The 72,089-nt window shown below is 28.1% G+C and overlaps 3 protein-coding genes and 1 long non-coding RNA gene across 4 annotated transcripts; 2 read left to right on the plus strand and 2 right to left on the minus strand.

The window, feature by feature from the left end:
- Window positions 1-9,180: 9,180 nt before the first annotated feature.
- On the plus strand, window positions 9,181-11,991 carry LOC112758539 (chaperone protein dnaJ 6). Its single transcript, XM_025807243.3, has 8 exons — window positions 9,181-9,508; window positions 10,196-10,294; window positions 10,380-10,481; window positions 10,709-10,768; window positions 10,859-10,965; window positions 11,058-11,140; window positions 11,433-11,523; window positions 11,598-11,991. The coding sequence occupies exons 1-8, from the start codon at window positions 9,422-9,424 to the stop codon at window positions 11,809-11,811; spliced, it is 843 nt and encodes a 280-aa protein (XP_025663028.1). The 5' UTR covers window positions 9,181-9,421; the 3' UTR covers window positions 11,812-11,991.
- Window positions 11,992-13,758: 1,767 nt separating this feature from the next.
- Window positions 13,759-14,870, minus strand: LOC114925570 (uncharacterized). The gene is made up of 2 exons (XR_003814955.2): window positions 14,466-14,870; window positions 13,759-14,106 (listed from the first exon to the last, which is right to left on the minus strand). It is a non-coding gene; the product is annotated as an uncharacterized lncRNA (long non-coding RNA).
- Window positions 14,871-22,473: 7,603 nt separating this feature from the next.
- Window positions 22,474-28,027, plus strand: LOC112755178 (serine/threonine-protein kinase Nek6). The gene is made up of 13 exons (XM_025803098.3): window positions 22,474-23,362; window positions 23,762-23,828; window positions 24,470-24,535; window positions 24,657-24,703; window positions 25,284-25,329; window positions 25,417-25,497; window positions 25,576-25,618; window positions 25,708-25,757; window positions 25,940-26,021; window positions 26,108-26,157; window positions 26,250-26,323; window positions 26,504-26,555; window positions 26,640-28,027. The coding sequence occupies exons 1-13, from the start codon at window positions 23,238-23,240 to the stop codon at window positions 27,840-27,842; spliced, it is 1,986 nt and encodes a 661-aa protein (XP_025658883.1). The 5' UTR covers window positions 22,474-23,237; the 3' UTR covers window positions 27,843-28,027.
- Window positions 28,028-60,220: 32,193 nt separating this feature from the next.
- LOC112758534 (zinc finger protein WIP2) lies at window positions 60,221-62,208 on the minus strand. Its single transcript, XM_025807235.3, has 2 exons — window positions 61,434-62,208; window positions 60,221-60,795 (listed from the first exon to the last, which is right to left on the minus strand). Exons 1-2 carry the CDS (start codon window positions 62,043-62,045, stop codon window positions 60,358-60,360), a joined length of 1,050 nt encoding a protein of 349 aa, XP_025663020.1. The 5' UTR covers window positions 62,046-62,208; the 3' UTR covers window positions 60,221-60,357.
- Between the last annotated feature and the right edge of the window lie 9,881 nt (window positions 62,209-72,089).

Raw genomic sequence — 72,089 nt, forward strand, 5'->3', positions numbered from 1 at the left:
TATTAGACATGGACTCATCACTAGTAGACACCCTAAAATTAATCACACACAATACCCTTTCCCTTGGGTCTTGGCTTGTGGTTGTGGAGGACCACACTATGTTCATTCTGTTATTGTTTTATTCTTCAATGTTTCATTTGTATGTATGCATAATTGAACACCAATTATTAATTAAAATATGTATTGGATATTGATGCATAGAAAGCTAAGTGTAGCATATATAAGAGAAGGACAATGCTGCCACTTATAATTCACTTCCAAACTTTGAAAAAGGTTGGAGGAGAATTTAAAGTATTTTTAGTGATAGTGATGTTTAGAGTTTAAAGCCAATAGTAAATTACTTAGCTTGATCTCATTTACCGGTTTATTTTCTCATAATTTAATTATTTAATTTATTATTGTCACTATTTAAACTTATTGATCTTGATTTTTTTTCATATTATATTCACATAAAAAATTTTAAATTAATTATTATATATTTATATATGTTTACAAGTATTATTTTAAATATTTTTAATATATATTTTTTTAACGTATATATATATTTAAAAATATTAAATATATACTAAAATCAACAATAAAATCAGTCATCATATTTTTATAAGTTAAATACCAAACTCGCCTCTACCCAGCATCTCTACCCCTTAATTTTTTCTACTCGCTCCTTTTTGTTTTATTTTATTTTTTTGTTGCAATAGCTTAGATGATGAATTATTCAAACGTGGTAAAGTAAATTTATAATTGAACCTTTTCATTAGAACTGTAGTTTTCTTTTTTCAATCTACTACTATATGATACACATATAGTTGCTTCATTGAAAATCCAAGTTCCCAATTCATCGAATATTAGATTTCACATACTTTATAAGCTATTGAAAGAATAAAATTAGATTCTTAGAACTACCTTTTGGGTGAGAATACGGAATTCTTGATTCTAAATTTTGTTTTACATGAAAATTATGCATGAAATGTCTCTTTCACGTAGAGTTTCAACTTTTTTTTTTTTTTACCAAAGATATGAGACTCAAACCCACAATTTCTTAAATGAGTATAAGGAGACTATACTATAAGATTTTTGAATTTGATTATCGGTTTGATTATAAATAAAATTTGTAATATGATTTTGGAACGTATTTAATTATAATATGATTATACCATAAGGTTGTATTTTAATTTAGATTATTTTAGAATAAAAAATATTATTTATACATTAAAATTAGTCATTAAAATTAACCACTAATGTATTTATGTATAAATATATATGTGGTTTAATTTATTTTTAATATATTTATATTTTAGTATGTATTTTATACTGATAACTGACTTTAGTATACACGTAATATAACTCTTTTAGAATTTATATATATATATATATATATATTAGTAATTTTAGTGGCTGATTTTAGTATATACTTAATATGGTTTTGATATATTTTTTAAGTGATTGATTAATTACTATTTTTAGTTTAATTGTAATTTTTTTTTAAATCTAAATAACCACCTATTGATGTTGCTTAACACTGAAATGCTTTAGTATTCTAAAATCTTCAAAGCTGATATAGTGTATAATAAAGATAATAAATTAAAGAATTAAGATAATAAATTAAAGAATTCACCTATCTGTGATAAGTTTAGAGAAACTTAAACCATAAATTTCAACTTGCAAGAGTTTACCTAAACTTGATAAGAATTTAGTAATTATTAACACAACAGATTGGTAACTCTTCTCAATTTTTCATCAATAATAGAAGGAATTTAATTTAATTTGGTTTCAAATATCTAAAAAGTTGTTTTCTTTCATCAGAGTTGACTTTATTAACTATACACAAAACAGTACCATCAATTGAAAATTTTCTGTGACAATGTTCAACCCTATGAAGCTGAATAATGCTGCAGTGTTCTGAAACTGAAAGAAGGGAAAGAGATTCAAAAGGGTGGAAATAAAACTACATAGAGAAAACTCCAAATGAAAGAGGAAGTCAGAGACTTCTGGAGTTGTTAATTTTAATTAATTAATTAATTATATTTTATTTAATGAAAAAGAAAAAGTAAAAGTGAAAGCCTACTATGGATCTTAAATCCATTAGATTCTTCTTGTACAGTTCAGTACTACTACAGCATCCTGCAGGAACTAAAACAGAAATGAATCAATGGCAACATAGAAAGAAAGAAAAAAAAGAAAGGATGCTAGGAGCTAAAAGACAAAATGATAGAAAAGTTTTTTTTTTCTTTCTTTAATTAATTTAACTTTTTTTTTTCCCTGAAAATGAAAGAAAGTTAAGACTGTAAAATTAGTACCTTTGGCTTTGATGATTAGGTGGCAGAGACAATGTACAATCAACTCCTTTGACTTTTCTTTGCAGCAGAACCACTCCTATCTAATTATCTATATCACCAATAACCACCATGACTTAGTAAAATCAAAGAGCAAAATATTAAAATGATATTTTAAAAATTTTGTTTTCAATCAAAATAATTTTAAAAAAAGTAAATTATAAATATATGTTGAGTCTCACTAATTTGTTGGTAGTTTTTTTTAAGTTATTTTTGTCAATAATAAAATTACTAAAACATGCCAATGAATTATAGTTTAAATGGCATAATTTTTTCATACTCACCTAAGAAGTTGCGAATTTGCGCTTTTTAATTTTCATATGGCGCCATTGGTGGAGTAGGCCACACATATGGGATGCATGTGAGCTTTACCGGGGTGTGGTGTTAAGCCAATTGAAATCGGACGGTGCGATAGGGAGAAGGGAAAACGGACAGTCCGATTTGCAGTTTACCACCGATTAATATTAGCCGAGAACAACTAGGGAACCAAAAGCATATCAGCCAAAAATCAGCCAAAATGTGTTTGGGTTCCATGAAAAATCGGGTTTTGGTTTGTGCTCCGTGATCTCAGGAGCGGTTTTCAAACATATTATTCAAAAAGTGATTTTAATTAAACGGTTTTATTTACTTTTTGGCTAGTCACATTTTAGTTCCATATACTTTTCCATATTAGCCAAATTAAAAAACAAGCAACTCGGACCCTCCAAGTTTATTTTAAAAAAAAAATGCTAATCGGACCCTCCAATTGGTTTCCTAACAAAGGAATCGGACGATCCGATTTCTCTCTGTCATTGTTTAGAAACTTCTGTCCCACACCTGTGTCTAACACCATTGCACAACTCACACACTGATGGCATATCGAAAAAAATGAACTGCGAATTTGAATCTCCCTATCTTCGATAAAAAAATTACTAAAACATATTATCACAAAAATAATAATTAATCCACCTAATAAACAAGGCCAAGAAATTACAGTGAATGAGGCTCTTAAATTTTCTCTTTCATCTTAGAAATAATCATGATGTTAGCTTACCTACTAATAAAGTCAAATGATTTATCAATATATAATTATATATAGATATAGTTGTAGTACTAATGAAGATTGTAAAGTAATAATTAAAGAAAGAGGGTAGAGAGGAAAAAGAATAATATTTGTTTTAAAGTATGGATCAGGGGAGTCAAAGGCATCAAAGCAATGCGTGCCATTGGAATCATAATTTTGGATGATACCGACATATCAAAAATATTCATCAGTATAGTAAAATAATTAAGATTTCAATTGTTTTTATAAGCCTCTTCCATTTGATATGCTGAATTGGGTTGAAAATCTCAAAGAAGCATATCCCAACACTTTTGCAAGTCATAGTCAACTTTTGAATGAACAAGTTTCACATATATCTAAGGTTAATTTGAGCATCCTATGAAAAAAAAAAAAAAAAACATAACATGTAGCATTGTACTATCATGTTAAGAATATGACAAGGAATCTAGGGTATATAATGTGCATAACAAATAACAAACACTAGTGTTATCAAGTTCATGATGTTGTTTGTCACAAGGATTTGACAAATGCAGAAACAACAAAGAAGAGAGTGTTAGTTACATTGCCATGTTTGTTTGCAATAATATTCCTAGAGACCCCAAAATGAATCAAAGAAGATCACATAAGAATAAGATACACACACAACACAAACTAAGGAAGTGGGGGGTGAGTGAGGGTAAAGTGAAGTCTTATTATCAAATTGCACTTATTTCAATTGGGGAAAAGTCATGAGGGATTGAGGGGTAGGTAATAATAATACACATCTCATAGATTAGGCTCTTGTAGGTTAGGGTGGGGACTATGTTTTGATTTTGTTGCCCATGTTTTGCATGAATGCTATGAAAAGTGTAATGGATCATAGATGTGTGTATCAGTGTATCTCCTTTCATTTGTTTTTATTTGGCTAAGTGGGAAAAGCATAATTATTCCTTTTTTCCCTCTTCAATTCCCTCCCATCATCATATTTATTTGTTCCCTTTTTTTTTCCATTTCTTTTCGCTGTGGAAGTTTGGCAATGGGTGCCGTGCACTGTGAAAAATATGCTAATTATGCAAAACTATTAAAGGAGTATTGATTGAATTACATAATTACAAGGAGGGCAAGGTAAAAAGGTTAGGTATATGCATGAAGAAGAAGAAGAAGAAAATGATAATGACTAAGAGAATACACTCTAGAGATGGTGTCCAAATTGATTCACATAATTGGCTTGATTTAGGACAGGTTTTGTTCTTTGAAAGGTTAATCATTAGAGAAAATTAACAGCACTAATTAAAAACTATCACTAATAATTTATTAATAAAATAGACTTTTTTTTCTAGATTACTAAATGTAAACATTGTGTAAATCTTTAAGGTGTCTTTAAGATTGACGTCGTGCATCAAAATCGTTTCTGAAATTTCAATTGTACCAATTACTCATGAGATTAGAAAAATTATACCATATTAGTCCCTGATCCGTTTTTCATTAACTACGCGCTGACATGGCTTGATAACATAGACCTTTGGTGACACGTGTTACCTCATGGTTTGGCAACGTGTAACGGTATAATGACGTATCGATTAGCAACATGTGGCATGCTAATGTGGATGATTATGTCACGTGTCACAATACTATTTTGCCACGTGTCAGATTATGCCACATGTCACAATGTTATTTGGCCAAGTGTCATCCACTATGTCATTATTACATATGCACCGAATTGGTCCCCTTACTTTGCATCAAATGACTCATTTTAGTCATTGGAATTAAATATCACGTACCAAATTAGTCATTTTATCAGTTTGTTCTCTTTTTTTTTGTAAATTTAAAACTCTTAATATTTTTTGATACACTAATTTTAATTTTATTTTTTATTATATAATGTTTTAATTAATAATTTTAACCTGCATCATTACAACACGTATTAGCTAAATCCAAAATTTTATTGTTGCCTCTTATATTTATTTCTATTTGTTTTAATATTGTTGAAGTCATGATTACGATAAGTGCTTATATTAATTAATAGTGTAATATATAAAAAGATCGCCTAATTAAATTATAGATAAAATTTATAAAATATTTTATAAAAATACTTGTATTTAAATAATTTTTGAAAAGATAAAAATAAAATTAGTGTATTAAAAAATATTAAAAATTTTGAATTTATAAAAAAAAAGAGAACAAACTGATTAAATGACTAATTTGGTGCACGACATTCAATTTCAAAGACTAAAATAAGTCATTTGATGTAAAGTAAGGAACCAATTTGGTACATATATAATGATGACATAGTGGATGACACGTGGACAAATAAAATTGTACACATGATATAACCTGACATATGACAAAATAGTATTGTGACATGTAGCATAACCATTCACATCAGCATGTCACGTGTCAATGACCGAGGCCAAACTATGAGGTGACACTATATCATTAACAAAAAACAGATTAGAGACTAATATAGTGCAATTTTTTCAATTTCAAAAATATAATTGATGCAATTAAAATTTTAAGAACAATTTAAGTGCAGGACGGCAATTTCAGATACCACTTTATAGATTTGCTTTGTAAACTTTCAAATATTCGTGGATTGAGAGTCTACTACCTATAAGCAGAACATAGTACACAGAAAATTATTTGTGTTAGATCTCATAGTTTATAAAGTGAATTTATTAATGTTGTATTTAGTTTGTTGTTGTTCTCTTAATTCATATATGATGTTATCTCTCCATACTCCTTTATAAGGTGTAATGATGTTGTAATTTTATCTCCTTTCACCTACTATCCCAACTAACACCCTAACTGGGAATTGGATTCTCTTCTACCTAAGTCCTTAACTGCTGAGATTTGCTGACTCAAAAATTGATCAAATAACTCTCTCAATAAAGACAATTCCTCATGCTTCACAGTTCACAAACAAAGCTAGTTTTTTTTTTTTTTTGGGGTGTGAACTGTGAACAAAGGTACTCAAAATTAGGCAGTGATATTGGATTGGATCAGCTGGCAGTGGGTCCAATTAAACTAAGAAGCTTACTTTTGATATTTTCCTCTAGCCATGACAATTTTTGTCAGGCCTTCGAGTTAGAAGAAAAAGGTAGAAGATTTTTTTCCCTTTTTGGGCTAGGCCCAGTTCACTTGGGCTGATAGCTATATCAGTAAGAGAGTGACGTATCCCATAGGTAACTGGGAAGTGGGAATTATTGTATTGCGTCACGTAACCATCAAACTTTAGCATTTGTTTTAGGGTTCTTAACATTTATAAAATAAAATAAGATAAATACTTAGTTATCACTTATCTTTAAGTTTTTTTTAAGAAAAATAATATTTCTATCACGTGTATATTATACATAAATGGAAACAGCTAAATTTGATTTATTATTCAAATAGAACATAAAAATAATTAAGTTTTTAGGCGGTCTTTACTTAATTAAATAATTTATTGTTTTTTTTTTCTATTTACCATATGTAAGTGACTCTTTTTTCTACTTTAATTTGTCAAAATATTGATTTTGTATTTAGATAACTATTGTGGAAAAAAAAGTGGGAGAGTGTTGCTTAAACTTAGTCAAGTTGAGCAAAGTTGTCACTCTAAAAAAATATGGAGGCTTGAAAATTAGAGATACTCAATGTGTGAATTTTGTTTTATTAAAAAAGCTTGTTTGGCAATTACTACATAATAAAGATAAGCTTTGGGTAATGATTATGTTGGCAAAATATTTATCTGGGTTCTTGCTTTTCACCGAATTTTTTTAATAATGTTTCAAGCACTAGGCGAGCAATTTATAAGACGATAGAAAAGCTTCGTGATGGTTTTGAATGGTGTATAGGCAAGATGTCTCAATCATTTTGGTATCATGCTTGGCGACCATCTGGAACGCTAGCTCCTTTGGTTCCTTTTGTGCAAATTTCTAATTCTCTCTTGAAGCTAGAAGATGTCTGGCACCATGGACATTGACGGTGGGATATTCTTTGCACAATGATTCCATAAGAAATTAAACTCGATTTGATGCTCTTTGATCCTATCAAGCAAGCAGGAGATAAAACAGGTTGGTTTTGGACAAATTCAAATACTCTTACATATTCGACTAAAAACGGGTATCAGCGGCTATTGAAGAAGAAATTTGGCTGGAATGATAATGAAAATTGGCTTTGGCTTTGGCGCTTGAGAATACCGAAGAAGATAAAGTGTCTGCTCTGGCTTTGCCTCAACAACGGAGTTTCCACAGTTAGCTACCGGTTTTAAAGAGGTTTTGCTACTTCTGATTTTTTTCAAAGATGTTATCTTGCTCTAGAGGATATTAACTATTGCTTTAGGACTTGCCAAAAAGCTCGTCAGATTTGGATTAGCTTAAACTTGGGAATGACCGCTGTAGATTCTGGTTTGAATTTTGTGTCTTGGATTCGTTCTAATCTCAATAAAAAATGAGTTCCTCTTTGCAGCGGCCTTTTGGTGGATTTGGAGGGATAGGAACAATGACATCTTTTATCAAGATGATCCATGGAGTAGGGAGAAAATTGTTCACTTGGCTAAACATGCTGCTCGAGATTTCTCCAATGTCATTACCATCCAAAAACATATTACTCATTCCTCTTTGCAATATAACTGGGAACCACCTCTGATAAATGCCTGTAAAGTGAACTGCGATGCAAGCGTTTCTGAAAATGAGCAATTAACTGACTTTGGGTGTATTATTAGAGACAATATGGGAATTTGGATAAAAGATTGTTCTACTAGTATACCTCTTTCTAGTGTTCTCTGCTGTGAGTTTCATACTATTTGGAGAGGGCTTGTTATGGCTTGAGATTGCGAGTGCAAAGAGATCATATATGAAACTGATAATCTTGATGTATTTCTTCTTGTTTCGCGAGACACAATCAGCATGATTATGACTGACTTTGATCTGCTTGACAAAATCAAAGAGATGCTCTAGCATAATTGGACAATTACGGTAGTATTCATTCAACACACAGCAAAAAGAGCGACTGATTTAATGGCTAAGACGGTTGCTTTTAACAAGCAGGTGTACCTGGAGTGGTTGCTGCCCCTAATAGTTTAGACATTATTATTAGAGAGGAGTCCTACTTTTTCTCTTAGGTCTTTTTTTTTGTGTTATTTTCAGTCAAAAAAAATAATAATAATTAAGCTTTTTTATTTTATAAATGTGAAGATTTTGTTTTAATTTTTTTAGAATTTAATTTTAATGCATTATCAGTGTAAAGTAGTTTTATACATGTATCCAATTACGTAATATCACATAATAAAAAATTAAAAATAACTACATTTCATATTAATTATGTAAATGATCATTCAAAAGAATGGATGTAATCAGTGTATCAAAATTAAAATTATTTTAATTAATTTTTTTTATAAAAATTAAAGACAGTAAAAAAATAACACTCCTCTTAATACCATCTCTCGTTCTATTCTGTTAGCATTAAAATATTATTTTTACAGTTTAAGAACTTTGTTCCATGCATTTACATATTGTTAAAGAGGAAGTATAGGAGCCAATGGAGCATAGGTATAATGTGTATAATAGAGGGTTGGAAATATTCAATTTAATAGAATATCAAATGTTTAATATCTCTAGTACTCGAATGATTATTTTGGATAGTATGTATGAGTGTATTGTGTTTGAGAAATTAGTAGTATTTTATCCTGAATGTTTATTTTTAACTCATATTGGACCAAATAAGCATCCCATTATAGACATTATACAGATACTCTATTGGCTCTGTAATGAGATTCATTGTTAAATTGATTTAATTATACTTTTTAACTGATGAAAAGTTTTTAGAACAGTAATTAGTTAGTTACTAATTAGTAATTACTCGTCCCTTGGACCGTGGAAATAGCGGCGGGAAAAAGAGTAAAAGCTGAAACCCAATGGCGGGAACAATTTCAACCCTTTTTCATTTTTTTTATTCGTTTAATTTAAATCTCAATTTTTTTATGATTATGAAAGGGAAAAACAAAGCCGCGAAAGAAAACCCAGGGAAGCGAGTGTTGGAATCAGTTTGCTGCGAAATCTCCCATCTTAGTTACTAATTAATATTTGATTTGATGGCGAAGAAGGACAAAGCTAGGGTTCCCGATGACGAACAACAAATCGATTCTGAACCTAACAACAACCATCAGACCCTCTACGAGGTAACTAAAATTGAACAAATTTCATTATTAAGCAAACGTCCTTCAATTGTTAGTAGTGTAATGGAGCCTCTTTTTGTCGTGATTAAGGTTTCCTATTATTAATGTTGTGGAGTTCAATTTTAGCAATGAGTTTCGTTGAGGTTTAGTCTCATGAAATTCTGAGCAGGGGAAGATTCATGACAGAACATTTGAACACTCTAGGTCTGTGGAGAAATTAAGTTCGAAATCTGCTAGGGGGTACTCTTTCGTGTTTTTCTATTAAGTGAATTCTTTTTGGTATTCATGTTTGGGGCTGATGAATAAGTATTATATTGTAATCTGATGTCATTAGAATGCAAAGATATTGTGCGGACCACCGACTTTGCTTGATAATTTTTATAGAGATTGAAAGGAGTGAGATGATTCAAAATGTTTAATGGGGGAAAAGAAGGGAAATGAGGGCCTTGAGTGACTAGGATGGAATTATGTGCCTGTGTGAATTTAAGGGCCGTTACATTTAGCTGATTTTCAAGAAAGTTAACAAATTAGCCAGGCATTATAATTCCTTATGGCCATGGCATGCTGAATTGATTTTTTTGGGTTATTTTGTGTATCAATCTTGATTCTACATCAGCTGCTTGTTCCCTTTTGTTGGTTCATGATGATATACAATTTTGTTAGGCGGTGACTCATTGTTTGCATGTGTAGGTTCTTGGTGTGGAAAGAACAGCCTCTCAGCAGGAAATAAAGAAAGCATACTACAAGCTCGCATTGAGGCTTCATCCTGATAAGAACCCTGGTGATGAGGTGATTATTAAAGGCTGCCTGATATGAATTTTTTTTTTAATTAACTTTCAGAAAAAGACAGTTGTAATTCCTTTTGTTAATATAGGAAGCTAAAGAGAAGTTTCAGCAATTGCAAAAAGTAATCTCAATTCTTGGGGATGAAGAGAAACGATCTCTTTATGATCAGACCGGTTGTGTTGATGATGCTGTGAGTATCACGAAATTTATTTTGGCTTCTGCAAATGAATTAATTAAGCAATAATGTTAGATTCATAATTAGCTATATCTACATACAAATTAAGTCGTTATGGTCTGTTAATGGAAAGAAATACCCTCATAATAAATTGTGTATAACAGAATGGAAGAGTAGCATTTCAGGATACTTTAAGTATGTCTTGGACATCTATAACTCGTCTATTCTTTTGTGAAATTCAGGACCTTTCTGGTGATGTTGTTCGGAATCTTAGTGAGTTTTTCAGAACAATGTATAAGAAGGTATTTGTTTAAACACGTGATACTGTGTTCCATGATGCATGGTGCCATACTTGTTTTCAATTTTGTGGTTTTCTAATATATGAACCACAGGTAACTGAAGCTGATATTGAGGAGTTTGAAGCTAACTATAGGGGATCTGACTCAGAGAAAAATGACTTAATTGATTTGTACAAGAAGTGCAAGGGTAATATGGACAGGTAAGAAAACATTGTGAATTTGTGATGTGTATGAACCATCTTTTGAAAGCCTTTGAGTTTGATATATGTGATAACTTTACTTCCCTCTGTAGGCTTTTTTGTTCAATGCTTTGTTCAGATCCTAAATTTGATTCACATCGATTCAAGGATATACTTGACGAGGCAATTGCTGCTGGTGAGAATATTATTATATGGATTTTTTAACCCCAATAGCTATTGGCAGTTGCTCTAGATCTTGTTTTGTCTGTAGGATAAGGTACTGATTATATTTGAAATGTTAGACTTGAATTGCAAATCAATTACATCATGGGAGAACATGCAGTTATTTCACTTTTTTTCAGCATTGAGAATCTGCATATTAACATAAACAATCTTGACAGGGTTCCATTATGTTACATTACACATTTGCTTGGGTTTCTCAAGATGTTCTTGATAATTGATTATTGTCTCTTCTCCAATATTTGTAGGAGAACTAAAGGACACAAAAGCCTACCAAAAATGGGCGAAGAAAGTATCTGAAATCAAACCACCAACTAGTCCTTTAAAGAGGAGGGCGGAGTAGGTTCATCAGTCTTAGTTTTCCTTTTGCTGTTTATAATGGCAATTTGGGACTGATCCGTTGCTTCCTGCAGGTCTAGTAAGAAGCCAGAAACAGATCTTTATGCAATGATAGCACAACGTCAAAATCAGAGGAAAGATCGATTTGATTCATTGTTCTCATCACTGGCTTCAAAATACGGTGGAGGTGATATGCCTGAGCCCTCTGAAGAGGAATTTGAAGCTGCACAGAGAAAGCTGGATAGTGGAAGATCCTCAAAAAAGGCAAAGCAATCAAAGCGGAAGTAACCAGCATGTAATTACGTGTATAGTTTGTTTTTCTTAACTTATTTCTGTGTGCATGATCTCAACTCCTGTTAGTGTAGTAATAGTTCTTTTCTGTTGAACTATTATGGTGTTGCTTTTAAATGTGTGTTGAATTGAATGGTTATTTTCAAGTTGAATGCAATCATTTTACTTGTGAGTTAAGTGCTTGTTATCCATTCATCAATTTCTCATGGATGTTTGTCTTAGTTAGGTACCAATCTTGCTCATAATTTAAATCATTCGGCAAATTTAGGCTTGAAAACATGTCGGCAAAACTGGTTTTATGTCCAAAACAGATTTTAGTGAATGCATATATGGTTGCTTTTGTCTTGCCTAACAGGAACCCTTTGAATTGAACAATTGAAAATAGGTTATGCTCCCAACATGAACCATATTTTCAATAAGTTAGGAACCCTTTCTAAATTCGTTCGTTTGAGAGTAAGCCATATTTTTAATCAAATGATGGAGTTTCTAAAGTTGTGACTTAAGTATAGAACATTGTGAGATAGTCAATGGCAATTTTAGTATTATGTAAAAATCATTTTCTATAAAAATATTCACAAACCAAAATTGAGTTCTTACAAGAAGTAATTTCTATATAGACAAGGTAAAATGCACCTATATAACATAGGAGGAGTAACATAATTACATAATTATACAAGTAGTTGGTAGATAATAGCAAAATTGCACCAAGCGATATCATGGGGTTAATGATCTTTTTTTATTTATCAAATACAAAATGATGAGCTTGTGTTTTTTAAAAGGACAAACACCTTTTTTTAAAAATTTTACCAAATCAAGCCTAAATTGGACTAAACGATTTGTTGGCTTAGTCAAAATACATTCTGCGATTTCTTTTTAAAAAAATAAAAAAATATACAAAATAAAATTGCACCATGCGATGTTTGAATTTCAAAAAATTTAAAGATAAAAATAACTAAAATTACATTGTGAGATTTTTATAAAATTACAAAACGTTTTTTCTATTTTTTGGTTTTGTAAACTAATCTCTATACTTTTAATAATTACGAAAATGACAATACTTTTAAAAGTACTCATTTTGGCTGCACATCAAAATTTTTTTTTGCCTTCTTAAAGAGTAAGAATTACATTTCTTTCTCATTCTATAATTATAAACAATAAACAATTATGAGAGTTGTGATATCGTTTGTACTCTTGCAGGTTTGTTATCCATATTGGAAGTAATGGAATTCATGAATAATAACTAAAGCCTCTCCTAGCAACTAGCAAATTTAGTAGCTTCATACTCTCTCTCACTTGTATATGGATAATATATATATATTAACAATGACATGCTTGCAAGAGAGGGAAAGTGTTTAGCTTGAAGAGGAAAAAGGCAATTATTGGAAGCAGAGAAAGATGACCCCCTCTTTTGTTTTGTACCTGTTTTATTTATCTTGATTTCTGAAAAAAGCCATGTCAACTCTGTTACTACTAATTTATGAGCCTTAAAGATCTGACATAACTTCATTCAGGATTAACTCAAAGGATTGCTCAATATAAGAGTTAATTAAACCTTGCTGGATTATTCTGTTATCCTCTGTTGATCTTATTGTGGTGTTTCTTAGCATGCTACATCATCCATTCATCCTCCACAGTTTCTACTACAATGACATTGCACCTTCCTCCACAATTAAATTTTCTTTTAATGTTAGATATGCTTATACATAACTGAACCTAACTCATCAGTTAGTTTAATTGTATAGGTTAGTATTTCTCCATTTTCATTCATTCTAGTGATCCATTTCCATTCCAAAAAATAAGAATGATTCTAAATGAAACGATATTATTTGTTTGTTTAAAATTATTAGGCCTTGATGCAGATTAGAAACACTGAATAAGTTCAATTTGCCAATATGGAACAATAACTAGCAATAGCTACAGATCCGATCAGAGGCATACAAATCACTACAAATTGGTGATGAATAAGAAGAATATATTCATACATCAACAAACAAAATCACGAGGATAATATTTCACAAGAAGAGTTCTAGCATCAACAAACAAAGTTCCAACATCCAATTTAAAAAAGAAAACAAGTTAATTCCTAAAGCTTGTTTGGTTTTTCTCTACGGTAATGTTACTGTGGTGTCTCCTGCAAGCTCATGTTCTCCAATGCCAAATTTAGTGCCGCCTCTAAGGTTGCATTGGCCACAAGATTTCCATCTTTAATCTTGAGAGGGCTAGCCTCAGAGAGAAGGTCCAAGCATGGTGGTTGACGTACCTCTTGAAGCAGGGAGTGAGACTTACAATACCCTAAAACAAATTGTTCAGTGACATTACTGGGACCCGTTTCAACATGGAAGGTTTTCATCCTCCACTCAAGATATTGAGGTGTCCAGGATTGAACAAGATTCTCAGCTAAAAGCCCAAATGTCGACGGAACATAAACTCTAATTTTTATTTAAGTGAAGCAAACAAGGATCGAATTCTAAAACTCTAATATCATGTTATGAACCACCTACTCCAACAGCTTAAGCTTTTATGTTGAGGCACGTGAATAGTTTTATGTCTAACAAAAAGTTAAGGAGGTCTAACCTACCTCAAATCTAATGACAAATCAAGTTTGAATTTTAAAGCAAAGTATTAAGGACAAATGATAGGCTTTTCACTACCTGAATAATCCTACCGGTTGATAATCAATTTCTCTGCTATAATACCACAGCATTTCCCCTGTTCTCATTCCATAGTCCTTCTGCAGTGAGGGATGTAAAGAACAAAGAAAGCAGCGATACAATCTTGAATTTACAGATGCCAATGCCTTTAAATTATATGCACCAAAAGGAATATTGAACAAAGCTATGGAGTCTACAGGTACATGAACTAAGCTGCAACAATACACAAGTTTGTGCAATGACTATATTCTTGAATAAAGAAGGGCTGCAACTTCTTTTTTGTTATGTTCTTTGCTCAAAAGAACTTATCGTATCATATTATTGTTGTCTTCAATATAATTTTTAAAATTTCTGACAAAATTAGTTATTTCATCAGAGCTTATATTCACTTTTTCTAAGCCTTATAAATCCATGTGCCTTCCTAAATTCAAGGAATGAGAAAAATAGCTAAGACCACAGGGAACTGATTGATAACAGACAGAAAGAAAGCATTACAAATTGACGTTCTTAAAGGAGAATGAATAGAATCTGTAGAAGCTTGGAAATCGTTCACAACTGTCCACAAGTATGAACATTCTGCTTCTTTAATTCATACCTTATACCAGGAAGTGCATCAACTGGAAGTTGATTTAAATGATCATCAAATGCAAATCTTATGCCTCCATTCAATCCATACACACATAAAAGAGGGAAAACTTGACTTCCCTCATTAGCACATTGTAAGGCAAAATCTACATTAGGAAACAAAATAATCAACAACATATAAGGCAGTTAATATAACTAAAGCAGCACACTAATCATTTTGGGGTTGTAAAGACATGTATGTACTCACAGATTGGCGTGATAGCAAGCAAGAGGAAGTGTGAGCAAGAACATGATCCAATGACCTGTGAGGAGGCAAAGAACACAGAGTAATCCCTGCCCAATAAACTCGGGAACCACGAAGTAATTGACTCGAGACGAGGCATCAAAAGGGTTCATATAGTCATCTTCCAAGTCCGATAATATCAAAACCTTGGACACCCCACCATAAAAAGAACAATTTTTTCAGATTCATGGAAGCTAAGAAAGTAGAGAATTGGGAAAGAAAATAGAAATAAAGAAGAACCCCACCTGGTAAAAAGAAGAGGCAAAAAAGGCAATGTTGAGAGGGAAACAAAGAAGCAGCCAGAAGAGCAATTCCCAACCCATTAAAACGGAGGAATCAGAGACGTGGCGCAGAGTTTTCGGAGAAAGAGTGTGTTTTTCACAAGTTGGCAAGTTTTTGAGAGTTTAGAATCAGTGATATGCTTGGACTTTGGACATGGGAGAGTTGGTGAAGACTCTGTTCATTGCAATTACTTTTTTGAGTATGATGATGGTTGATCAAGGTGCTGGACAAACCAACATTGACAATAAAAACAGCTCAACTTTTTATATTAACAAGTGTAATAATCTGTGCTCATGCAATTAAAATTATAATTTTAAGTTGTTTTGTTAAAATTAATTTAAATTATAATTATTTGATTAATAAAAAAGTAACATGTCATGAATTATTCGTTTTTTTAATCTAGTATTAAGTATATCAATTTTAATGTAGTTATTAATCATTTTTATTAATTTATTCTAATGGCGAGCACGTGACGGCGCGACGGATTTATTTTTTTGGGAAAGTATGGGGAGCCAATGAAATATTTATACATACAATGGAAGTTTAGAGAGTATTAGAAATATAATCATTAGTGTTACTTTTTTCCATCAACTGAAGCTTGAAAGATGTTCATTTTATAACTTAATAGCCCATTGTACACATTGTACAAATAGTCCATTGTCTCTCTAGATTAATTGTAACAGATAACAATTAGATTTTAATTAGGATGAATTTCATGATCCTAATCGGGAGAATAGAGAAATTATTAGGTAGATTTATGAAAAATATGCGAGGTAAATAAATGGGTGAATTAGAGAATATTTTGCTGTGATTGTATTTGGAGTTGAGTTAAATAAGTTGTGCCCATGTGTGTTTGTGTTTATAATATCTATCTAGTTTAATTTTTATTTTTATCCTATGTTACAATTAATTTTTAAATATTTATTTAATACACCATATTTTTACCATTGTTAAAAACGTTATATCTGATTTAACGAACATGCAAGAGTTAGAATTGGAGCCTAATTTTGTAGACGACATGAATGATAATCGTCACACTCCTGTCAACCTTGCCCTTGAGTTGTGGGTATCTGGCAGAGATGGTTGTGTTTCCATCTTCTGATCCCATCTCCGAACGAATGTCGATCTGGATGGTAGCATATCTGATTGATTACAAAGATGTCTTGACAGTTATAATTTTGCAAAAGAAGTTCCTCTTCTATTTACTTTTAAATAAATTAGTGTAGAATTCGCATTTTACGTGAGTTATGTACGTAATCTATTTTATTATATTTATAAATTATTTATTTACAAAAAGAGAGATTTTTAATTTTGATATTGGATTTATAATAATGTTTTTTAATAACATGTAAACTTTGTGTGTTTTTTTATATAGAGATTACAAATTAGAAGGTCCGATTTGTATTAAAATATTTAAAATGCAAAACCTATCTTTTGATTTGTGACCTTTAAAAAATTTATCCTTCGATTTGTAATTATTTTCGTATTAAATTAAAACACATCATTTATCCATAACTGAGAATAATACAATAATAATTTTCATATAAAAAAATTAGCCGCAAAAAAATTATTACATATTTGTGAAAAAAAATAATTTACTTAGTATATAGATATACTAGTTAGTTAATTGTTTTTAGTAACTTCTAATTTAAGATAGATAATACATAATTAATTGATAACTTTTAAAGGAAAGAGCATATATTTTAACAAATATTATTATTTAAATTATCTTTTTTTTACAAAGCAATTACCTAAAATGCTTCACAATTTTCATATAAAAAATTTACAAATTTGATAAATATCAATGTTTATATATAAAAGTATATTAATTAAAATCGTAAAATAGCAATAAAATTTTTTAAAAAAATTTAAGACAATTTCTTACTACACGCTATTTAATCTTTTCAAAATATAGAATGCATTGAGTGATTTTTTGTATAATATTCATAAGAGGTTGAAAATTATAAATGTCCCTTTTTATAACAAAAAATCATGAAATTTACTGTTCCACACTAAATTTATGTTATTTTACAAACTACCTCAAATAGAAAAAGTCTCGAAAAAAGTTGAGTTTAAATACAAATCATTATAATTACATTTCATTGATCATATAAAGATAATTAATACCAATATATATAAACTATTATTCGTGGTTTTTAATCTTTTATTTTAATAATTTTTTATTTTTTAAATTTAAAATTTGAATAAGATAAAAAACATTCCATTCAAATAATAATAAATTATATTTATTTTATTTTTTAAATCAATTTAAATATATATAATATTATCTAAAGACCTTTCAAAAGCTTTAAAATATAAATTTGATAGAGACTATTTTTAAGAGATAAAGTATAAATTTTACATCAAATGTAAAAGTATTTAATTGAAAAATATTACTTTCACAATATCTTTAGTAATTTTTCTATATATAATTTTATATTATACAAAATTATTTTTTGTAAGAAATTTTTGATAACTAAGGATCTGTGGCTAAAAGATAAAGATCCAACTTTTATAATTAACGTGTAAGTATATAGATGATACGTGAGGGTTTTGACTAAAATGTATTAAAATTTAAGTTTTATTTTTAATATATATATATATATATATATATATATGTGTGATATTTTCAAAAATAGATTCAATATTGATATTTAAATTGGTAGGTATACAAATATCTAATTTAACTACGATTATATTATATGTACACTTAAATCAGTCACAATTATAAAATATATGTTGGAATATAAATACATATTAAAAATGAATTAAATTACATATATTTGTACACAAATATATTAGTAACTGATTTTGATGTACGAATAACATTTTTGATTTAACTAAATTACGGGTTTTTTATTTTAATAAATAAATTAATTATAATAATTATTGAAATAAGTAATTTAAAAAATATTTATTAAAATAAATACTTCTCTCTTATCTCGTTTACACTGTAAACGAGATAATTTTTTAAATTTAAATCAATTCAATTGAATGATAATTTAATCTAAAATTTTTTATGTACTAATTGCATGCTAAAAGTTTGAATTATTAATATTTTTTATTATTTTCAATTTTTTTTAAATACATGTATAAATGAAATATGTTTATATCTCATTTGCACGGTAAACGAGATATACACGTATTGCGTCTACCTGCCTTCTCTCCTTTACAGATACATGCAAAATTATCTTATTTATAATATAAATGAGATAAAAAAGTATTTATTTTAGTAAATATTTTTTAAATTATTTATTTTAGTAATTATTATAATTAATTTATTTATTAAAATAAAAAATCCAATTAATATTAATAGGGTAGCTATTATTATGTTTGATATACAAATTTTGTGTATCAATGTTGATTCTAGAACAGTTGCTTGCTTGTTCCCCGTTGTTGGTCCACGACTATGTACAATTTTGTTAGGTGGTGACTCATTGTTTGCATGTGTAGGTTTTTGGTGATGAGGTGATTATTAAAGGCTGCCTGATATGATTTTTTTTAAGAGTAATGTTACACATTTAAGTTTTTTTATGAATCAAATATAATCAAATTAAACAATAAGATTTAGAGTAATGTTATTCATAATTGATTTTTATTGATATTAGACTAACTTAGTTAAATTTAGTTAACAAAAACACTTGGATATGTAGTATTATTTTTTGGAAAAGTATAAAGAGACAATGAATTTAGTGAACAATGTAGTTATACATACATTAACCTCTCTTCTTCACTTGTTATTTCCGTAATTTTCGTAGGAGTGTAGTGTGTTTTTATTTTATTGAGCCAATTTTAAAACCCATTGTTCATATTGTTTATAAAAGTCATTGTTTACTTAACAAAACCATTATTTTTTTTGATAAAGTATATTTTTTATCCCTAAGTTTGAAAAAAGTTTCAAAAACATCCCTAAATTTTATTTTGTTTCAATTTTGTCCTAAAAGTTTTCAATTTGCATCAAATATACCTTCAACGGCTAAATTTTCAAAAAATTTAAGACCAATTTAACAATAATGCATAAAAATTATACTTGATTTACTTGTGTTGAGAGTTGTTCTTATGAAATTGTTGTTGAATTAATTTTAAATTTTTTGAAAAATTAACCGTCAGGAGTATATTCGATACAAATTGAAAACTTTTGAAATAAATTTAAAATAAAATAAAACTTAAAAATATTTTTAAAATTTTTGTCAAATTTCAAAAACAAAAAAAAGTATACTTTACTTTTTTTTTTTAATTAACTTTGAGAAAAAGACAGTTGTAATTAGCAGTTAGCATACTATTGTTCTTCATATCGCCTATCAAAACTGTCTCGAGCATTCGGAAATTCAGAGGTCTAAGGTTTTTCATTTTATAAATCAAGATACAAGAACTATCACGGCTGAGAGTGACATTACATGGTTGCTTTTGCAAGGGCAATGGTTATTTGTTTTTTGACTTTTTTCATTTTGGTTTGGAGGGAGAATGGTTGTTAATTTTTTGTTAGTTGTCTACGGTATTCCCCAGTCTGACAAGGCAAGGACTAATCCGTCGCGGATCGGAGCTCTATTTAAGGGTCTGCCGCTGGCCAATGAGTTGCTGCATGTACAAGGCTGGATTCGAACCTCCGACACTTGTTTAAGCGGACGAGTGGACTGACCACTCGACCAACTCAAGTTGGTTAATAGTTGTTAACAGTTGGAAGTTGGAACATGGCAAGAAGAGTAACGGTGTTTTGGTAACTCTTGGTTTCTACTTTGTAGAGTTGTGTAAAGTTATAACGATGTATTTTTTGCAGGTCTTTAATATTTATAATTTTTATATGATGTCGAGATGGTTTTTTTTTTTTTGTTTAAAATCAAATGATGGAGTTTCTAAAATTATGACTTAAATATAGAAGATTGTGAGACAGTCAATGACAATTTTAGTATTCTGTACAAAAACCATTTGCTATAAAAAAATATTCACAAAATAAAAACTGGTTCTAATAGCCAAAAGTAATTTCTATATGCACAAAGTATGAGTAAAATGCACATATGTAATACAAAATCTTATTTATATATCAAACTCAATTCCTAATATACTTATATATAATTATAAGTATTATTTAATTTATTTTTAATATAAATTTATATTTTAATATATACTTAACATAAATCTACATGATACAAAAGAGTAAATGAGCAATATACAAAAAGTTGGGGGAGAGAGAGAAATACTCAACAAGATATTTCATATGGTTAAATTGGACCAAATGATTTATTGGGCCGGTCAAAAATACATCCAGCTATTTCTTTTTAAAAAAAATATAAAATATAAAATAATAAATTTGTAACAGTGATTTCTGAATTTTAAAAAATTAAAAAAATAAAAATAATTAAAATTACATCCTGAAATTTCTATAAAATTCAAAATATTCTTTCTGGTTTTATAAAAATTCATATACTTTCGAAAAATCACAAAAATGATAATATTTTTAACAATCACGCATTTTGGCCCCACATAATTTTTTTTTGCCTTCTTAAAGAATCAAAATTAAATTTCTTTCTCATTCTATATATATTTATACAGGGGCAGAGCTAGATACAAAAAAAGAGGGTAATGACTCCCTAATTTTAATTTTTTACATATAAATTATGTATAAATTTTAGTTTAGTCATTTCTTAAAATTTTATTTTAATTTTATTTTATTATGTAAATATTTTTTGCCCCTCTAATAGTTTATCTAACTCCGCCCTTATACTTATAAACAATGAACAATTATGAGAATGGTGATGATATCATTTGTACTCTTGGAAGTTGTTATCCATATTGAATATTTGGAAGCAATGCGATTCATGAATAATAACTAAAGCCTCTCTTAGCAACTAGCAAATTTAATAGCTTCATACTCTCTCTCACTTATATGGATAATATAAGTGATAACAATGACATGCTTGCAAGAGAGGGAAAGTGTTTAGCTTGAAGAGGAAAAAGGCAATTATTGGAAGCAGAGAAAGATGACCCTCTCTTTTGTTTTTTACCTATTTTATTTATCTTGATTTCTGAAAAAAGACATGTCAACTCTGTTACTACTAATTTATGAGCCTTAAAATCTGACATAACTTCATTCAGGATTAACTCAAAGGATTGCTCAATATAAGAGTTAATTAAACCTTGCTGGATTATTCTGTTATCCTCTGTTGATCTTATTGTCCTCTTCCTTAGCATGGTTTATCATCCTCCACCGTTTCTACTATAATGACATTGCACCTTTCCCCATCTGGCTGCTTGGTTTTTAAAACCTAAAAAAACTCATTAGGTTCTTGATTTGACACCACATCGCCCAAATTGAACAGGAACATGATTATCATGACAATCATGTTGTTAAAACCAAGAACATAAATTATGCAGACATGTAACACAACCACAACCACCTGGTAGTTGATCAGTAACAAATTTTCTCTACTCACAACTTACATTTCAACCACCAAAGTTGATCATCATAACACAATGCAAAAAAACATAAACAAATGCTACACTTTTTATTTTGATTTTTTACTATCTCTCAATTTGACAGATCAATAATTATTTAGTCACAAATTTAAATTCTATTGTTGGTCAATAAATTACTGCACATACAAGACAAAAAAAAACAAAGGCTACAAAATAAACAAAGCATTTTCCTCCTCTTAAGAATGTTGGGGGTGTTAAGTTAAATTGAAGCATAATTATTATAATGATGCCCCTATGGTCCATGGACCAATTCCCCGGTAGTTGGCCAACGCATACCACACGAGCATCATAAAAACATACACAAAAACAGTGTCAACTATTGGCCAAAGACCAAATACTAGAAATTTTTTGTGGTTTATTAAGGTACACACGTACTGTGACATCACAACAGAGCGTGGTAGGAACATTCCTTGTTGTGAATGATCTCCTCATGAATCTGCAAACGCAAGCAAAGACTTTTCCTTTTTCTTCCCCTTAGTTTTCTTTTTTGATTTCCCATTACAAATATGTAACCTTTATATTGATTCATGCTCCAATGGGTGGTGGGGGTGGCAGCTATGATTACACACTCACCACTACTATTTTCTATATAACACACTGTTATTATTTTATATTATATATAAAACAAAATGTGACATATGTTGTCTTTGTTAACATACTTTACTTGACTTTCTTGCCCTTAAACATTCTAGTTCTACCCTTCCCTCTTTCTCTCTCTTCTTTTCTCTACTTTCTTTTGGGCAAGTCATCAACCTCTCAATTTTCTTGGTGGTGGTGCTTATTCTCTCTCTTTCTCTTTCCTACTAAGTCTTCTTCAGGGGGTAGTTTAGTGTCATAATTGTGGAATGTAAGCTTTACTCATTGTTTCATGTGAAACCTCTTCATGGTTGCTGAAACCCCATTCATTACTCTCCAAAAAACTTTCATTCATTCTCCTTCATGGGATATTTACCCCTTCTCTGTTTCACAATTTAATGCTCCTTCATGGTAACGGTTGTGGTTCCTCAATTATAGCATTTGGAAAGGGGAATAGTACTCTTGCAGGAAGACTCTGTTTTTTTTTATTGGGTTCTTCTCCCTTTAGCAAAATCAGGATCTAGGTGCTGTTTTTTGGGTTGGTTTTTTCTTCTAGCTTCTGGAGTCTTCCAATGGAGACAGATAACAACAGTGAGTCAAAGTCAAAGAAGATGGAAGACTATGAGGTGATAGAGCAAATTGGAAGAGGAGCATTTGGTTCTGCTTTTCTGGTTCTTCACAAGTCTGAGAAGAAGAGGTGAGAACACACAAAAGCCACTGTTTATCTTTTTGTTTTTCTTCAAACAATGCAGTATGAACACTTAGAGAAGGATGAAGATCGTTTTCTCAGTGAAAAATTGGACAACCCCATGAACAAAAATTCAATCTTTTCTTCGAGTTCGGTTGGTTTTTCCTGTAGCTATGATGTGAACTGCCAAACCATGCAGCATGAAGGGGAGGAGATTGATTTTTATTTATATAATGGACAACCCAACAAATAAAGTTTCATTTTTTTAACTCCTTGTTTCTGTCTTCAGATTTTGGTGTTTTTAATTGTTAGAATTATGTGAGAAACTGTACCAATTCAGTAGCAGTTAGGTTGTGAAGTCCAATTTGTTATCCATTTTTTTTTCATGGTTTCTTCAATGGCTGGTAGATATGTGCTGAAAAAGATTCGCTTGGCAAAGCAAACTGAGAAGTTCAAACTTACAGCACACCAAGAGGTTGGTCTAACAAATCTTTTCCACCTGATGCATACATGTAATTGTTTTTGTTATAATTTTATTTTAATATGGATTCTAAACTTAATTTGCCTAATTAATTGCACATACAATTCTTTTTCTCCAAATATACCTTTGTTTTGAATAGTATCATTCAATCTATTTATACTTCACAGCCACAATTTTTAAGTGTTTGCTAGATGATATGTACACAAGTCATGCCAATTTAAATAATCTTTTCGGTTTCTTAGTATCACTATATTTCTCTTCCTTAATGATCTATGAACATGCCATAGCTTGTTATGCTTATGTCTTGCTAATGCTACACATGAACCAGTCATCTGAGTATATAGTTATGTAGGTGCTCTGCTGCTCATCATTTTTCAAAGAGTTAACCAAACTTCAAGAGAAGAGAATACTTTTTTCGTGAGTATTATCATTATGCTCACGAAACGTTGAACACCATATGATATCTCATTTTCGTTTAGAGCCAATTGCCATCTTAAGATAGTATTTCCATAAGCATAGGACTTTATTCTTAATAAGTATGAACAGATTCTATCCTAAGAGATTGTATTAAGCTAATTGTGTGATACTTTTTGTCTACTTGCATAAAAATGACACAGTCCATTGTTATGTTACAGATGAATCTGATTGCAAAACTAAATAACCCATATATTGTGGAATACAAAGATGCTTGGGTGGAGAAGGTAGGAACACTTATACAGATGAAATATTAAGTTTGAAGATTTATTGATATCGTGCACGGCTTGTTTCTGTTGTTTGTCGCCAAACGGACTTGTTTCTAATATTTTTATTTATGATTTGTAGGAGGACCATATATGCATTGTTACTGGCTACTGTGAAGGAGGTGACATGTAAGTAATGATGTGATATCTACATTTAAAAATTTAAATTGTTAACATAAAAGCTTTTGTTATTAAGTAGGGATCCAAGAATGGTTTCATAATAACTGTTAGAACATCCTTTCAGGTGCAAGCATACTAGACTTCTAATGTGAACATTAGACTAATTACTATGTTTGAGTGAAATTGTACTGAATTTTAGACTGAACTTTTCTCATGGGATAAAAATGTCTTAGTGAATCTAGTTATTCCAGAATGGAGGTGAGTAGTATTGACTATTGAGTGTTAGACTTAGTCATTCTAATTCCATGATTATGATTAAATATTAACATAATTCTTGACCTAAAAGGTTGAGATGTTAGGAAGGATTTAAAACCTAATCTAGGAAATGAACCCTGTTGATTGATGCTGAACTTTCAACAAGAACTAGCTTAAGAACAAATCTATCTATATATTAAGTTCACAACATTGACAATCTTAATCACACTATAATATTGAAAGAATTTTTTGGTCTAATATATTTTGAAAGAGAGGTGAAACATCAATAGTGACTAAGTCCTAATAATGGACCACTGCATTCTTTGTGGAGCAGGGCTGAGTACATAAAGAAATCGCGCGGATCATTTTTCCCTGAGGAGGTATTTAATTAAGTTAATATACTATTCCTTAATGTTACCTTATCTGGATATTCCTTACCCACTCTGGTCTTGAATGCTCTCCTACAGAAGGTTTGCAAATGGCTCACTCAATTGTTGATAGCTGTGGACTACTTGCACTCTAATCGTGTGATCCATAGAGATCTTAAGGTATCACTTCTTCCCTTATCCTGATTAAAGAAATTTGTTATCTGATGTTTAAATTAATGCAACTCCTCCTGGTTTCAGTGTTCCAACATATTCCTCACAAAAGACAATAACATTCGGCTTGGTATGAAGCTTGATCCCTTAAAAGCTCATAACCTTTGGCTTTTACTATGCTATCCAAAGAAATGTATTTATATTGCATGGATCATACAGGTGACTTTGGTCTTGCGAAACGGCTTAATCCAGAAGATCTTGCTTCCTCGGTATTGTTTATATGTTTAATGTTTTCACATTTCTCTGATGCCTTCCTCTAGAAACTTGCTTGTTCTTTATGCTTTTTAGTCTAATATTGCTTTAAATTTGTTAACCAATGTTAAAGATGCTTTACTAAATCTGCTTAAGTGGTATCTGTTTATCAATTGAGCCCTTCTTATATCTTTCGTAGATTGTTGGAACTCCAAATTATATGTGCCCTGAGCTTCTAGCTGATATACCTTATGGTTATAAATCTGACATGTGGTCGCTCGGTAAGGATCATGGACGACTTATTCTTATTGACAAAGTCGTATGATATCTGACCTTCTCTAAGAATGATACATCTTTTTATATAAAGGTTGCTGCATGTTTGAGATTGCTGGACACCAACCGGCATTTCGTGCTCCGGTAAGCACTTGAAATGTCTACTCGAATTTAGTTTTATTAGTCGAAATGTAGTCTCCAATAATATGACACTTGAGATTAAATGAATGAAACAGGACATGGCTGGACTTATTAATAAAATTAACAGATCCTCCATTTCTCCATTGCCAATTATTTATTCTTCCACACTGTAAGTAACTACTTCAAACCAGTATCAGTCACACTGTTGTAACTTGTAATGATAATTAATATCATGCACTTTTGGTCAATTATTTAAATATTTTTCATTAAAGAGAATATGAAATCATTCAAGCCAAGCAAGCCTTTTCATTATAATGATAACATTTGAAAGCCGACTTGCATGCAACAGGAAACAACTTATTAAGAGCATGCTGAGGAAAAACCCAGAACATAGACCAACAGTGAGTTTCATCTTTAAAGCTAGTCTTGTGTTATAATTTGGATGGAACCAGTGATTTATTCTGATTTTGCTTCTTTGTTACCAGGCTGCTGAATTGTTACGCCATCCTCTTTTACAGCCTTATGTTCTCCGCTGTCAAAACGCATCATCCAATTTTCTTCCAGTATACCCCATAGTTAACTCAAAGGATAAAACAAAAAGATCTAAAAAATCTAGTGGTGGCAAGGACCAGAGGGACAAAGACACAACATCACCAAATTATTTGGAAAGGATTCATCCGATTGAGGGAAATGGACACTTACAGCCGAGGAATCTTCCAAGTGAGGGAGAGCTAACAGCTTCAACAAGTGCAGAAGACAACCTCGAGAACCGGATGGTTGATCTTACAAGCTATATAGTGGAATCTTCTACTAGTATTAGTGGCTCAAAAGATGGATCAACAACATCAGAATCAACTATTTGTAGTGTGTGTAGGGACCCTGACTTTAAAACTAGGCCTGCAAAGGAAACTGCAAATATTGAAATCACTTCAAAGAGTACACAAGATTCTGTGCATCAAGATCATGAATTTGCTGCTGAACTTCTTCAAAACTTAGAAGGGATTGACATAAATGCTGTTACAACACTAGTTGAAGATGCTTTTTCTGATGACGGTGCTAACAATGCTGAAGCAGATAGAGAAGATGCCAAACTTGAAGACTCAAGGAAATCAGCTTCTTCCAGTGCTGAAGCACAGAGAGAAGATGCCAAACTTGTGGACTCCATGAAATCAACAACTTCCAGTGCAGGCACCAGCAGCATTGGTAAAGATAAGTCCATTGATGAGGAAAGGTTGTTGCTGATTCTGCATCCTGTTAAGGTTGAATGTGACACCAAATCCGGAACCAGCTTGAAGGAAATCGAAAATCCTGATGCATCGAAGGAAGGCTCACAATTGAACTACTTGTCATCTGAAAGTAATGATACTCCTCCAATCAAGGATGAATGCTCCATGCATAAAGATGAAAATGCCAATGCAGTTGATCAGACACTGAATGGCATTTCGTTAAGCACTTCGACAATCAGCGACGAAACAACGAAGTCTGAGTTGGATAGTCCCTCCCAGCAAAGGGCTGAGGCTCTTGAATCTCTGCTTGAGTTATGTGCTCAGCTACTCAAGCAAGATAAGCTCGAAGAGCTTGCGGCTGTGCTAAGACCGTTCGGAAAAGAAGCTGTCTCATCCAGAGAAACAGCAATATGGCTGACAAAGAGCCTTATATCAGCACAGAAGTTCAATCCTGAAAGCTAGTTCCATGAGTGGCTCTTACCACTAATTTATACATTATTGTAAGAAAATATGTATTTTTTTTCTCCAGATTTCAAGAGTTTGATCCTTTGAGACTGCTGCTTGATTGAAGATTGTAGCCCGGAAGATGGCATCTCACATATTGTTTTCTTGGTTAATATAGTAAATGAAATATTTATTTTTGTTTACTGGGATCTGCACTTTGAAATTGTGACTGGTAGAAAATGTTCTGCAAACTCAGCAAAGAAAGAAAATTTTGTGCAGATTGTCCTCCAATGTTTCATTCAACAAATGTATATACATCAATGTTTCTGTACAAGTTTCTAAGCTATTCTTCCAAGTACATAGTACTCTTCAGACACATACTCACTGGAACAAGATAAAAGGAGACAACAGAGAGGCACCAACCACGGAGCCAACAAGGGGCAAGGTGTCCTTGGCCTCGCTGCTCGGTCCGGGAGCCTGAGCAGGAATCTCTGTCAAGGTATAGAAGCCAATGCCGAACTCATGGACGTGGCGGCGACCAAGATGGTGCATGTGAGATTTTTCGCGGATTTGTGGCGATAACTTGTTGATCAAGTAACTGGTTTAGTGTTTCTTACTGTTGATAAGTGTATTTTGACTATTTCACCCTTACTTTCCATTCCTACTATTTTTGCTTATTACATATGGATGGACGTTTAGTAACATAAATTTAGCTTAAAAAGTTAGTACTCAAATTCTAATAAAACAACGAACAATTAACCACCTTTCTTTTCCTTTGAAAAAAAAAGTGCCTCTACTGGTGGAAAAATAAAAGCTTTAGGTGGTGGGTATTAGTTATATATTGAAAGGTTGAAGAGTTAGATTATTTGAGAACAAAGTTGAGATATCAGATATTATATTCACTAAAACTCACATTAAAGTTGTTTTATAATATTTATATTCATGTTAAATCGGATTATTGGGAAAAAAAAAAAACACCAACTTTCTTTTTGTATAAACAAATTGCAGATTGCATCTGCTTTAATTGGGATACACATAATATAACTTCAACATCCTCGTAATATTATGAATCAAGAAAGAAAACAAAATACACTTCAACATAAAAAATAATGTCTATTTGATTACTCTTTTTGGTTAATGCAATTTTCAATACAAATTCCCTTCAATAAAAGCACTTAAAAATTTATTGGTCACCACACTTTTTTTTTTAACCTCCCTTTATCATTGATTCTGATTTTTGACATACATAGTAATAGTTGTTTACATATAGTAAAACTGAGATTGGAAATTGGGATTCAGCATTGTGTTTAGTAATCAGAGACTGAAATTTTAATAATATTTCTTCTAAAAAATATCCTCATTTAACTTTTTAAATTTGAAATCTACTATTCAACTCAAATTCTATATAATTATCTTAAACTAAACATAATACTGAGACATGACTCAGTCCAGTATATTTTATACCAAACACAATAGAGAAACTTAATTTAGTCTTTATTTCTCAGTCTGTGTCTCTCAGACTCAATCTTCCTTCTAAATGCAGCTTAATAGAATAGTAGTAAAGAAAATACAAAATAATCCTTGGCTGTGCATGAATGACATTTGACCATCATTCTATTATCCCATCATCTTCAATTCCCAAACAAAGCTTTGAATTTCATATTCATCTCTTTAGCAAGCAACAAAGACATCACATTTGCATCATAATAGACTTAGCCTTTTCTCAAAGACTAAGCACCGTTGCTATGTCAATGGTGCTTGAAATTGATTTCTCACCATCCTCAATCTTACATGTTTTTAAAATATATTTAACATATGCTAAAAAAAAGGATAAAACTTTATAATTATAAAAGATTTTTAAGTATACATATAGATTAATTAAAGTTTCAGAATCATACAAATAGTCTCCTTTGGTCAACTTAATGTGATTTATATCTTAATAATAGATAAAGTAATTCTTTTTAAGAAAATAATAGCATGCTAATAAGATTTGATTGGTCTGTAGTAGGGTCTTAACATTATGAATTTGATTAATGCTAATAAAATGTACCACTTACCAGCTTGACATGAATGACCTTCTAACACACCCCTCCTCCAAAAATTTCTATATAAACTTCCAACTCTTGACTTTATCATTGGACAATTCAATTCCAACATCACCAATACAATCTTCATTTTTTCAGATTCTTTCTTCATAACTTTGTTTTAGTAACAAATATTTTTTTGTGTGTATGGGAAAAATAATGGCAACAAAATTTGGTTTCTTTGGAGCTCAATTTCTCATGGCAGTGATGATTGTGACCATGTTTTGTGTGACCAAATCTGTGGCACAAGATTCAGAGATTGCACCTACATCTCAATTGCAGGCTGGATCTGGGCTTTCTTTGCCTCTCTCTGGGCTTGCATTGGGCTTTTCTTTGTTGGCTTCTCTTTTTGCATTAATATGATGCCATGAAACTAGCAAAAAAAAAAAAATCATAGAAGAAATACTTGCATGTCTTTTGAACATATTTAATGCGTATTATGTATTAAGAACATTTATTATTACTTCTTGTTATTTTTTTATAGAATTTTTAAGTCTTTATAAATAAAAATGATGGGTGGCCACAAATGTTCTTCATATACGCATTAAGTATGATCTAAAAGAATGTAACTATTTGAATCATTGTTGAAGTTTGGCACATGATTGCTTGGGATAATAACATATTTTTTCTTTTTATTTTTGTTTTTACTTTAGAATAACGGTTGAGTTATTTTCGTGTGATTTCAATAGATTGAATTCGTAAAATCAGCCACTGATACATTTATCAGATTTGGTTGTTTATATTATATCCTATATGTTCTTCTATGTTTTTTTTTTTCTCTGTATTATAAATGATTAGCTATATGATAAGAGGCACAGGTATATAATTTGCACTAGAATGATTCTGTTTAGGGCTGCACACGGATCGGATCGGATATAACCTAAAATTCTATCCGATCCGCACTGTATTCATCGAAACGGATCGGATACGATATCCGCATTTTTTCAGGCCAAATCCGATCCGATTTGATATCGGGTATGTCTACATAATTTAAAAAAAAAGAATTATTTTAAGATTTTATTTGGCTATTTTTACAAAAAATATCCATAAAATTCATTATTCACCTGTTTGAGCATATTTACTCCTAAAATATTACCAATAAAAGTTCTCTTGAATAACAAAAAAAAAATAATAATATAAGATTTAAGTTTAATTATTTTAAGTTGAAGTCCAACATAAAAAATTAAAAACAATATATCATAAAATTTATAAAACAACACGCTAAAATTCATATCACATTAGAGTTTACTTTCTTAAACTATGCTATTTATATGAGATGTGCGGATATGTGGATTTGCAGATCGGATCCGCAGATATCACTGCTAAATCCGCAATCCGATCCTACCATAGTGCGGATCGGATAATATTCGCAAAATTCGGATCGGATGCGGATAATATCCGCATATATATGCGGATATTATCCGATCCATTTGCAGCCCTAACTCTGTTTCTTTTTAATGATTTATTAAATCCTTCGGTGTTATGACTATATTGTAGTCCAATTCAGCAAAGGGGATTGTTCATGGTTTCTTTCAAATAATAGTTTATCAAATAAACAACAGTAAAATAACATATGATTAGAAATATCATAGAATAGGATTAAACATAATGTATATATAATTTCAGTCAAAATAACTAATATATGCAGGTTGAGTTAACAAGAACAATCATTCATAAAAATCATGTTAAATCATCTAATTATATAATATTTAGTATATGATTTGGACTGTCAAAAATGGGCTCTGCTGTGGCCCTACTTTTCAAAATGGATTGAGCCCTTATAATATAATATTGGGCCTACTAAAGGTTGTGATGATGCTAATGAAAGGATATTTAATTCCCTACTAAAATTCAAGATCCATTACTGATTAGTCTTTAATCTGTCCGACTAAGGAATATCGTGAAAAACAAAAAAAAAAATTCAATTTTGATTAGTCTAGTGTTTCAATTTCAATTAGTCTAGTGGTTAACTCACTATTTTGTTTAAACAAGTGTCTAAGAGTTGGTCGAGTAGTAAGTTCGCTCGTATGCTTAAACAAATATCGAAAATTCGAATCCCGCTTTGTGCACGTAACAATCTATTGGCCAACGACAAACCCTTAAACAGAATTTCAATCCGCGATGAATTAGTCTTTGATCTGTAGAGTTGGAGATACCGTAAAAAAAATTATTTTTTATACAACATTAAGCTTGCAGTGCTAAACTGCTAATAATATTGCCAAAATTTATAACATAGACTACTATGTACCAAAATCAAAATATTTATAATATACATAGTGTACATTCTTTACAAAATTAGAATGTAGGTGTATATATATATATATATGCATAGGCAATGTAGTGAATAACATATAGAGCCCAAAAAAGCACATGAAACTGCAATCTCTGTATCTATATGTTGTTCTACAGCCTTTGAAAGTCTGCACACAAATACAAATTCAAATGGCTGTTCAGAATTTCAGATCATATTAGATAACGGCAGCACAATGCAAGCATCAGAAACCACATCAAAGTAGGGACACAATGTTTTCAATCACAAACAAATTAATAACCTCAATCTCTCAGAATTAGCACAAATCTTTCTCATTGAAAACATCAATTTAATTTCTATTTACTTTCAGATATCCAATTATATATATGTTATTATATTAACAAAAATATTTTCAAACAAATAAAATCCAATTGAAAAGTATAGCTAAATTATAGTATAGAAAATTCTTATATTACATGGTAAAATTATAGAATTCTTTTACACTACTGTTTATATACAGTAATTAAGACTTGGGAAGAAAATTTTTATCAAAAAAAAGAAAATGTTCCCAATGACTTTAAAGTCCCAAAAAAAATACCATGAGACATGTGACACACGGGGCTCACATGCAGAGGTTATTGGTTTTAGGCCACAGTCCCATGTGCCTTTGTACAATCTGAAATTTAATTAATTAATTAATTAATTAATGGTGAAAAAAAATGAAAAATAAGATCCCTGAATAATTGTTGCAAAAGAATCCAAGTGCAATTGCATGATCACACAACAATTTCCCAATGCCAAGCCAATTAAGGCAAACACCTCCCCCCCAATTTCCTAAATCTGCATTTATGAATTTGTCACATAAATTCCCTAGACATCCCCACTGGAATTCAGTTAATGTCAGGGATGGGATTCAAATTATATTTAATATCGATGAACACTAATTTTTTATTTTATAATGGAATACATTTAATGTGTATTCTAAAAATATTTGTTTAGTTTTACTCTGTCTCCTAATTCAGTATGTTAAAGATTAATTCGTCACGAATTATGCTTTATTTAAATGTTTATTACTAACTAATGAATTTTATATACATAAATAAGATTCGAACTTCTGATATTTATCTAACTAATATTTATAGTTATCAACAAAGATGTTTAATTTGCATGTGAAGTAGTTTACTCTTTCTCTAGTAATAATAAAGAGTAAGGACAGAGACACTTTTAGGAGATTGAAAATCTATAATTACTTGCTTTTAAGATTTTAAATAATTTTATGGGTTATGATAGGTAATTAATAATTTTTTTAAACAATATAAATAACGGGTTTTAAAATTAGTCCAATTCAAATAAAACATATTACATCTCTAAATTATTCACCTAAATTTTAATATTAGAATAATCATTCGCACACCTAATGAATTAAACATTCGATATATTCATTGTTCACATTGTTTAATATTTTCATTGTCTACCTATACTTTTCTTAATTTTATACATCACCAAATATAAATAAATAGTTATTCATCTTTACTTTCTAAATAAATCTCATACTCCTTATTGTCTAGATATATTAATTTTTTTAATGAATAAAAAAAATATGTTAAAAAGAAAGGAGTAATAAAAATATATTCTAAAAACATATAAAGCTGTCTGCTTAAATTCACTTTTTTATATATATTTTTTTCCCACATATATAAGGAGGGGAGAAAAATGATGAAAAGTAGAGGCTTTAATTTGATTGGTGGTGTAAGATTTATTGATAGGGTATGGGAAAGAAAGAGAGATAATAATAAGGACACTATCCTTCAGTCGCGGAGAGAGGAAGTGAAAGCAAAAAAAGAAAGACATAAAAAAAGTGAGTTCATCCCACTCAACAAGCCACAAAGAGGGTTAAAGAAGATAAATGATGCAAAACTTGTACCTTTCTTTGTTTTTTTTCTCTTATTCTGTCTAACACACACCAATCTCTTCTTAGCACAACAATAAGGGCGATTTGGAAAACTTCAAAAGTTATTTATTTTAGTTTTTGACTTATAAAAAGTTATATTAATAGTATTTGGTACAATTTTTTAAATAAATTTTTAATTTTTTAAAAAATTATTTAAGAGTTTTTAAAGAAATTAAAAAATGTGACTTCTCCTATTTTTAAAAGCTATTTTATCACTCTTATTTAATGCACAACTTTAAAACAATGACTTCTATAATAATTTTTTAAACACAAAATAACTTATTTAAAAGTTACTATTAATAAAAATCCTTATATTTTAAGCTCCTTTTTCAGAAGAACTTATTTAAAAAATTTAACCAAACTAACCCTTGCGTAATTTTTAAACTACGGTTAAAATTGTACTTGTACTTACATTTTTTTTTAAACCAAAAATCTCAATACACTAAGGTAAAACAATTAAAGTGAATAGAATATATAGAGTTATTAGTCAAACAAATACAAATTAATTTAAAGTTATCTTTCGTATTGTATGTCATCAATAACTAAGAATCAAGATCAATTTATTTTTTGTAATTCCTAATCGATTTATTGATAACTTTTAAAACACCAATTTCTAAATTTCTAAAAATTCTGTTATTTCTTTCTAATAAAAAATCAGTTATTAAATTAATTATTATATATATTATTTTATGTATTTTTAATATAAATTTTATATTTTAATATATATTTTATACAAATATATAATTAATTTGGTAACTAATTGAGACAATAATCCAAAATAAATTTAATTTAATTTAATTTGGTGCCGTCTAGTTATAACATCTATAATTATATATTTAGGAAACGTGTAAGGGCCAGCAACTTTGTTAAATTTTGGCCAGCATGTAGCCAGCAAAAAAAAAAGTGAACCATTGGATAAAATCTCACACCAATCTCACACTATTAAAACTATCGATGAGTGCTAGGGGGCCAGCAACTTTTGTAATTTATAGCCATCAAACAACCATCAATGATGATTTTAATGGTGTGAGATTGATGTGAGATTTTATCCAATGGCTCACTTTTCTTTACTGGTTATATGCTGACCAGAATTCAATAAAGTTGCTGGCTTCCTAGACTTTTCCAAAACTATTATTGATGGCTATTTGATGGCTACAAATCACAAAAGTTGTTGTTTCGTAGCATTCTTCATATATTTATTGTATTTAATATTATCTAATTATTCAAACGATAAACATGATGCATTGGTTAGGAGAGGGTGGGCATTATTGGGGAGGTGTCTTGTCTTTTCTAGGTTTAATTTAATGCAAGGTACAAAACTAAAGAACTCAAACAAAAGAAAGAAAAATAATTAATAGAATCTGAAATGTCAATATGACTTTAGTTTCATTAAATCAATTAAGAATTTAGGACGATATATCTAGAAGTGGAAGAACTACTACCTAGTCTACCATGTTGATAATAAATAATATATACTACTCCTAAGTCCTGAAAGTCCAAGTAATAGATTTTAGATTTGAATGTGGAGAATTATTCACAATAAGAAGTATCACCCGACACAACACTGAGCAAATGAGGAATAACATGAACAAGTTAGGTCATTGGTATGGGTTTTGCTACTCAAAATGTTAATAAGAAAAATTCAGGACCCCCCAAACTTTAAAACACAAAAAAGGGAAGTGATTATAGGGAATTTTTCTTTTCTTTCAAAAACACTATTTCCTTCAAATACATATAGATGTGAAGACAATAGAGATCATAAAAACTAAACATTTCTACCATCAGATCCACATTTTTTGAAAAAGACGAGAAACACACACACAAAGAAAAACATTTGTTATCCCTTTAACGATTTCAATTATCAAATAGGTATGTTATAACAAAAATATTATGTTATATACTAAAAATTAATCAACAAATTAATTATTATGTATTTATATATAAATACATATATTATTTAATTCGTTTTTAATGAATATTTTATATAAATAATTAATTTAGTAGCTAATTTTTTTACACATAATATTGCTATATTGTTATTATATATTTTAGGTTTAATTATATTACTCTTTAGGTTCTTATAGTTTTACTAAATTCATAATTAGATTTTTATCTTTTTTTTTTTCAATTGAGTTAGAATCTTTACACTGCTTTTAATTAATTTTGTAATTAGATATTTTTTATGTAAAAAAAATTAAAATTAATAGAATATTTCTCTTAAGAAATATGTGATCAAAGATTTAATTATATTCTTAATTTTAGATATCTTCAATTTGCAAAAAAAATATTCAGTTAACTTTAATATTTTTTATACTATTAAAAATCTAATTACATAATTAAAAGTAGAGGTGGCAACTGTCATGGCCTTGGACACACTCCAACACTACTGTGCCGACACTCGAACTTACTCAACCTCTTGAGTTAAGACCAAGTCAGCCTAACCCTCAATACTTAGCAAGAACACGAGAAAAGAAGCTTTGGTGGAAAGAACACTTTATTACTCAAGTGTTTGTTACAAGTGACTCACACTAACTCTCACATCCTATTTATAGCCATCCACTTTCTTAATGGATAGTTAGGATTAAATCCAATCAACGATCCAGATTAATTATCTAGAACCTTTATTACAAATATCTATCCTACTACAACTTTCTAAATACTTATAGATTCTTCCATACTACTCTTCATATTCCTATATACATTCACACTTTTCTAAAATACTCTATGACCTTCCAAAGTCTTCTAAAACCTTCTAGAATATTCCGGGACTTTCTAGGACATTCTAGAATGTTTTAGAACCATCTAGAGCATTCTCAAACACTCCAAAAAATTATACAGACACTGTTAAATCTAACCTTCTAAAATTTACCGTGACATACGAAGTGGGTAGGAGCGGGTTTTTAATCTATCCGACCCAGCCCCACTCTACAATAACTCGCATAGAACCCACCCCTCTCCTACCTGTGGGTAGTAAAAAAGTTGTACTCTAACCCGCCCCGCGAATATTCGCCCCATTCCTACCTGCCCCTATAATTATTAAAATCCAATAAATAAAATTAAATTTCAAAATTTATATAACCATCATCATATACATAACATAAATTAAAGTAAAATTTTAAATATAATACAATATTATAATCATTTTACTAATTATTTTACATATATTACACATATTATATATTATATATATTGGGGCGGGTTGGAGCGGGCGTTACCTAAACTCGGCCCCACCTAAGAACCCGTCCTGCTAAAAAACCCGCCACGGTGCGGCGCAGGTAATTACCTGCCCCGAACGGATAGGGACGGAATGGATACCCACAAATTCGGGTGGTGTTGTCATTCCTAATAATTAAAAATAGTGTAGAGATCCAATAATTAAAAAGAAAAAAAGATATAAAAATCTAATTAAAAATTTAATTAAATTATAAGAACTAATAAAATAATTAAACCTACATTTTACATGAACTAAAAAATTGTGTAAATATAATTTCTCTTAAAAAAAACTGTAATTATAGAAAAAAATGTTTGTTATATGCATGTATTGTAGAGGAGGGAGGCTTTCCCTAAACGGTGACGTGAAAAACATGGCATACGCCACACACGTACCACTTTTTTGCCTTGTTTGCTTTGAGGCTCTTGCCTATCTTTTTAGCACTGTCATCTCACCTTGAAATCAAAACTTGCATATATTACTTTTGTTCTTTTACACATTTGGTAGAGTCCCATTATACATCACTACACCATGCATTAAATATAACTTGTTATAAATCCAATTTTTTAATTCAGGTTAGTCTAGTAGTTAGCTTAGTAGTCCGCTTAAATAAGTATCCAAAGTTTGAATCTCGCTTTGTGTATGTAAATCCTTAAATAGTTAAATTGAATACCAATCTGCAACAGATTAGTCATTGGTCTGTCAGTTTGAAAAATACTGTAAAAAATCAAATAAATTCAATTTTTTTTAAAGGAGAAAAACACGCATCAACTATACATACCCTATTATTTCACATTGATGAATTTAGATTTTCAATAGATAATAATTAAACTCAATTATAGTTGCTTAAAATGGGGTAACCAAGTTGGGGAGCGAGAATGGGGAATTGCTAGAAACAGATAGATGCATTGTGTGTCATTAATAATTAGGTAATGGATAGTAGCTGACACATTAACTTTGGTTCTACTGAAGCTGAACAAGTTGTGGGTCTTTTTTGCCAACTTGAAAGAGAAGACTTAACTTATTATTGACCTCTATCTCGTGGTTTAATTTAACCACAGGAATTGAAAAGAGTATAGCAACGACTCACTACACTTTTTTTGTTGCCTACCCACACTTTGCTCCCTCATTTATGATCCTATGTTTTTGTAGCCTCCTTTAGCCATGTGTAATTCCTTCCCTTTTGCTATCACATATATACCTAGAATGAAAAAAACCCTCTAAATTGAAGATATTAGTAAAGTAGTAAGTAATGATTTGATTATTTTTGTATTTATAATATTTATTACTTGTGAGTCCTACTATTTTGATCGAGCAGTTAATTTATTCGTTTACTTAAGTATATAATGAGAGTTTAAATATCGTTTTGTGTATATAGTAATTGTGTAATTCATTTGTCAACCACAAATTTTTAAATAAAATTTCGATTTATGACAGATTAGTTATCAACTGATCAAACTAAAAGATATTGTTGGAAAACAAAAAAATATATAAATAGATATATAATACATAAAAAATTATGTGTTAAAATTGTTGGAGATATTTATTTCATAATTTTTTTACATTTAGAATTTTTTAATTTTACTTTTTTATATTCGAATTTCTATACTTACTTTAAAGTTTTCTTTTTATTACGTAAAGAATATTTTATTATTGTTCTTAATTTTTTATTTGTTGTATTTTATTTATATCAATAAATTTAAAAAGATAATCTATTAACAAGATTAATCACGTTTTTTATAAGATTATAAAAAAATAAAATCCCAAAAACCTACCTGTTAATTTATTTATTACCTCTAATTACAATTCCCCGGAACGAATATTTCGCTTATTTTATTTAACAGGGTTCAAAATATTTACTACTCTTCGAACATTTTGTTGTTTTCACTTTTCACCGTCACTAATTTCACTATACCATCATACTAATTACAATAATAAAAATACTTATTATATGAAAGTAATATACGAATATAGTTTTGTATGATGTGTGTACTAATAATAATGGAAGATTTTCAAGTGTATCGTCGTACTGGTATATCAGTGATTTTTAACTATTGATCTTAATTATAAAAAATATATATAATATATATAATTAAGATTAATGATTAAAAATTACTGATACACCAATATGACGGTACACTTAAAAATCTTCCAATACTCTTCTAATGGAGTAGTAGTTCTGATTGTGGGGACTGTGTGTCAGTTTGAGACTGTGGCCTTTATTCTATTTGTCTGCAAGAATAGGAGAGAGTTAATATATGCACCAAATCGAACAAGATTTAGTTACTGTGTATGCAATTTTTATGTGTGGCACGTATAGTACTTCAATAATATTCTTCTTAATTATTAAAGACAACCACGAAAAGGAAAAAAAAGAAAAAAAGAAAACTTGTATTGATTGATTCATTATATGTGCAACGAAAGTAAGGTTAAGCAAGATATGTTGAGCTCCTCTTTTTTTCATATATCTAAAAAGCTGACATGTTTGTTGGATAAATTCAAGAACGTAACTTTATAAAATGGTGAGTTGTATGGTGTTTTTTATTATGGTGTCTAAATTATCTAACTTAATTTTAAAAATAAAAAATAAAATATTTAAAGTAAAAAATAAAATATTTAAAATTTATTAAATATTATCTATTTGTCTTTTTTTATAAGTTAGGCATAATTTTAAAGGTATCAATTCTATGCAAAATAAAATATTGATTTAATTACTCTATTGGTCCCTATAGTTTCGCGAAATTTTTAATTAGGTCCCTATACTTTTTTTCCTTTTAATTGAGTCCTTGCACCAAATTTTTTTTTTAATTGGGTTCCTACACTTTTTTTTTCTTTTTATTTAGGTCCCTATAGCAATTTTTTTAGTTGGGTCCTTATAAAATTAAGCCAATTATTACCAAGAAGGACTTAATTGAAAAAAAAATTTAGTGTAGGAACTCAATTAAAAAGAAAAAAAGTATATGGATCTAATTGAAAATTTCACGAAACTATAGGGACCTAGAGTAATTAAACCTAAAATATACATATATTTTTTTTTAGTATTTAGAAAATAAAAACTTAAGATGGTGGAACATGAATATTAATTAATTAATTAACATTTTGTTAAATTTTTTTAATTAATAATAATGTAAATTAGATTTTAAACTAGATAAAAATTATAGCTTTTATTATATGATGAAAGCATACTTTTTTTTATAATGAAGAGACTAATAGGGAGCATATCCCTCACACTAGATGAATTATTTATTTAGGGTTCTCAAACCCTAGCTAGAAATGGAATAAATCATGAAATGTCAGATAGCAATCAAAACGTGTTAAGGGTCAACTTGATATTGCTATTTATTCTTGGTACCATCAAATTCTCTGCCAAGTTTCTTATTACACACTACATACCATATTAACAAGATAGTGTTTCTATAATTAGAATAAACAATCCTCATTACCTTTTTGAAATATTACACAATATGTGTGCAACTTCATGATTATTAGTCAACTCTATCAAGATTATAAGACAATAATAATATAGTTAGGTAAAGCATTTTATTCAGTAGCCTATTTCCAAAGCTACCATATCTATAATCTCCAACACAGTTTCCTATATATATATATACCGTGCTTCTTGACCCTAAAAAAAAGTCACATTATATAATCATATGTCACTATTTATATATGAGGTAACCATTAATATAAGATACACCGAAACATCTAATGGACCAAGGAGGGAGCTATAATAAGTAACCTTATTACACAATCTTAGCTTCTATAGGTCAATAACTTAGCTTAGCTTTTTCTTATTGCAACAGTTATTTCTCAGTAAATCAATGATTAATTTGTCATAAATTTAAATTTTATTTAAAAATTTATTGTTAATCAATAAATTACTGTATATATAAAAAAAAAAGTTAAATTTTTTATATTTGTTTAACGAATTAGTGATCAGTTAACCACTAAACTAATTCAAATTGAATATGTCTGTTAGAGATATAACCATTAATATTGTCTTTTTCTATCCGCTTAAACTTTTAGAATGAGTAATTTTATGACATGGTATAAAAGTTCTATATCCGAAAAGTTTAGAGTTCGATCATTGATAAACTCTAAAAATTAAAAAAAATAACATAAGGCAAATAAAAAAAATACCTATGTAAAAAAATTCAAACAAACTCAAAAGATACTCTTATTTAAAAAAAAAATAGAGATATAACTATTAATGTTATCTTTTTCTATCAATTTAAATTTTTAGAATGATTGATTTCATTACCATGTCAATAACCTAATTAGATAAGATAGTATGAAATTAAACTATGTAATTTCCCACTTAATAATAAGTTAACATATTCTTTTATCCTATATACATTCCTAGGTTATTATTGAACTATGAAATTAGGTTATTTATTAATTAGATGGGAGATAAATAATTAAATTACTTCATAGTAATTAAGCCCTAATTAACAGTGTGGTATCCAGCGTTATATATAGTATAGTCTCTTTGCAAACCATAAATTCTTGATTTAGGCCCACACCCTGCACCAGTCACCACAATTGATTTTCCGACAATATCCTTTGTGTGAAGACAACATCACATGATCTCTGAAAATTTGCGTGTGTTCTTGGAGTGTAGGGTTTCAAGATCTATCATTCAGAAGGGTAGTTTAGAACAATAATGATTAGAATAATTGATCAACCATTAAAAATATAATAATAATAAACAAGTTGATTGATATTAAAACGGATTAATAATCTTAGTAATTAAGGAGAGAAATAGAGAAGGGGGGGGGGGTTGCAAACCTTCCAATCCTGAATGGAACATATGAAATTATTTTAACTTTAATTTTTTCATTAGGTATATACTTATTTAAGTGTTTCGTTTTTCTTTCAATCAGGTTAAATTTTTTTCAGATATATCAGAATTTCTATAATTTAAAAATATAAAATAGTTCAATCTTTTTTATCTCAAAAACAAAATTATGTAAAAATTTATGGAAAAAAAAACTTCTAAGAAACTTGTTAGAATTCGTAATAAATTTGATCATAAATTCATAACAACTTTGCCACACAACAAATAAATAAAGCAGAGATAGCGTTTGGTGGAGAGACAGAGATGGAAAGACTGAGACTGAAAGACAAAGACTAAGAGACAGTGATTGAAATAAATCTCAGTATTCTGTTTGATGCAAAATGGGAGACAGGAATTGAAACAAGAATGAAACTCTAATTTAATTTGCACAAAGGTTAATTAATTAAAATGAAAGTATTTTAGGTATAAAATGTTATTAAAGTTTCACTCTCCATCTCTAAAATTTCAGTCCCCTGTATCTTTATTTTTTGGAGGTACTGAAATACTGAAATTTTAGAGATAGAGACAGAAATTTTAGTACCAGTCTCTAAACTAACAAACACGATATTGAGTCTCAGTCTCTCAGTCTCTATCTCAGTACCTCAAAACAAACGCTAGTGAACGGAAAGAATACTTTAAAATAAAAATACTTTTTTATTATGAAAACCCGATATTATCAGAGTATATATCTTTTTTTCAAAAGAGATATTATTATTCCTAAAACAAATATTTTGAATGGTGATTTTACTGCTAAGAGTGGCTATGGATGGAACACATGCCGAAGCTGTTTATGGTATTCAAGTATGTATCATGTATGGGGGTTTAATTATATGGAGTTATGGAGGAAGACAAGTTGCACTCAACAACTATGAGTGCGATCATTTGAAAAGAGAGCTTTTTATAAAGCATAAGTAGGGGTCTATATACTCCACTACTATACTTTGATGATGAAGATGAAAAACACTATTCATATACATCAAATATTTTTTATATTCGTATAAAATGCAATTGTTACTAATTAATTGTGTATTTAATTCTTTTAACTAAAAAATATCTTGTATAATTGTTAAAAAAATATTGATATCAAAACAATATTTATTATAAAGATAGATAGTATATATAACGAGATTGGAGCGATAAAGATATAATAGAAAATTTGAGGGTTTTTAGTTTTCGTTTGTTTCCAAGTATAAGATAATGAGTTAAGAATATAAAAATATAAAATTATATTTATTAAATAAAATATGAATATTAATATTGTGTCTGAGATATTAAATTAATATATTTTATATTATTATATTTTTTGTTATTTTATTTTTAAAAATTTTGTGTGAAAAAATATGAATAAATTAAAATTTTTAATTTATTTTATTTTATATTTATTTTATTATTAAATAAATATAAAAATATTAAGAAAAATATTAGGAGATTATTTCTATACTATTAAAATTTAAAATTTTAAGTTTAAAATTTAATATTAATTAATTATTGACTAAAAAAAAAATTTTATTGGTGATGTAATATATTCCTCGGCATAAGAGGCCAATATATTAATGAAAATAATAAAAAGAAAAAGTATAGGGTACTAATATACTATCTGTCAATTTATTGTCAACAATAATTAATATCAAAAGACACTTCCACAAAAAAAAACACATATAAGAAAACATATTCAAAAGACACATTCACAAAGACATTTTTATTAGACATAGCCATAAAAAAAATATTTTCATTAGACACATTCAAAAAAATACTTCCATTAAGTACAACCATAAATAAGAGTTGGTAGAATCTTTGTTGATTACCTAGCAGAATTATAATAGAAAACTAGTTTGTATTGATAAATGTAAAGAAAAATATTATTCAGCAATATTTCTCTTTTTAATTTGATTTAGTCCCTGAATTTAGGTTTAAACAATGAAAACCATTAAATTTTAAAATATAAATTACAAAATAGTCTCTTTTATAGACTTTAATATTTGTATTATCACTATTTGAGTTTTATTTTTAATTTAATATACTAAGATATTTTAATTTGTTATGGTTTATTAAAATCTTTTATTCATTATTTATTTAAATTTAGAAAATACAATAGTAATTATACATTTAAAATTAAAGCTAATTAAGCCAAATAAATTTTTTTATTCATAGTTATTATTAGAATTGAGAATTGATGAGTTTAATTCAACCTCACTTATGAGATAATGAGATGAGGGGTGTTTCATATTTATAAAATTTTTAGAAATATTCTAGAAATGATTATATAAAGTATGAATATTTGTAAATAAGTGGTCTAATAATAGATTGAGTGGGCCTAATTCAATCTAAAAAATTAATTTATGGAGTGAATAATATCTTATATTTATAAACTCTTTAAAAAATTTATTATTAAGAGACGTGAGATTTGTAATAATTATTAAATTATACAACATTTTAAAGTATAAAGGGGTTATTATGGATAAATCTATATATATCAATTGCTTTAAACAGTGTACCTTTTTTTTTTTTTTTTTCTCAGGTAACCATCTAAGGATATGATCCTTCTCGGAAGCTGGTGAAAGTTATCTTTTTGAAAGGAAAAGTTCTCACTTTTAATTTTATTGTTTTATTTCTGAGAAAGATATGATGAATACTATGAATGGCCCCACCGTTAGTGTGCAATTTTATTATTTTAAACTTTAAAGAATGAGACTTACCCCACCAAAATCAAACAACATTTTTTTTAATGTAACTACAGTCAAAACTTGATCATATCGAAACCGGGATACTAATCATCGTCCTACTATTTAATTAATTAAGTGTCGAAACTTAATTCGCCAGTTTCATAATCAAGTAATGGGATTAACACTTTATATAGTTTCAGTACTGATCGGTTGGAGTATATAAATTATAAATATAATTAATTGAATTGATGTGAGTTAATTTTTATTTTATTTAAAAAAAAAAAAAAAAAAAGAGGCGCCTACTTACTCGAAACTTTTTTTTATATATATACTAGAACACGAATGTTATTGCATCAAGTAAAACATGCATGATATATACAGTGAATTATCTAGCACAAAGATGCTAAATAAAAATTTGTTATAGAGATATAACTTTTTATGTATATTTATTTATTAGGTTAAGTTTTTATACCCTCTTTTTTTGTTTTATGTTGTGTTTTTAGTCTTTTTTATGCTCCATTTAATTCTGTTGAACTTATTTTAAAAAAAAAAAGTTTATGATAAATAATTTATTTATATAGTATTAAAATTTTAATAATAAAATATTTAAGAGTTCGATTCTTATTATTTAATTGATAGAAAGTAAAATGTTTATATACCGTTTATGTAAAGAAAAAAAAATCTCTTTTAATACGATAAGACGTATTAAAATTGTAATATTTATGTTTCTTTATTTATTATATATTAGGGTAAAGTATACTTTTTATTCTTAAAGTTTGGAAAAAATTTTAAAAATATTTCTAAGTTTTATTTTGTTTCAATTTTGTCTCATAAGTTTTCGATTTGCATCAAATATACTCTTGACGGCCAAATTTTCAAAAAAAATAAGACCAATCTAACAATAAAGCATGAAAATTATACTTGATTTGCTTGTGTTGAGGGTTGTTCTTATGAAATTGTTGTTGAATTGGTCTTAAATTTTTGAAAAATTAGCCGTCAGGGGTATATTTGATGCAAATAAAAAATTTTTGGGACAACATTGAAATAAAATAAAACTTAGAAATTTTTTGAAACTTTTGTCAAACTTTAGGGACAAAAATTATACTTTACCCTATATATTATGATCGGTTTAGACTTTAAATAATTTTATGGCAATTACATATATAAAATGACACAACTAAAACTTCAATAAATTGATGAGTTTTCAATTATTTGGTTAATGATATAAGAGTGATATAAAAATTTTCAAATATTTAAAACATTTTGCTAGATAGAGAGTGTATGTTTGAGTATAGAGAGCACAATTCTGGTTACTTAAATCAAAGAATCAGAGCTCTAATCCAATTTGATTTTAACTTAATTGAATATAATATATGATATATAATTAATTACTTCTGATACCACTAATTTTAAATTGATGGAGACTTAACATTAAATCAAATGATATATATATAGTTGATAGAAGTACAAGTAGTCTATGTTATTACTAGAATTTATTTGGCAATTATCAATTACAAAAAACACCATGGCAACCCCATGATTCAAACAGAAAAGAGACATTAAACGACTGTTTGAGGTAATTGGTAAGATTGTTTTGTTGTGGTTGTTTCCTGTTTGTGTTCATGGTTTTTATCGCCAAAGTGGCAGTGATGAAGCTGAAACTACGCTGGATCATGAGCACACAAATTGTCCATGATCCCATCCATGATTTTATATATATATATATAAAGTTTTCTTTAGGATTTCGACACAACAAGAGAGTAGTACTTTTCAGAGGTTGTTCTTCTGGGTTTTATTCTTTAGCTTTATTTTCTTTATTTGCTTATCTCGAATAGGATCTATCTTTCATCATCATCAATAGCAACCCTAGTTAATTGATTGCATATATATATATATATATATATATATATATATATATATATATATATATATATATATATATATATATATATATATATATCTTTTATTTTATTTCTGCTAAGAAAATCTAATATATTTTTTGTATGAGAAATATTAGTTGATTACTATTTTTTATTTTTACTTTATATTTAATCAAAATAACAAGATACTCTTTATCTTTTTACCCTAAAAATATTAGTCCCTAATATTTTTCTTTCTATATTGCGTATCTGAATATATATATAAAAAAAAATTATTTTTAGTGAAAATAATATAATACCTACTTGATATCTTATTCAATTTATATTTTATGATAAATATATATTTGTTATTATTACTGTATATTATAATGATAATTATATATTTTTTATATCATTAAAAAAGTTTTCACTAACAATTATAATTGCTACTAAAATTTTTTAGCGCAAAAGTATAAGACGTCTAAGTTTTAGTTGCTGGTAAATATATTAACAGCTATTTTTATTGTCGTTAAAAACAAAATAAATAATCTCTAAAAATAATCTTCTAGTAGTGATATATATAAAGAATTTATCTTTAGATATATTAATTTAGCTAACTCTGTCTATGTTACATTTGTGGTATATAGACGGTTCAAGTTCGGATAAAGGAGGAGGGTTGTGTTAGGTCTTCGACAATCAACATAAAAATTTAGTCGAATCTTCATGACATGGATCAAAGACGTTATTGCGCTAAAGTTAGGTTGTTGCCTGGAAGTAACACACTGTATGGCTCGCGTACAGTGTTAAATGAGCAAGATCCGCTGCATCGGTATCTGGGTGTAGTGTTAAATGAGTAAGAATTCTCACGTTTTTGTGAATGGACGAGGGTAAATAAGCTAGTTCACAAAGAAAAAAGTAAAGGTTGGGGCAACAGAAGGTTGAGATTTGGGACATGGAACATAGGCACCCTAACAGAAAAATTCATGGAGGTGGTGGATACCGTGACAAGGAGAAAAATTAACATCATCATGTGCCTACAAGAAACAAAATGGGTTGGTGCGAAGGATAGAGAGTTAGATACTTCTGCGTTCAAACTTTGGTATACGGGAAAGGTGAATATATAATAGGAATGAGGTAGGTATTATCGTGAATAAGTAGTGGAATAAAGACGTAGTGGATGTCAAGAGAGTAGGAGATCACATCATCTCTATCAAACTTGTGGTGGAATGAGGTATTTTTCATGTGATTAGCGCTTATGCACCGCAAGTGGGTTCGGAAGAGCAACACAAGATAAGATTTTGGGAGGATCTTGAGAGTTTGGTCTAAGACATACCTTCGGGAGATAAGATTTTCTTAGGATGAGATTTAAATGGTCATGTTGGAAGAGAAGCAATAGAAGGTATTCATGGAGGCCATGGTTTTGGGGTGGTCAATACCGAAAATAAAACTATTTTGGACTTTTCCTCAATTTTTGATCTCCTCATCGCAAATACATATTTTAAAAAGAGAGACGAACATCTTATAACTTATAAGAGTGGCATGAAAAGCTCTCAAATCGACTTCTTCTTGTTGAGAAGAGTCAACCGAAAATTTTGCATTAATTGTAAAATTATTACAGGAGAGAGTTTAACAACACAACATAAGATGATTGTCATAGATTTTCGAATTAAGCAAAAATTAAGGAAATTACATCATATAAAAAACCCAAAGACGAGGTGGCGGTGGATGAAAAGTGAAGAATAAAGAAGCTTCCTAAGACGGGTAGAAGAAGAGGTAAAGTGGGATGGGAACAGAATCGCGGAGGAGATGTGGAGAGAGATGGCAGAAGTTATTAGAAAAATAGCAAAAGAAAGTTTTGGTGAATCTAGAGGGATAGGACCAAGAGACAAGGAGTCCTGGTGGTGGAATGCGAGGGTACAAGAAAAGATAAAGGCAAAAAGGTGTGCTTTAAAGAGTGGTCTTTGTGTCGCAATACAGATAATTGAAAAAAATATAAGGCGGCTAAGAAAGAAACAAAAGTGGCTGTAAGCTACACAAGAACAAGAGAAATTTTCACATTAAAGATATATATGATGGGGCTACAATTAGTATGAAGACTCAAGGTGGTGTGACAGAGAAATTTTCTATTGGTATAGAATTACACTAGGGATCATCCTTAAGTCCATATATTTTCACATTAGTCTTGGAAGTACTCACAAAGCATTTCCAAGAGCATGTACCATGGTGCATGCTTTTTGCCGATCCTTATGGAAAAGTTAAAGGAAGACCTAAATAAAAAGTTGGAGTTATGGAGAGAAGTTCTAGAAGTGTATGGTCTGCGCATAAGCCGTAGCAAGACGGAATATACAGAATGTAAGTTCGGCATGCGAAGGGAAAACCCTAATATAGAGGTGAATATTAGAGATAACATCCTACGAAAAGTTAAGAGTTTTAATTATTTTGGGTGCATCATACAGGATAATGAAAAGATTGAACAAGATGTAAATCATAGGATCCAAGCAAATTGGTCAAAATGGCAGAGTACGTCTGGTTTTATATGTGACAAAAAAGTGCCTTAAAAAATTAAAGGTAAATTCTATCACACTACTATTAGACCGGCTATGATTTATGGTACATAGTGTTGGACAGTCAAAGGGGAGCACGAATATAAACTAAGTGTATCAGAGATGAAGATGTTGAGATGGATGAGTGATCGTACGCGATTGGATAGAATAAGGAATGAATATATAAGAGAGAGAGTTGGAGTAGCATCTATTGTGGAAAAGATAGTAGAATCACGTCTCAATTGGTTTGAACATGTAAGAAGAAAATCGACAGAATACCCAGTCAGGAGGGTGGATGAGATAGAAGATGGATAATGGGTGAAAGGTAGAGAATGACCTAAGAAGACCATCTATAAAGTGGTCAAACGAGATTTATATGTAAACGGTTTCTTTATAAACATAATATATGATAGAACCTCGATGACATTGTTTGATTCATGTAGTCGAACCCACCTAGTAGAACAAGACTTTATTATTGTTGTATATATTAATTTAGCTATACAATTGATTTTGTTTATCGCTAAAACCGTGTCAATCGCTATTCTAAAAATTTCTTATAATCAAAGAACCGATCCAACAAATTAAAAAATTATATAAAATTAAATGGACAAAATCCTCAAATCACTCCTCACCTCAAATATATATAGCTATAAACATATGGGGCTTTTGTCCAAGCATGGTCTCTTACTTCTGCTTGAAGTTTTTTTCTCCATATTCCCCAAACAAATAATACCCTATACCCACAACTTGGAGAATTTTGAAGCATCAAAGAGAAAAAGAAAATGATCAAAGCATATGTCATATGGTCTACGCATAATCATAACGGAGAAGAAAATAATATTTAAAATAAAGCAAATTTTATTTTTCTCTTCTAGGGTACAAGCCAAAAGAAGAATTTTTTGGGCTTCCTTTTGATTATATTTATTAATACATATTTATTATTTCTTTAACGAATACATCTTTGTGTATAGTATATATACGTCAATGTTTTCCTTTTCAAAGTTATCGTGATTATGGGTCAAAATTTATTTTTGCCTTTAATTTTTCTAACTCCTTTTCCTTTTTTCTGATTGGGGCCTCACTAACAAAGTTGTCTCATCTACTTTGAGGAGGATCAAAAGTACCTCAAATAAGCCCCTCTTAGAGTGGTCCATTATTTATATATATATTTTTTAAAGGATCATTTATTTTGTTCCTACCCCAAGGCATTGTAATCATTTCATTGAAAAACAAATATAATTCACAAAACATGCACATATCATATTTTTGTGGATTATGACGTTCAAGCATTACCTTTTTTATCACATTCTGATTGGCTTCATATCTAAAGGAATCATAATAATTAAGGTAAAGTTATTGTTTAATTGGTCATCATTTTTTTTATTGTATTTTATATATAGAGAGAGTTCAAAATACAACATAATTAAATTGTGAATGTTAAACTAGCCTAGGCTTTGTCCATTTCTGGTTTCATATTTTATATTTTATTTTCGTGTCTTTGATACATGTTATATTGAGTTTTAGGGTGTTAATGTATAATTATTATTTATATGTTTCTATCTGATAGTTTAGATTTTAAAGAATAAATAATTTTATAATATGATATTAAAATTTTTATAATTAAAAAATCTAATATTTATTTCTTATTTTCTCAAAAATTAATTTAAGATAACACAGACAAAAGAAAAAAAAAATGCAAATTAAAGATTTACTCAAATCCCAAAAAAAAAAAAAAAAAAAAAACACAACAACGATAAAAAAGAATAATCTTGCGTAAAGGTGCATAAATGATTTCATGATATGGATATATATCTATCGATTTGAATATTAGCATTCACCTACATGTGTTATTTCATTAAAGGATTAGATTAAGACTTAATTAGTAAATTAATCTCTCAAACATATATACACACGTAAATACACCAGTTTAGTATCGGGAAAGTTTATAACATCAACTTTGTCCCTAGCCAACATATATATTTTACATATTATTTTAGTTTTTTTTTAATATAACTTTAATTTAATTACAAAAATATATACATCACAGTCCTTTTTTTGTTTTTACTAAAGATAGAGAAATTTAAACCCGTAACTTCTTCGGTAAATATAAGGAGACTATGTCATTTGAGTTATAATTTATTGATACATCATAATCGTTTAGTCATTATAAAGTATTAACGAATATCTATTTTTTATGTTATTTTTTTCTACAATTTTATTTGTTTGTGAATATTAATTTTTTTTTATTTTTTTGTCCTGATTTTTGGATATTATATTTATTTCTCTATTAAATAAAATACCACTATTATTTAAAAAAAATATTAAAAAATATCATGCATTTTTTTAGGAACTAATTAAATTGAAAAATTTTAGAGTTTGAATTGATATCATAAGTCTTTCGGTGACTAAAATAGCTTATATTAGTTTCACTTTTTGAAGAACGAATTGTTAATTTACTTTTAAATTAGTTGGTTCGTCGTTCTCTAAATCTTTTCTGGTAAATTAAAAAAATTAAATAGGTTCATATATTTAAAAAATTTGTAATTGAAACTCTAAATTATAATAGTATGAATATATAATTGAGTCCCTAACAACACATTCATCAAGTCTCGGATGCATAGATCTAATCAAGGACAGACCTAGGTAAAAAAAAGGGGAAATAATTGTCCTCACTAAAAATTTGGAAACAAATCAATAAGTACATATATAGATCAATATATTTTGTTCTGATTATTATATTATCTTTGTCTCTATTAAAATTTATATTAAAAGAAATTTTATTATTAATTATTAAGTTTAATATGAAACAATATTTATCTTATTATAAGTATTAAAACTAAAAATAAATAAATAAACAAATTTAACATTAATAAATATTGATTATATATTTTTTAAAACTAACCAAATAATTAATTACTAAGCTAAAATTTAATTTTCTAAACATAAGTGAAATTATTAGTTTTTTTCTCAAAAATTAGGTAAGATAAAAAAAATATTTATTTATTAATTAATATTTTTTAAATTGGAAATATATCAAAATAATTAAATTTAAAAAAATATATAAAATATAATATTTAATTATTTTAAAATAAAAAAAAACAATTTTAATTAATTTTTTATTATTTTAAATTAATATGCTTTTTTATTTTTATATTATAGTTTTTTTGGTACTTATATATATGATTTTAGTTTCAAATATAAATAGGTCCATTTTTAGCAAAATCGATTTTAGTATATTTTTATCCCCATAACTAAAATTTTTTGCATTCCTCACTGGATCTATTTACATATACATTGCTCTTCTCCAAATCTTAAAACTACTAGGGTTTTCAATTTCAAAAATTCATCAAATTTCATTTTTCATAAGACTTTAAGAGTGTGTATAGATGGCCAATGAGTTATAACTCAAATGACATAGTCTCTCCATACTCTTCTAAAAGGTCGCGAGTTCAAGTCTTCTTGTCTTTGGTTAAAAAAAAGTGTGTATAAATGACATATTCTAGAAAAGTAATGTAATATTTTGAGAAAATTTAAAATTTTATCCTTAAAAATATTATGTTTCAATATTTAGCGGAAAAGGTTTTCAAATTTTATTAAATTTAAAAGAAGTTTCAACTACTAATAAAAATATAGGATTTCAATTTCCACATATATAGGAAGAAATTTCAATTTCTTCTCTTCATCTCACTTAGCTTTCACAATGCGTTGCGTTATATGCATCGATCAACATTTAAAATTAAGAAATAATAAAATTAACTATACATACAATAGTTAGAAATATAATGATTCATATACTTTTTCTTATACGTTTAAATTTTTGAGAGAAATAATTTCATGACAAAAATTAAATATTAAACGATATCTTGTAAAATATTTAGAAGAAAAAAAAAATAAAATTAAATTAATTGGTTGCAAAGAAAGGACGAAAGGTAGTGATGATCATAGGAAAAGAAGGATGAAGGGTCAAGTCTTATTGGAATTTATTCGGAGGGGCAATCGCGTCATTTACACATAAATAGAAACGGTCTCAACATACCGCCGCAAATTAAGGCATACAATTTTCTCCTACCTTGATGAAATATATCTGCATCTATTTTGAGTCCATGTCCATGGAGCTGAGTTTGACTTTAAAGATTATATTTTCCTTTTCCTATATAATTAAATTCAACTGTAAAGTTTTTCTTATCAATAAAGAGACCTGTTACACATACAAGTATTTTTGGTATACAAGTTTATACAAGTTAATCCTAACTTAATAAAATTCATTTTTATAATGTAAGAAAGAAGAAGAAAAATTTTGAATTATACAAAACTTATCAATATATATACACAAAAATTTTTTAAACAATATAATATAAATAACTTGTATAAACTAAATAACTTGTATGTGAAGAATAATTCATCAATAAACTATTTATTTATCGTTATCTTTGAAAATATTGAATAGATTTGGGAGTTTCCTAACTTCAAATGGTGACGGTCTTGACTTAGGTCTTTCATGTGGGAGAAAAAAAAAATTATTCTAATTCAATGAGTCTGATGTGGTTATTTGTCCTTATGCATGGAATTATCAACATAAGTGTTTATCATCCTGAATTTAACTATTTTTTTTTATTAAAAATAGAAGGACTCGAAATCGCAATCTCTTATGTGATTAATTTATTTAAATGATGTATATCTCATAAAAAAAATAAAAATATTTTAAAAATAATTTTTGTTACAAAAATTGATCTTCTAGCTCCAAGTTCAATCATAAAAAAAAATTAATGTAAAAATATACCTAAATTTATGAAAATAATTGAAGAGTTTGTGATCCAAATATTAATTTGCAATATCTTCATTTTGATTGATAGTAGTTCCTAAATCTTTTTTTAACTAAAGTCACCTTAGTTACTATTTATATTTAGATATGACTCCAATTATACTCTAAAACTCAAATAAAATAGAATGTCCAATTTATTTTTAGAGAAAGTCTAGGGGGTCAACAAATTTTGTGGTTTTTAGCCATCAATTAGTCATCAATGATGTTTTTAATGGTGTAGAATCATTCAATTTCCTTTTAATGGTTAAATGCTGGCCAGAATTTAACAAAAGTGCTAACCCCCTAGCACTCCTCTTATTTTTATTAGGTCCAAATCAAAATAATAATGAATTATTCTATTTAATATTTAAACAATAAATAAAATCATTCATATATAAATCATATATAAAATAGCTAATGTAATTATAATTAATTATATATATGTATTAATCTACAAAATAAATTTAGAATTATAATTTTTTAACATCTTTTATTAGAATATATTTAGAATATTATATATATAATATCTAAGTATATTTTGAACTAATATTATATTTTTTATTTAGTTTAATATTAAATTAACTTCATCATTATAATTATATTATATTCTTAGCCTATATATAAATAAGCAACTCGCATCAAACATTCATCATAACACATATAATACAACAACAACAAAGTTTATTCATAAGTTATTATCATGAACTCTAACATCTTTAATTAAAAAACAACTATACATTATCTTAACCAATTTTAATTTATGTTACTAATAAGAATGTTGTAGTTATAATGTATTAGCATTAATAACTAATAAGGATAACCATCTAATTTAAACTTTAAATAACATAGATATATATTTAAAAGAATGTATATACTTTGATCATCAGATAATTATAAAAAAAAAAAGAGAAATAAATAAAGAAAATTAGGAAAAAGAGATGGTGATTCGAGGCAAGGGAGACAGAGCTGTCCCTACTGTATTGAAATATGAATGCAAAAGAAGAATATCACATATGGTAACATATTCTTGCGTGTTGCCTTGTTTGGTCTCCTTTACATATGGTCATGGCACACTATATCATGCTATGCTTCCACAACTATATCTGCCAACCCTCTTTCTTTATATTAATTCATAAACACTAATTATTTTTAATTAACCTAAGATTCTTGGGATTACAACCTGTTCATATATATAATGCATCACAATTAATTATATAAGTAGACAATAAAAATATTAAACAATATGAACAATGGATATATCGGATATTCAATTCACTAAGTGTGCTATTTTAATATTAAGATTTAGGTGAGTAATTTATTTGGAGTGTAGTGTGTTTTACTTGAATTGGACCAATTTTAGATCTCATTATTCATATTATTCAAAAAAGTCATTGATTACCTAGCATAACCCTTAATTAATTATCTGTAATGCATAAACATTGACATAAATACAGATCAGAATATGATACAATACAGAACACGTGAATACACAAAATTTAAAATTTTATAAGATGCAAGAACACGGTATATATATAAAATATAAAGTATATAAAATAAATTTTTAACTATTTTTAATATTTTTTTAAATTATATAAAATATTTTAAATATTTTTTAATAAATAAAAATATATTATTTCTAAATTCATTTTAAGCATTCATATTAAGAATAAGGTTAGATATGTTGACACGTGATAGTATTTAAGTATATTCAAGCGTATATGAAAAATAATTTTTTATTTTTTATTAAGACATAGTTAAATACAACAAATACGTATATCAAACGAGTGTCAATAAATGTCATGTCCAAAATGTGTTTGAGACACGAATACGATAATTTAGCTAAGTATCCGTAGTTTATAGCTAATTATAATGTGTAAGACTCTAGGCTACTTTTCCTATACACCTAATTGATTACATATATATAAATTATTCTAAAGTGATGATATATAATATATAAAGGTGCATGTACATGCATGGTTTATAGAATACATACCCTACGTACTTTATAATGATATTTAGGCACCTTATTTAATTTGGAAGAAGGAGTTAAGTAGGTTTGATTAGATTGTATGTTGTACGTAGATGATATATTATTATTCTTGAATGAAAATGATGGTAAGTGATGATGATGAATGTGGATCGCACGTATGTGTGTAATGAGAATGCAGGGCATATTGGGGATATGGGGGTGGTTTTGGGATGGTGACTTACCATAAAAGCACAAATGCCACACAAAATAAAGATGATGTTGAGAGATACAAAAACATACCCTCTTTTAGAGAGAGAAAGAAAGAAATGTGAAATGTGAAGTGGTAGGGTTATTGGTCTCCACATACAACAAATTAAAGGGTGGGGATATTGATTGTCAATAAATGCTTTTCTTACAGTAGCTTAGCTTCCTCTCTCTTCAATTCTTAATTACGTACATACATACCCCACACATGCCCATCAACACACTTTTCAATTATTCTATTAAACAAAAGTACACCAATATCGTACTAATTTTCCCCTAGTTTAAATCAAACTTCAATTAGTTGAATAATTAGTTCAATTGTTTGTTTAATTAATAAATATTAAAATTTAAATTTTAAATTATATATATAATAATTTGTTAATTAATAATAAACTTTTAAATAAAATTTAAATTTATGACAAATTAATTTTTATTTATTAAATTAGAGAATATCATAAAAAAATAAATTTTATGGTATTTATTTTTATTTAATTTATTTTTTATAGTTAATTTTAAATATTTAAAATTATTTACTTTTATATTTTTGAATTAAATATTAATTTTTATTTTTTTTGACAAATTAAATACTATTTTTTAAATACCGTAACAATTACCATATAAAAAACCAAAAAATTCACACGTTATTTTTATTAAGAATAAATATAAAAAATTAATTTTTAATTAATCAATATGAGTTAAATTTTTATTATAATTTTTTTAAATTTTATTTTGCATAAGATTTAGGATTAAATTAGAATTTAGAGTTTACAATTTAAAATTTAGAGAAAAGGACAAATCGATCACTAACTTTTTAGTCCGGGAACATTTAAGTCCTTGAACATATAAAATAGTAACACACATATCGCTCATTTATTATTTGGATAGATCTGAATTTTACAAGGGGATTAGATACACGGTATATAACTATATATATAATGTAGTCAAAATAAATAACAGCAGTGCTGAAAGGTCGTATCCTAAGGGCGTGTTTGTGTGTGCATACTATAGGGGGCATCACTATATATGTTGGCACTCACCCCAACCAAACACAAACTTGGGCTCCACACACTCATTATCCTTCATACATATACATGTACATCAAAAATATTATTTATGTACTAAAATTAACTATTATATATTTATATATAAATATATATTATTTAATTTATTTTTATTATATATTCTATATTAATAATTAATTTTAATAATTGATTTTAATTTACAGTTAAAATGATTATTGCATATACATTATATACCTTTTTTGCAGACATCTTTCACATACACTATTTTGGGGACCGTTTTCATTATATCAACATATGTGAATGTGAGTGATATCATTACCCATCCTACATACCTATGTTCTGTATGACTTTTTCCTACACATATCTTTCTTCTTTCTTTTTAACAATTACTTGTTTCATTTATTACAATATTGTTAATTAAATAATTATTTCTATTAAAACTAGTACTTTCAATGATTTTGTGAATACTATATGTTCAATGATGCATGGATTTATTAGGCTTTTAATAAATATATACAAGAAAAAAATATTGAGTATCCAACATTTTTTTATTATAGTGATATGATTTTAAATATTTTATTTTAATTCTTTATTTATTATTTATGAAAAAAGCTAATGATATCATCATTTAGTTTGGAATTTTCCAATGAAAGAAAGCAAAGATGTATCTGAAAATGGTATAGGTTCCTTCTATCAAGAAACACATCCTTAGCTTCTCCACTATGACACTATCCAAAGCAAATATATAAAAGAGAATAAGGGATCTAATGAGCAAAAAGCTGACGTGTGTATATATATATATAATCAAAAAGCCAATATTTATATCCAAATTAAATCACCCTCGCCTCATTTTGTTGGATATGCAAATTCTGTGTGTGTTGTGCATGGATATGGAGGTAGATGGTGTTAGACATGAATGTGGGATAATTTTTTTTGAACCATAAAATAAAGAAATTGGACTGTCCAATTTCTTTGTTAAAAAAGTTATGAACACAAATCGGATGGTCCGATTTGTGTGGCAGAAAAAATTGGAGGGTCTGATTTGTACTTTTAAAAAAATTTTTATTTTGAAAACAAAAATCGGATGGTCGGATTTCATTATTAATTTTTTTAATTGTTTAAAATACAAATTGGACAGTCCGATTTGTGTAATGCAATTTTTTTTTTATTTTTTAAACACAAATCGGAGGGTTCGATTTGCTCTTAACACTACAACTGCGTAAAGCACCCATATACTCTATAACTGTGTCCTACACCATTCCTCTTTCCATATCTAAATTAAAAAGTGCAATTGATCATATACTATAAAAAATTCAAATATTTTAGTAATTTTAATTTTTAATTTTAATTAATATATTATATATAATTTTTATAATTAAAATTCTTCCTATATATATTATATATACTTCTTTCCCATATCCATTCTTTTTTCTTTTCTTTGGCATATAAAATTTAGAAACTTTGACATTGATCCTCTAAATAAAAGTTAAAACATATACTAAAAGGGATCATGTTGACAAGAGAATTTACTTTTACTATGTCAACTTAATTTTCTAAGTATTATTAATTAAGAGCAAGAGTTAATTATTTGTAACATTTTGGTTAATCAATAGCATGCATCATATTAAGGATTATGCAGTTCTTTTTCTTTCTTTTTTTCTCCCCAAAGAGTAGACTTTTCACTTTCCAGCAACAATTCAAACCTAAGTGTTGATGGCATTTGGAAATTAAAGTTTATTTGCTACTACAATCACCACTTTATCTGAATGTGTCTTTGACGGTTTCATCCACTCATATTTTGACACATTTAACTGGTGAATACGTACCATGAGGATCTTCAGGGAAGAAAGCTGAGTAGTTATCATTTATCAATGCCAATAAAATCTAATGTCATTGCCCCACACCTATCTATTTCATCTCCATGCACATGCATATCCATATCCATATATTCATACAATTCTGGATTTTTAGTTTATTTCAAAGACCCAAAATAAAAAAAGCTTCATGAATCATGACCCTTTTAATTTTTCCGTTGGGAAACAGGATAATAATAAATTTCATGAATAGTATTGTTCAGGTAATAATTAACATCCACACAAAATTGTTATTATTATATGTTTAATTGTTTAATCACATCTGCTTGTTTTGATAAACATTCACACGGTCAATACAAAAAATAGTTATTCATAATTGGATATACGTATAAAATTATTTTATACACTGACAATATATTAAAATTAAATTTATTTTAAAAAATAAATCATAAATATTTATATAATATAGTTTGACACGCGATATAAATTGAAGCAACAAACATAGAGTACAAAGAGTGTACGTTGTACAACTGCTACAATAATGCACATATGTACAGGATTACTGGGATCACAGAAAGTTTGAAGTTTGGACGCACATTTAATTTGATGATAAAATATATGAATAAAATATACGGTAAACCTAGCTGTCAATCTACGGCAGAATGATGAACCCACATTATATCATCCTATGAACAAAAAACATGAAAACAAATTAATTCAAATATAAATAACTACTACTTAGATTGCTTTATCATATATATATGATCATTATTTAGGCATATAATCAATTAGCTAGTGTGAGTTATATGCTTTTGCCAAAGATAGAAATCATCATATCATGCCTTGTATAATATAATAATAATCAGCAACTTAATATATATAAGAGGAGGGTCTAGAGCCAAGAAATTAAAGGGAACAAAGAAAAAAAGAGAAGGGAGCTAGGGCCTTATATATATGATTAATTGATAATATATATGTCTGTGTGATATGTTTTTTTTTAATCCAAAATCTACATATAACCAACATCTTTACTAAAAAATTAATCTATGAAACTAAAGCATATATATATATATGAATGATTTTATGCTTAATACTAATGAATTAACTAATGTTCCATCAGAAAGGAATAAGAAATTGGAACATTTATATATATATTAGTTCTGAAATTGGAAGGCATCATGATCATGACCATATATATATATATATAATTAATAAATTAATCCCCAATAATATATGATTAATTCACATATATAATAAAAAGTAATTATTGGGTGGATTCATGATCTTGCTCTACTTCAGAAGCAGGATCATCATCTTCTTCAAAACCATCAATGCCATAAGCTGCATGGCCAGAGCCAAAAGCTTTAATGTGATCCTTAAGGGATCTCTTGTGCTTGAAATCAGAACCACAAATACAATACCAAAGCTTGCCACAGTTCTTCTCATGGGTTCTCCAATCACCCCTAACAGCAAAGGCCTTGCCACATTTCCTGCACATGAAAGGCTTAATCCCATGCTTCCTCTTGTAATGTGTTTGCAGTGTTCTAAAGTCCTTCAATGGCTTTGATCTTGGGTGGTCAATGTTGTTCCTACACCCTGGTGCACAACAATAGCATGGTAACCTTAACATCCCTGTTGGTTGAGTTCCCCTTAGAGATTCTGGTCCTTTTCTATATTGCGATCCATGCCCCCACATATGCATCTGATTTTACAATTCAAATACTACTACTTATTAATTAATTAGGATCATAAACAAAACAAATTCAACTAACATACATGAAGAACTCAAATGGACATATATAATTAGTTTCTTTTCTTTTTCTAGGAATATAATTATATGTATATTGAAGGAGGTTCATTAGTAGGATCCAAAAGATTTGTTTGAAAAAGGGAGGATATGTGTTTCGTACAAATTATAATGAGTATGTTGTTGTTTCCAAGTTTGTATGAAACATGTGTATCTGCAATGGAAAAAGGAGAAGGGGTGATGAGATTATTGGAGCGAATTGAAGAAGGAAGAATTGAAAGAAAGATGAGAGAGGTATACATATACACATACACATACACATACATACATATATATAGATAGTTATGTATGTGTTTATGGATTAAGAGAAAAGGAAGGAAAGGGCTACACTATACAAAGAGAAACTATGAATTATGAAGTAGTTGTGTGACATCATTGATTTTATCTGATCTGGAAGAAGAAGAAGAAGAAGAAGAATAGTAAGGAATGAAGTAAAGTAGTGCAGAAGCTAAGGAAGCGATCCAGCCATGCAAAAAATGAAAGGTGAAATTGAAGTGAAGAAAGAGAAAAATAAAGAAATTGATGTGAAGTACCTGCATGTTGTTGTATCTGTTGAAGGTTTTGCAGCAAACAGGGCAAGAAAACTGGGTAGGACCAATCAGAATCTGAGATGGGGTTGGGATCCAGTACTGTCCCTTGTTCACCTTGTTCCCCGTCGAACCACCGCCTCCGGAATCCTCGCCTCCTCCGCCGTGCTCCTTCTCGGAGAGCACGGATGCCATCTCCGCAGCGCTAGGGCTAGGAAGCCCTATGTGCAGTGCAACCGTCACAGTAGTAGCATCAGCAGCATCCGCATCAGCATCAGCATCGTCAGGGTCGGCGTCGTCTTCTTCGTCGAAATCCATGGAAGTGGTGCTGCAAGAAGGGTGGTGGTTGGTGTCGGGCCTTGCGGGACTGAGAGTGAGAAGCGGAAGCTCTTCCCTGAGAGGAGGGGAAGGAGGTGAAGTAGTAGATGAGGAGGAATAAGAGAAAGGTGCAGAAGCAGTAGTAGTGTGATGGTGGTGGTAATAATAAGGGAAATAACGGTGGTTGAATTGGAAAAAGGGCGGTGGTGCTGGTGTTGGAGGTGAGGAGAAGGAAGAAGAGGAAGAAGAAGAGGAAGAGGAGAAGAAGAGATTGGAGTAAGAAGAGTTGTTGTTAGCCATGGATGGATGAATAAAGAAGGAGGAAGAAAGAAAGTAAAAGGGAACAGTTGAGTGGGAATGCTTTTATAGAGAGAGAGAGAGAGAGAAGAGATTGCGGTGATGATTGTGAAGAGTGTGAGAAGCGTGAACCTGGCATACCCAGCAATGAGCCATCCAACCACCACGGACTAAACGGGACAAACTGGGATATCAAAACCCACCTTTTTCATTTTCTATTCTTTTTTAAATTACATCTATGCCACACCAATATCATTTTTTATACATGCCAACCAAATATTATTATTTTTAACTTATTATTTATACATCTTCAAAAATTTTATATAAAAAAATATATAATTTATAGTTATATTTATTAAAATTTGTATATATAAATTGTATCTATATTTTTTAAAATATACACATATAAATTAATTAAATTTATTTATGTTAGTCAAATAATAATAAAAAATACTAAAAATTGTTATCTTTTTTATACTACGTATTTACAGAAAAAATTATTTATGTTATTATAAATATATTTAATTAATTATTTATCTTAATTTAATAAAATTTATTCATTGAAGATAATTTAATATTTGTGTTAGTCAAATAATAACAAAAAATACTAAAAATTGTTATCTTTTGAGAATTTCTTTTTTTATACTACGTATTTACAAAAAAAAATTAATTAATTATTTCTCTTATTCTATTTGATTATTTTTCAATAAACTATTTAATAATTATTCTGATAATAATTCGTTTATTCGTTAGTTAATGTGTTTTGTATTAACAAAAATTTTCGTAAATAATAACTTCAGATTAATTAATATATTTTTAGAATAAGTTATTTTATGATAAATTAAATGTTAATTAATTAATAAAGCATAAAAATAGATAAATAAATATATATCTAATATATTATTATTAGATCAGGGTAAAGTAAGAATGGCAAATAAATTAACTTTTTTATGGATAAATTTATATGCATTTACACAATTTCTACATGCTCGCTAAGCATATTTTCTTATCGTTATCAATCATTTAAAAAACCTAACATACATATATTAAAAATTTTCATCCAGCTTTAGCATTTCTTTTCTCTCCTCTTTCTTCTTTCTTCTTTTCACTCTAAGGCCAGTTTGGAAAAATAATTTAATTAAACTACTTTTAAAAAAATAACTTAAGTAATAAATGACTATATTAAAAGTAATTTATAAATAAGTTATTTTGTGTTTAAATTTTTAGTTTTAAAAGTGTTTATTTTATAAAAATATGATATAAAGTAATAGTATTATGAGAGAAGTCATTTTTTTAACTTCTCTATAAGTTCATAAATAGCTTCTTAGAAAACTGCAATTTGGTTTTGAAAATTGCACCAAATACTAATACTACTATTTTTCATAAGTCAAAAGCTAAAAAAAGTTACTTTTAAAACTTTCCAAACAGACCCTAAATATTGTTAAACCTCACTATTTCATTTTCTTTCTCTTAATTAGCTGTAATTCTATCATTTTCTTCTTTTCCTTTTCCGTTTTTTTTTTTTGTGATTTTCCATTTCAATACAAGATGAATTTTTTAATAAAATAAATTTAATATCTTTTGTAATTTATAATAGATGTTAGGCTATTTATAAATATAACTTTTCTTCCTCATAAAAAAAAAATTTCTTATTACATACTAGCGCCCAACACTATTGGCTCGTATATATCATTATAATTATTAAATATCAACATTATTTACACATTCAAAAAGTATATGAAGTTATAAAATTATCAGGTTATTAAACTCATTCCTTTTATATATATATATATATATATGTGTGTGTGTACTGGATGTCTTCAGTACGGGTTGAGAGATGGATCGGAAATTTGCGAGTCGAGGCGGATGTCGGATTATTTGACTGCAGCAATAGGGGGTGGTACTTGTAAAGACACTTCGACACTCAAGTTAGAATGGATCTGAGAGATATAAGGTGTGTAGAGTAAATGAATTTTCTGAGCCCCCTTTATATAGGTAATAATAATTATCTTATTTTATCTTATTTGGTTGAGATAAGGGAGATATTTGAATTTGATTGTTGGTTAAAAGTTCTAGTAGGCCAATTTCAAACCTTCTGGAAGAGTGATGCGGGTCAGACCCGAATAAACGAGTTTGAAGACCGTTCTGAGCGTGGGATCCGTGAGCCGGATCTGTAACAATATGTTACTTTACAATTTCAATAGTATCTTATGACAATTAAAATATGATTTTTATCAATTTATAATTGTATGGCTCTCAATAATGTAATTATTTTTCAATTATCAAAACAAACAGCTGTAAAACCTAAATAAATGATCTCAAATTAGATCAACTCATCACTATATAGAACCTAGTTAAACACTCATGTGTTACTAGTTTTTCTATTTTTATTCCTTTTAATTTTATCCATTAAAAGAAAAACAAATATTGATATGAGAAGGCGAATTAGTCTCAATTACTTTCTTAGTTTTTAAAAGTCCATCATTATACTCTAGACAATTTCCTCATTTCCTGATTAATATTTCCACTAACATAGAAACATATAGGTTTTCTTCAAAGCCAGATTTGTCAATTTTTGCACTGTTTGGAAAAAGAATGTAATTATTAACTATTTTCTCTACTTGGGTAACTTGGTTATGGCTTATTAATTCTTTACTATTGCTCTCTTTAGAATTGTATGTAAAGCAAATGCTACTATATATATTATTATTATCCTCAATAAAACAGAAAGAAAATTGATGACAAAAGCTCTCTTTGCTTTTTCTTTTTATCCCTGTCGGGGGAGAGAGAGAGATTATTACAAAACTCAATCAATGTATCTTTTAACTTAAAGGAGCGTTATGCGCTCCTCAAAAATCAAATTTCTGTTTAGACTTTAATTTCGAGTATTGTATTTTATTTATTCATACATATATTTTACTTTCTTTACTCAAAGATAACCTTCTTTTTAAGCCAATGAGTTATAGCTCAAATGGCATAGTCTTCCCATATTCAATTAAGAAATTGTGAGTTCGAGTCTCCTATCTTTGGTAAAAAAAAAAAAAGATAACCTTCTTTTTTAAGAAAACAAATCATATAGAAAATTAAAGTTGTAGGAATGTAATTGAGCAGTGGGAGTGAAAAACTGCCTAATTTGACAAATTAATATTTAAGGAAAAAGTTAGTTAATTATGTTAAAGTTATTAATAGAAAAATATTTAAGATGAATAGCCTTTTTTAATTATTTTAAAATATACAATAATTACACCTACAAATATTATTTGTAAAGTAAGATTCAAACTCTCAATACTTACTTAAACAGACAAGTAATTATATAAATTAACAATTTAATCAATTTAAACAGATCTAATTGTCTAGTTGATGAGAGGCAGAGGCTACTTCTAAAACATAATTATTTTTTGATAATAACGTAATTATCTTCGTATAAAATTAATAATTAAAAATTATTAAATAATTTAATATAGTTTAAAATTTAACAATTTGTAATTATCAACTTTATTTAAAGGCAATTATATCTGAATTTTTACCTTTATTTTTGGTATCTATGTTAGGTCATGAATGAATTATATATAAGTCAATTAATAGCTAATATATTCCTCTTTTATTATAGTTAGTTTCACAAGTTGCAAACATATATATCACTTTTGTCACCCATTTCTCGTAGCACACAGGCCAATATAGTCAAGGAACAAATTTATGTAATAATTCAATATAAATTATTTGTCTAAATAATTTAGATAATATGCATATAAAATAACTATATGTGGTAATTTTACACAAGTAAGAAAAATAATGTCTATTATAATTAGTGACGGATCCAAAAATTTATTGTTAAGGGAGCAAAAATAATATATATTATTATCAAAAGATATATTAATTCAAATTTAATAAAATAAAAGTGCATATTAATTATTCGAATACAAAAAAAATTAAAAATTATATTAGCCGTTAAATTTTTTTCTTCAAATCTTGAAGGTACTTCTCTTTTTATTTTTATATTTTGAAAATGTTAAATAATTGTTTCATTATTAATTTAATTGAATGTCTTTCTCTATATATAACCAAACAATCATTATTATTTTAAAATATTTTTTTATTATTATTTTTAAAAACAAAAAATATATTCTAAATTAATAAATTAATCAATTGACTTTAGAAATTTATATGAAATATAATTACATATAATAAAATAAAATAAAAGATAAACAAATAAATAATAAGGATCACTAAATTGAGAATAAAATAAAATATATAAATTCATGAAAAGAATAAAAAATTAGATTAATACCTAAACTATAATTACTTGAATTAAAATTTGCAATTGAAAATATCAAAAAAAGAAACAATAAAATTGAAAGATACATAGAGTCATAAAGAAGTATATAAAAAAATAGAGAATTTAAAATTTACCTTTTTGATGAAAAGAAGATAACCACTAAACAAAGAATAGAAAAAAAAAGGTTGAAAATATGAAACTAAGAAAAGGGTTTAAGAGAATAAAGAAGTGGTGACGGCTGAGATTTGAGAATAGGAGAAGATTAAATTTGATTAGATTAACTAATAGTTAAAATAATTAAAAAAAATAAAGTAGATTTGGGACTTTAAATAATTGGACTTAATTTATTTATAGTGGTGTCATTTAAACTTTAAAATGAAAATATATATATATATATAAAAAAAAAAGTAAAATCAGAGTGGGGGCAAGTGTTGCCCTCCTGTCCTATGTAAGTCTGCCCCTAATTATAATTTCTCATAAAATTACTTCTCCTAACAAATTTAAAGTTCAAATATTTTTTTTTACATTTTGTATAATTATAAAAATTAAGTGTTTCCATAATATTTTTCAGAAAAAAAAAATTATACTATCAATGACACATGCAACTATTCAAAAATAAAATTACAAATAAGATCAGAAAATTTTAGTAATGTCCTAATTAAACTTAATTGACCACTTTCTACTATTGTTATTTTTTTTTATGGTATTTTTCAGCCCGATAAAATAAAGATTAATTCGTGGTAGATTAAACTTTATTTAAAAAATTTTTACTGACCAATAAATTGCTGCAGAAGCGAAATTCGCCGCTACTATTGTTACTTATTTCTTGTATCTTGTTGTGTTTGATTATATATTGATGAATTGAGAGAATATAGGTGGTATACTTATAACCTTTCCCTTATATAGTGCAATCCTGGCCCCCAAGCCTTTGCTTTTCCCCCTCTCTTTTGCACTATGTGTTATGTGTTACACATGGAAACGTTTTGCATCTCCCCTATTCTTTTAAGCATCTCAATATGCATGTCATCTACTCTTCTTGGCCCACTCCTTGGAGTCTTGGACATTCAAAAGCACTATACCTTAGTTGTAATCATTTTGAGGACCAAAAATTATTAACATAATTTTGACGAAATCATTTATTAAAAAAAAAATTAAATTAATATATAAAAATATATAAATAATTATATCTCTAAATTAATTTAATGAGGTAGCTATTTAGTATGGAGCTTTTACTTATAACAGTAAATTTTTAGTCTACTAAGTATAACTCAGTATTAAAAAAAATATTAATTCAAACAATAAAAATTGTATAAAATTTATCAATTCAAGTCTTACATTGGCTAAATTTAAAAGTTAGATAGCTCTTATAAATGTGAGACAATTTTTTTTAATTTAATTTTTGGAGTAAATTAAACCCACTTAATTTCTTATATGATATCAAATTGAATTAAAAATTGTTATTGGATCACTCTCACATCATACAAAATTCAAGTCATTTTTAAATTTTAGGCTTCAAATCATTATAGAGTGAGGGGTGTATCAAGTCCTATATTGCCTAAAATAAAAAATTTAATAGTCTTTATAAGTATGAGATAATTTTTTTTTATCTCTTGAACAATCTTTTAGAATAAGTTAGATCCACTTAATCTTTTGTAAAATTTATAGAAACTATTATGATAATAGCTAGCTATATATTATAAGCTAATAATGTGATGATATTTTTAATTTATTTTTTACACAAAAATTTATTTGTAGGATTAGAAACTTTTTGTTATCAATGACCTAATTAATAAGTGCGATTAAGTAGTGAATCTAACTCTATCTAGATCATTAATTTTAAAATAAAAATGCATGATATATAAAGAATTAATTTTCTACTACTACATACATAAACAAGTACATCAAAATTAAAAGGTATATGTACTTTGTAGAATTCACCTAAGAGACTCAAAATAAAGATCTGTTTTGGTATAATTATAGAAAAATTTTCAAGTATGCCGTCATACCGGTATTTCAATGATTTTTAACCATTAATCTTAATTATAAAAAATATATATAATATATATAACTAAGATCAACGGTTAAAAATCACTGATACACCCGTACGACAGTACACTTGAAAATCTTCCATAATTATATATTAAAAAGTAATTGAGGTAATAAGAATTATTGTCTACTAGTTATAATAAAGGGTATGGAGATATGATAAGAATGGGAACAAAAAATGGTTATTGGAAAAATGATAAATATAGGTAGGTGTATGATGAATAGATAGAGACTCACATGCGTCTGAGTGGTGCCACAATTATGAATTATGTGCTTTTGTCCTTTTGAGCAGAAGGTGTCATCACACACTCAAATTTAGCTTCGTGATGAAAACATTCTGTACGCTCAACAGTGCCATACTCAATGAAACTTCATCAAATAATCAACCACGTACTTTCTTTGCAATTTTAAATCTCATCACCACTCACCAACAACCAAATATAACAACTATATATAATAATAATAATCATAATCATAATCATTCACACACTTAATCCTAAACAGAATGAAGAACATATAATTATGTTATATACTATATATTATACTACTAGTTAATTTATTGTCAAAATACTATTTGAAAGATAATGTATGCTTTAATTTGATTATCAAAAGATTAGTAGACTTTTAAAATTAGTTTATAAGAAATATAATAATAAATTAAATTAGTCATTTAGTTGATTAAATAATGATGTTTTACAAAAATGATTAATCCAACATGTTATCATCTAATTTAATTATGCAAAGATTAATATAATTTAACTCAAAATTATATTTCTCAAAAACAATTTAAAACACTTGAACTTTTAAAGAATAAATTATCATGAAATTATTTTTCATAAATACTTAAATTGACAAAAAAATATATATATAAATAGTTATATTTTTAATACGTTCTTTTATGTAAGAGTTTCTTATGAATTTTAGGTGAATCTTTTGTATAGGACTTTTTTATTAGTCTTATACTATTTTTTTAATTTTTTTAAAGAATAAGAATTATATTCTAAATTTTTAAGTGATAAAAATTTTGATACAATATTATAAAATTATTTTTTCAAAAATTTATACCAATAAAAAGATATATATATATATATATATATATATATATATATATATATATATATATATATATATATATGCACGGATACTGACGCGGACACGGGACACGACACGACACGCGATCACACAAATTTTAAAATCTTAGAAGACACGGGGACACGACATATGTATAGAATATAAAGTATTTTTTAGATAAATTACAATAAATTTTTTATATTTTATTCCTGTTAAAATATAAAATAATTTTTTAACTGTTTTCAATGTCTTTTTTAATTATATAAAAGTATTTGAAATATTTTTTATTTTTAATTATTTGTCTGAAAAATAAAATACTTTTTTATAATTTAAAATTTTATAATCAATTTTTAACTATTTGAATAACAAAAATATTATTTATATACTAAAATCATCGGTCATTAAAATTAGTTACCACATATTTGTATATAAATATATGTAATTTAACTAATTTTTAGTGTGTATATTATATTTTTATATGTATTATATACCAATAACTAATTTTAATAGTTGATTTTACTATAAACCTAACATAATTGTTTAAATAATAATTATTTTAGTATTAATCACTAACTGACTAATGTATTAAGAACTACTTACATGAGTATAATTTGAGTAACTTTATATTCAAAGATTTACCAATTGTTTCTTTTATTTGCATTTGGCAAGTGTGTTTAATAGAGAGAGAGAGAGAGAGAGAGAGAGAGAGAGAGAGAGAGAGAGAGAGAGAGAGAGAGAGAGAGAGAGAGAGAGAGAGAGAGAGAGAGAGAGAGAGAGAGAGAGAGAGAGAGAGAGAGAGAGAGAGCAATATGGTGTTTGTTGTTAGTACAGTATTATTAAAGAGTGAAAACAGAGGAAGGTGCAGTGTTAAGCTCAGTCCTCAGGTTTATAATGTTGAGGTGCGTGCATTTAATAATGTCACATATATATATATAATATATATATAAAATGCATGCTTAGGTTCTTACACTATAATTGACCTCCCTACAATACGAGCCAAACCATGTGTTGGCTACCTAGCTAGTAGTAATCTATGTTCAAATTATTTAGCGGTCAAAATCAATCAAATAATAATAATATATTCATGAACCTAATAAGAAGAGGTTTATTAATAAGTTTGCTAGAAATTAAAAGTGATTAAATATTATTACAAGCATTATTGGCTCCCACTACTTGGTCACCCCCACCTCCGCATACCTCGCAACTGTGTATCAAAGATAATCATCATTTCATTCAGACTATTGAAACCTTCACATCATACTTCTTCAATTTATATATAACTATAATGAGAATGTATGAAAATTATACCCTATATGTAAAACTTACATACAAAAGGATATTCTATATGTATGTATATGTTAATTATATTCCATATATTTCTGCCCTAGTTAATTATGCCAAATCAATCATTTTCTTTTCTCCAAAAAATTAAATTCATAAAAACCAATAGATATATTTTTAATAAGTTTGTTATATTTTTTAAATTAATAAGAATCAAATTCTATATATTTTGATTATAAAAAATCTGATATTATATTATAAAATTAATTATATTGTCTATATTTTTAATATAAATAATGATATTTCTAATAAATTTAATTTATATAAAAAATAAAATAAAATAAATCAATGAGAGTTAGCTGATTAAAAAGTAAAAAAAGGGGGCAAAAGGCACATAAGAGAAAAGAAGGGTTAGGATAAGATGATGTGTATGGTTCATGAATTAGTGTTTTTGTAGTGTAGTGAATTGGTGGGCATATGGTGTTACAGTTATCACCATAAATCTAGGCTGCTTTTAATTGTTTTCTTATTATTTAGTCGATTAAAATATATATTAGAATATAAAATATACGTTAAAAATAAATTAAATTATATATATTAATACATAAATATATAATAATTAATTTTAATATTTAAATAATATTTTTGTAATTTAAATTTTTTAAATTTTAAATTTTTATTTTAAAAAATAAAGTGTGATCTTTTTTTTAAATATTTTATTTTTTTATTTTTTTATAATAAATAGTAAAAATTACTTTTTATTTTCTAAGATAAAATCTAAAATTTAGAAGATCTATATTTTTTTATTATTCATATTTCTCTGTCTTCGCTGGCTTGCATGGATAGATCCATGGATGCTGATGATGAGTTACAGTACCATCCCACCTCTTCTCAGGACCACTACTACTCCATCATCTTCTTCTTTAATTTCTTCTTATTATTATTTTCTTTAATTCTAAAGCTACCCATATAAGTTGCAAATATTGTCTTTTCTGTTCTTCTCTTCAACTTTGCAATTATTATTTTCAAACAAAAAACAAAGATTCATTGCACTTACCAGTTAGTTACCTCAACTACTCAATCTTTTTCTTGTATTTTATTTGATATCATAAATTCAAAGCCATCCTTCCATATATGATATAGATTATGCTTCACTTCTATATAATATATAGTAATACTAACAATAATATTAGGGAATTAAGATGGTTCGAGCAAAAAATTAGTCAAATATTTCTGGAGGAATTTAAAATTTTTACGTAGATGGTGCTTATATTAAGTATTAAGATGTTTTTTTTTTTGTAAATTAAATAGTTCTAAATCTATTTTCTGATTTATCATATTTTAAGCATTTAAAGAGAAAAGGAAGATGAAGA

The sequence above is a fragment of the Arachis hypogaea genome, chromosome 16 (assembly GCF_003086295.3).
Source record: "Arachis hypogaea cultivar Tifrunner chromosome 16, arahy.Tifrunner.gnm2.J5K5, whole genome shotgun sequence".
Lineage (NCBI taxonomy): Eukaryota > Viridiplantae > Streptophyta > Magnoliopsida > Fabales > Fabaceae > Arachis > Arachis hypogaea.

Bases quoted from the DNA above. Each gene is read 5' to 3' on its own strand.
- LOC112758539 (XM_025807243.3), top strand. From the start codon at position 9,422: ATGGCGAAGAAGGACAAAGCTAGGGTTCCCGATGACGAACAACAAATC. The intron at 9,509-10,195 runs GTAACTAAAATT...TTGCATGTGTAG, and splicing joins ACCATCAGACCCTCTACGAG to GTTCTTGGTGTGGAAAGAAC. The intron at 10,966-11,057 runs GTAAGAAAACAT...TTCCCTCTGTAG, and splicing joins TGCAAGGGTAATATGGACAG to GCTTTTTTGTTCAATGCTTT.
- LOC112755178 (XM_025803098.3), top strand. From the start codon at position 23,238: ATGGAGACAGATAACAACAGTGAGTCAAAGTCAAAGAAGATGGAAGAC. The intron at 23,829-24,469 runs GTTGGTCTAACA...GTTATGTTACAG, and splicing joins AACTTACAGCACACCAAGAG to ATGAATCTGATTGCAAAACT. The intron at 24,536-24,656 runs GTAGGAACACTT...TATGATTTGTAG, and splicing joins AAGATGCTTGGGTGGAGAAG to GAGGACCATATATGCATTGT.
- LOC112758534 (XM_025807235.3), bottom strand. From the start codon at position 62,045: ATGGCTAACAACAACTCTTCTTACTCCAATCTCTTCTTCTCCTCTTCC. The intron at 60,796-61,433 runs GTACTTCACATC...TTGTAAAATCAG, and splicing joins ACAGATACAACAACATGCAG to ATGCATATGTGGGGGCATGG.